Genomic DNA, 72,089 nt, shown 5'->3' on the forward strand with positions numbered 1-72,089 from the left:
CAGCCGAAGGGACTTAGGGATTGCCCCTCTACCCTTATACCCCATATATGCCCAAGGATTAGACAATATCACTCTCCCTACCTATAGTGACAATCTTGCGAATCAATGTGCTTCATGTAGCTCTGACTGCTAATCTGTTCCTTCCTCAATGATCTCCTCTAGGTTTTCTCCTACAAATTCTCTAGGTTTTTCAAAAGACACGTAATAAACTAATCCCTTCATTTTTACTTACCTTTTAATTAGCTTCTAGATTAGGCACATAGTCTAACTCAAAATCTTTTAATTTATCTTTCTCCTTTCATTTTATTAAAAATATGTTTCTCTTATATTATATTCTAAGTATTTTAAATTATTTTTTATTTATTTTTAAAATAAATGGGATGTTACATGCATCATTATGTAAGTGAATACGAATTTCATCCAAGGGATGATTGAAGGAGCAGAAATCACTACTATTATGTTTGACACCTATTTTCGACAAGATATCTATGCAAAGTTTTCCTTCTTGAAGGATGTGGGTTAGGGAACATGTCTAATCCCTATTAAGCATAGATTGGACATGAAGTATTCCCTTTTTCTATTTGTGATGTTGTAGATGTGAATTAATAAGTTGTATTATGGGTGGGCAGAGACTTGTGATCCGAATTGAAACTAAGTTATTTGCACCATTTTGTTTTTTCATTTTGAACGATTTCAGATGGATACTTAGGTAAAGTGAGCCATTTTGTTTAACTTTTAAATGGTTTGGGTTGAGCAAGTTTATTTTAATTTATAAACCCATCAAAAAACGAACCTAGCAGAAAGAATTCAGTGACAAAAAATTAAGAGGCGCAAAAAGAAAGAAAGAGTGTCACGATGAAATGAAAAGAGATACGAAAATGACAAGGAAAGAGTGGCGTGGCAGCGAGATACAAAGAGATGGGACAAGATAAACAAAGCATGGTAGAGAAGCATATGTTAACCTAAAAAGGACTTTCTATGTTGTCGAATCTATGGTGAATCTAAAATTGACATAAAAACTCATTTTTACCCATCATTAAAAGTGTCACTCACACTTGTGATAACACCAATCACTCTACATTCATTCATCCTCAACAACAACCATTCAAGTAATTCAACCAAGTTCCATTACAATATAAAGACTTGTGCAATGCATGTAACTAACTCATATGCATGTGGTACGAATCGCCTCACCATCATCAAAATCAAGATAGCCTAGGAGCCATGAAATGGGACCACCCAGTCCAAGGTGGTCCCTTTCGATCCATCCTCAACCAGGGAACATCTATCAAGATCCTATCAAAGTGTTAAAGTTGGCCATGGTTGCCTCATATTGTCTGTAAGAGGTTCTTCACCATAACACTCCAAGGTCTAAGTAGACGACCTTTGAGACCTACCCACATAGACTCATACTATAATGTAACAAAACATGTATGCATGCACTTCACTAACAACACTATAACATCTCACATAAAACAACTATTAAATGACACTTGTCAAACTGTAGCCCTAAACTTATCCACAACACACCAAACCTTACTTGAATCTCATTAATTTCAGTCACAACTTGGACTTATATGTTTAAAACATCACCACATCACCTCATAATTATTTATGATATCATGCATCACCATATTTCCTCATACATCAATACCATTTCATATGCACTTCATCTTTATTATACATTCTCATCATTTACACTAGTACAAAATATGTCTTTTACGTCACTGTATTCTCGTCAGAAAATGAAAAATCCAACATAAAAAAAATGCGGTGGCATTTTTTAAATTATATCCAAGTTTTTACGTCAGACACCATGAGGTCCGATGTAAAATTTGAAATCTACATTGGACTACAAAGAGACCCAACGTAGATTTCAAATTTTACGTCAAACCTCGTGGTGTCCGACGTAAAAACCTTGTTATATCCCCTTCCCCTGATTCATTTCTTCACGCGCGCGAGGGTTTTCTATATTCATAAAGCTCAAGCAACTATTCCGATGAAGAGTTTGTACGCAACATGGGTGTTTCTGGTCATGGTGAACGACAACGATGGTGGCGGGGACATCCATTCGTCATTGCAGATCATTTTATCCGGTCGATTGGATTGAAGCTTTTGGTGCGTGTCTTGCTTAGGTTAGCGCTTAAGGCTATTCGGGATTTAAGGTTAGTGCAAATACATTGTTTACATTATTTTGGTGGTGGCGATTGGATTGGATTGGAGGATACATTATTAGGGTTTTCCTCTAGCGATTTCCGGCAACGGTAGTATGAGACCTTTGGGTGTTTTTCGGTCACGGTGAGAAGCGATGACAACAGCGGCGAAACCCATTTTTGATTCTGAACCTATCTCTCTGATTAGATTGAAGCATTTGGGTATTTTTTGGACGTGTTCACGGATTGAGATTATTTTTTTATTTGTCTGTCAACTATTTTACATCGGACGTGGAGGATGTCTGACGTAATTTTACGTCAGCTAAAACACCCGATGTAAATTTACGTCTCCTGCATTAACGTCAGACTTTTTTCGACGTAAAAAGTCTAAAATAACATACGTAAAATGTCTCTTTTGTACTAGTATTATCACATATTATAACATTCATCACTATCATAATATCTCAATCATAATATCATCATCACCGAACCTCAAACATCAACACACATCATAACATTATACACATTGTATGTTTGTGATTCATGACGTGTGTATTTAAGATGGGACTTATGACGTATTATAGTGCTATCTGATTTTCTTATATGTGTCTTAATATGTGTGAGATGTATTCTTACTCTTCTTTTCTTATTATTTTTTTTTTGCCTTTTGTTGTTGTTTGGGTTGATTGTCGGGTGAATATGGTTTTGTTGAGCAAGAAGAACATGTTGTTGATGAAGTTTATTGTGGTGGCGCATGCAATATGAATCATCTAAGTTAGAAGCTTTGGATTTTTTCAACTTTCAATCAATTAGACCAAATTTGAATGACTTTTAATTTATTTCTATTACAAATATTGTCGTGATCATGAAGCATGGCCATATTAGCCGACGAAAGATGCTGAAATGAGGAAATCCACGTTAATTGGTAGCCTTGAGCAGAAACAATACTCATTATATTCCATATAGCTTGAGACTCGAGAGATATATTATTTGTCCTATACAGAATGCAATGGGAAGGTTCCAAATTGGCTCTAAATTCGGGACCATATTGTGTTTCAAGTTAAATCATTTAGAGTTCAATGATTCAATTAGAGAGTGCAAAACGCTTGAGTGGCAAACAGGGTGTTTTTACTTGTGAGGAGTAACTTTTGAATTTTTTTTTTCTTTTTAATTTGTTTAATTTAAAAATAATTTTAAAAATGATATTAGGATTCTAGGGGGTACTATTCGAATCTGCCTAAAATCTGCTAAAATTAGAAAATATAAAGGTAAATTATGTACAGAAATATTGTAATCGGTTAAAATTCGAATATAATTAATTATGCTAGAGTTGTATATCTTAATTATATTATTAATGGTTGTTTCAGAATCAATATACAGAATTACATATACTAAAGTTTACCATTTTATTACTTTTTGATATGCTGATAAAGATTGTAGATCTTGAATGTGATCACGTGAATGACTAATAATTATCTCAGTTATTTTCTCAAGGAAAAGGATTATTCTTCAACAATCCAATGAACTTTGTGCTAGTTCTTTGTTTAAAAGAAAAGCCATGTTATGTGATGTTCTGAATTGAAATGTGGTAAATGACTAAAATATAAAGAAAAAAAAGTAAAGAAATTTGTAAACGACTAAATTAAAAAAAAAAAAAATGTAAACAAAGCGATAAAGGGAAATAAATTGTTGGAAAGATGATTTGTATTGATCTGGTTGGCTTTTACATCAGAAATTATGCTGTTTATAATATTTTAACAAAGTACAAGCATTATTCATTTTTATTAATAGTAACAACCCGTGTACACAACAATTATGAATGTAAAAGACATCACGAACAGGTAGCTTGAAAACTATTCCTGGCACTTTCCCATGTCTTAGCCTTTATATTACTTCTAATTTTGATCATCTATCCCACATGCAAAGGGAAAAAAAAGGGGCTTATTTTCTACAGCTGATCACTTATCCTATATACTAGAAAAATGCATTTAAAGTATATTTGGATACAGGTTAATTAGAATGACTTAATAGTTTTTTTTATTTATTAAAAACTACTTTATGTTTTCAATTGAAAAGCTTTCAATTTTTTTAAAAATTATATTAAAACAGACTTTAAATATTATCACATATGCCTTCTCTCCTCTAATTTATGTCTTATTTGTTTACATAATTTGGATTTCTCTAAACCCTTATATAATTAGTACAAACTTAATAAATCCTAACTTGATCTTACCCATTTTAAGTGGAATATCACTTAAGAGTCATTGACAATCAATTGTTAATCATTAGTTGTCAAATATTAGTTTGGGATGTTAGTTGCCAATCATAAACTACTAGTTATCTATTAAAGAATGTGTTTGGGACTAGTTGAGATTAGGGTGTGTTTGTTGATCTCAATTGGAGTTGAACAAAAAGTTGCACTAACAAACTTTTTTTTTTTTTTTCACTAGAACGCGTATTTCTTCAACAAACATGATGTTATTCAAACATACAATAATTGTTGGATATTAATTATTAGTTATCATCTATCATACATTGACCATAGATTATCAACTAAAGTGTCTGTCCCAAATACTATCGAATCAACTAGTCTAAGTCTACTACTAGGTTAAATTGACCTAACTAATTAGAAATTACTATGATTTTAAAAGTGGTTGTTCCAAAAGTTAATAATTTACTTATACATAATAATTTATGATTGAATGAACTGTAAATATATTTAGATTAACTCTTAATTTAAAAGTTATTGTAGAGGATTTTCTAGCTAAAAAAATCAGTATACCTTTATTTTGCGTTTCTACTCTCACATTTGAAAATTGATTGATGAATTGAATTAAAAAATTAATAAATGCATGTCATAACAAAATCAATACAATAATTAATATAATAAATTAACATATTATATTTAATGTAGCAATAGTTGTTGACCTATAGCAACATTATCTGTTCAATTTATAATATTATATAAATATTTTAATTCTCAAAATTTCTCGAGTGTTTGGATTATGATAAGAAACTAAATATGTCTACTTTTGTGATTTCATAACAAATTATATATTAGTACAATTTTAGTTTGACTAATAAAAGTGGATTACTTTTCAAAAGTGGAATTAAAAATTGATCAAATCTATTAGAAAAAAGTAATATTCGATTTGTTAATGTTACATTTTAAATTAATTTTCGTCATTTATGAACCATTTTATGTTACATTTAAAAATGAAATTAAATATATTAAATTATTTTACTTAACCTACATTTAGCCTAAGTTAGGGTACGCCTTTTATTGAATATTTAATTCCTCTAATATTTCGTATTTTAATTTCTATTATTTTGTTATAATTTTTTTTAACAGAAAAAAAATGTTTATCCTATCACACAAAAATTAGTGATAAAATACACAAAAATTCAAATACAAAAAGTATATGATAAAATGTATATATAATTGTTCTCCATATCATATGTATCGCCATATCATTATTAACACATAATGTCATCACTCAACATTAATAGTCAACTCACTATGTTAGCATTCAACAATTATATATAAATAATCAAGTGGCTGATGTTAGAATGAGAAAATTTTAAAAATTTTGATAACAATGTAAAAATAAAATAGTGATCAAAATTTACAAATTCGTGAAAAAATGAGTGATAAAATGTGTAATTAAATCATAAAAAAAAATAAGAGAAACAATTTTATTCTTATTTGATTTTTGTTCCTTACTTAGTACTATTTTTAATGTCACAAATCAAATTTATTTTAATTGTTTAGATATATAGTGTATGACTTAGCAATGAAGAAATTAACAACGATGTGAGATGATTTTTATTTTTATTTTATACCTAGTTATGATTTGTGTATACTAGCTTAATATTGATCAGCAACTATCTTGATCTCTTGTATTGCTTTGTTTGTACCCTTTTCCTCTTCCTTATGAAGTAGCTTGCTTATTTTATATGCCTTTTGTCTTTCAAAATGACATTCGATTGGAGTGTATAAGTATTCTTCTTGTTTTCTTTTTCTTCATAGGTTTGCAAACATTCTTGTAATTAATCAATGGATATGACTTCTCGATTCTATTTATGATTGTTAAATAGTGACGACAACAAATTTCAAATAAAGAAAAATAATTATTTTTCTGTCTCAAAAATTCTAAGCATATCACTTCCTTTTAATTTGCAACCACCAATATCATCTATAGACTTGACAGTTGTATGGACTCAAACTAATTTCTTAAAGTTGGATCTGTCTCGTTTCGAAGGTAGGATTGATGCACCTTAAAAAGGAAAGTGTGAGAAGTAGTAATTAATGATTAGAAACTCAATATTTTATGTTGCGACCAAATATATACGTATATATTTTTCTTTTTTTGGAATTATTGAATTTTTTTGTTGAGTAATTTTTTTTGGAGATGTACATTGTTTCCTTTGTCAATTTCCATCTTTTGAAACTATTCAAGATTATCCCAGAAACAACTTTGGCCTGTGCTCCTCAAGCATTACGTCACTCAAGGCTGCATAAATAATGTAATTAAGTTTACAAAATTAGAGGTGTAAAAAAAAGTTTAGAAAATTAGCAATTTCATTATACATTATTCATTTTAGTCAAGTAACTTATTAATTATTTAATTAAATTATAATTTTGTTTGACTACAATAAAAGTGTTTATTAAATAATTTTATTTAATTAATTTATATATATGTTATTGACGTAACATTTAAGCTTATAGTATAGTGTATTATTACTTTTTCTTTTTCATTTATCCTTAATATACTTTAATGAAATTCCTTATTTATTATGTCATTTAATGGGCTAGTTAGTTAAAAATAAAAAGTAATAAAATATAATTTTTAAAAAGCAATATTTTAAGAAGTAAATAGGAATTGTTTCTTTAAAAAGTAGAAAATTATTTTATAAAAAAATAGAAGAATATACAAAAATGTAAAACAATTAAATTTTGACATACAAACATTTGATATGAGGGAATAAATTGTATCAAAATTAAAGAGTACAACTGCACAACCAAATGAAATTTTATTATAAATGGTTGTAATCGGACTTTAAAGCACAGCACCACAAGTGCAAAGGTCCTCCCAATAATCTCCAATCAATTAGCACTCAAACTTTGACCATTGCCACACATAATCCACACCTTTATGAGTTTTTTTAAACTAAGGATCGGAGATCTTCAACCATAGATTTCACAAACAACTACTTTTTATATGAGCATGAAGTGCGCAACTAAGCAACCAAGCAAAGGAATCAAGCCATAAAAACAACAAACCACACATGGTGTACAAGGGAACATAGCAAGCACATAACACACTTAGAATATGCCAAAAAAAAACATGATCAAGACACACAATTCATGATCCAATTTGAATAAACTAGTCTCTGATACTAATAAATATGACACCCTTTACTTTGGTAGCTAACATTCATAATTGATAAATCAACAAATAAATCTTTTGAATTAAACTTTAATTATAAAATGAACAAAGTTCGCAAATCACCTTCAAAGATAGATGAATCACATTTGTTTTAAAATAAAACAAGTTACAAAGAGATAGACAACGTGAAAAGTAAAATAACTAATTGCTATCCAAAAGCCATTACATAATCAAATGACAAACAAGGATCCTAAACCAAGTGAGATAAATCCAAAAAGAATATCAATAACATAAATAAAAACTCCATTTCACATCCTATTAAAGCTCCATCCATCAAACACCATATGACCCTCACCTACAAGATACACACAAAAAAGTAACCAATACAAAATAAGAGAATGAGATACACCTCATTCTGATCTCTAATATGAGATAAGGTCGAATAATCACAAATAACACATAACAAGACATATAACATATACTAGTAATACCAATCACAAATCCATCACCATATCACTATAAATATGTAACACAATGGCATATCAAGCATAATTATAAAAAAAAAATCATAATACATACATTTGATGTAATGTACACCAACTCACTAGTTCTATATGTGTGTGGCACTAGTAAAATTACATCACACGTCACCTAAAGGCTCATAAGGTAACCTGGGAGGACATATTAGTGGCTGACCTACCCAACATTCTATACTAAGAGAATTATACACAAGGGCATGTTAAGGTAGTAATGTCGTGCAATATACACTCCATGCACACAATTCCCAAACCTTGCATGCTCATAAGGTCATGAATCCCCAAGCTAGCAAGGGGGACCTTTCCTGTCACAAAACATTTTTTATACGCTTGATGCATGTCACACAATACTCAATACAAGACTCGCATCACATGTTCACATCATTCTTATTTCACACTATTCACAACTCATCACATAATGGTTAGACACACATGCCCAAACTTTCAACCTAGCTAAAACCTTGACTTAGGCTTCGTATCACATAACCATCACTTGGTCAACATACAAGAACAACATGTGGTAACTCATAAAGGTCACATGTTCACAGTTCATACACAATAATATTCATAACATCATCCAATAATACTTCAAATAGAATCATTATAAATCATCTATCACTATTGCGATTATCAATCATTAACCTAATCACTTTTGTAACATTATTAATGATTAAGAGTTGTATCCCTAAACTAACCATAATCAAATTATCTCAAACTCATAATTATAAACTTATCTCATCATGTATTAATACCTCAACCATAGTCACTAGGAGAGCAACATCAAACTAAGCATTTTACTTATTAACTTAACTCGTCTTACAACATTATTAGCATCACACATGAAATCCTTAGGTATCATTATCACCAAACCATCTCATATCACTAATAGTATGCTTTTATCATAACCTACACAAGGCCCACAAGGTCACACAACGTACATCATCATTCAATTAATATCTCTATAGAGACATTAAAGATCAACTTCGACTAAACACCCCCACTCTCTTACTTAACTACTCTTGCACCATTATAAATGTCACATATCTTACTATTAAACTAAACATCCTCAAAATGCATAAAATCATAACTATGAACGAAACTCATGTTTCAAGGGTAACACCAAGCAAGACTCATCTTATACCCGGTGCCATCACTTTAAAGAGCACCCTATTACATTATGAAGGTCCCTCACCTGACGTGGTCATGCCCATGCTTGGTGTCATGCCATAAAGAGCTCCTAGAGTTCTCACACCCAATATGGCTTCATTGGCACTCGACATTGTCAAGGCAAAAAGCCTCCTTTCACTCTGAAGATCATAGTGTTTGGCACCACATCCCCATGCCCAACGCAATGCAATTTTGTCTCCTTTTACAAAATTTGTGAAAAATGCCCAAGTCCCAAAATCTCAATGTTACCTCATTCTAATTTGTCAAAACATCAATTGAAGCCTAATCCTATTTGTTTATACCATCATTTACTTAAATTACACCCACTTTCACAAACATCATCAAATTATCTCAATCTCTAACCTAATATATAATTTAAGATTTCCTCTAGAAACCTAAAGGTTTTTCATAGAATCACAATTTTCTTCAATAATCATTAAACTCATCATATCGAGCACAATTTGCATTAACAAGAGCTAAAATGAAGTAGGTTAATAACATATAAATAACTATCTCGTCTACTCAATCAAGAAAAGGGCCCTTTAAAGTTCCCTTGTAAAGCAATAAAGAATACGTGCAATAGGATTGGGAATCAATTCTATTACCCAATAATTATCCCAATCCCTAGAGTAACACAAATCATTCTCCTTACCTCAATAAGCACTTGATAAAGGAGGAAGATCTCTAGGATGATCTTTTGCAACCTCTGTGTTTTCACAAGAGCTTCCATGTTTTGAGAAAAAAAATTGATAAATGAGAGAAGCATAGAGTGATAACAACATCTAATGAGTAACCTGCATTTGACCATTGGGTTACGAAACTAACCTAGGTTAACACACCTTTTTTCCCTTAATTAATTAAAATAAGCATAAACATAAATGCTCCAACATAGCACTTATTTAATATGATTAATATTTTCACAACCCCACATAATTTCATAAAACATATTTGATTATTTCCCAAAGCATATATTATTATTTTCAAAAGCCCATTTCATTTAATAAAACTCCTTTAATTATTTTTAAAAACTTTTATTTATTTTATTTGTTTTTTGAATACCAAGGTGTTACAAAAGCCTTCCTGTAACAAATCAAACACACTAGAGTGAGAGGGATCTAGAGATTTGTAGAGCGTGAGATTGTACAATTAGGAATAACTTAAAGAAATTAATTTGTACTACCTATAGCAATAAGATGCACCTACTTTTTAGTAGCTCATCGCAAAAGAATTCCAAAGTTAAGCATGATTAGCTTGAAGTAACTTAGAGATGAGTGAAATTTTAGGAAATTTCTTAGAAAGTGTGCGAGTGAGGACAAAACATGTTGTAAAGTCCTATGTTAGTTTATGAAAATAGTCGTTGATCCTAAAAGTGGTTGGGCATCACAAAAAGGAATACCCATGGAAGGTTTTGACTGGTGAAAGGTTCTAACTAATGAAGAGTTATGCAAAGTGTTACCGTGTAAAATGTCATGGAGTGGAGCTGTTGAGAAGTTAAATTTGAGGGGTGTTGCACTTCCAAGACAAAAACTATAGAAAACAAAAGAGAGAACCTTATAGCTATAAAACTTTCCTCTCGTTCTCTTTCTTATTCTTTTCTCCCACGTTCCCTCTCTCTATTCTTCTTCGTCCATTCTCCTTCCTAATCCCTACACAAAACCCATTTTCCTTCCTTGCAAAGAGAGAAAGTTAAAGGAGAGAAGCTCTTTAGAAATCCTCTTCCCTAGATCATTCGCATGTTCCTTGACCTACTTTTACACCATAGGTTTAAGTGATTTAGGTAACTAAATGAGGGTCTAAAGAGTAGAGATTCACCATGGTGGAGCCATAAGAAGCTAAGATTCCTGACTGGGTGGTATTCTTTTTTCTTCTTTTCTAGTTAGTTGAAGAATAATCTTAAGGTAAAGGAAGTTCAACCCTTGAAACATTTTGTTGCATGTGTTGTGAAAATGATGTATCAATGTTGAATTATTAAAAGATTGTGTGAAATTCTTTTAATGGGGGTTTGGGTTTTTAGGTGTAGCCCAAAGAGGGAACTGATCTCTTGTTGTGAATTTCCTATTGAATACAATGTATTTTTTAAAATGTTTTGGTTGTTTTGGGCCCAAAGGGAAGTGTTTTTCACTACAAAAAAACCACCTTGTTTTGTTGATTTCTTTTTTTTGGCATGTTTGCTTGGTGAAGAGGTTCAAGGGATGAGGGTTTGGGATTTTTGTTTGCAAAAAATATCATGAGCTTACCATGTGTCTTTGTTGAGCGAATCAACTTCGTCAAGCCAAGTTGTTGAATATTTTGGTGGATCATTGATTTTGCTTGGCCAAATATTTTTGCTTAGCGAATGATGGACTTTGTTATAGGCCCTTTTAATTTTCTCAACCAAATATTTTGGCGTAGTGACATTTTTCCTTTATATCGAGTGCTTTTAAATTCACTTAACGAAGTACTTTTACTCAACAAATTTTTGTCTTTGCCTCGTTAAGCCAAACATCTTGGCTCAACAAGCTTTTTCCTTTGATCTACGACATTTAATTCGCTTATCAATGACTTTTCATAAAGAAAATTCTCTTCTTTGACCTCCTTTGTTCTTTTAGAATTCGCTAAGAAAGAATCATTACTTTAACGAATGTGTGTGTGTGGCTGAGAATTTTGATTTAGCTGTTGTATTAGTAGTTGTGTGATATTAATTCTCATGTCATGTATGTATAAGAACTTGAATGAATGTTGATGATGATGTGGGATGGAAGGGAAACGATCGTATGGTTGTCGTACGAATTTTATGGAGAAGAGTTTAAAGGAGAAAATGTTTGCTTTAAATGAAAGTTCTTTATATAAATCATGTATTCAGTTGTGAGATGTCATGAATGAGATGTTTATTAAGAAGCCTTGGGTTCTATGAACCCATTGTTGTTTGATGTTTCTTTTAAAATCAAAAGGCCTCCTTTAAATTTTTTTGTTGAAAATGATATGGAACAAAATAATTCATATTTGACATAAGGGAGTGTAAGTTGACACATAAGTTATTGTTTGTCTCCTAACCTAGTGTTGGAAAAGCATACTTAACTTGGAAGATAAAAGACATACTAAATCCATTTGAGGTTTGGTTAATGCATATTGATGTTAAGGTAAACCCATACTCAACCGTCACTATACCTGATAGGTAATCCATAATCTTTATGGTTCATGTTAGCTATGCTCTATATTGACTATATTGTTAAGGTCATTTAAGGTTGCACAGAGTAAAATCTCATTATAGGAGATCTCTATAGAGTTGTATATGTGATGACTTTGAAGTTACTATTATGTGATTTTGAGCATAATACATTGTATAATTGTTGACGATGATTGTGTTGAGATGATTGGTGGATGATATCCAGTGATGTTGAGTTGTATGTTGCTTCCTTGTCCTGTAGATGATGTTGGTTAGTTAAGAAGGTTAATGCTTCTTTTCCTTATTGATGATGTTTTTTATGTTTGCATTATATTATGTATATCCTTTTATATCAAGTTTAGCCTTACTTTCATGTATTTGAATGTAGTGAATGTATTTCATATGAGAGTAGATTATCAATAAGCTTTTAGATCAACAACAAGTGGCTATGAGAGGATCTTTTGGTGATGTTTTAGAGATACTCTCTAAAAATGTATTGTGTAGATCGACTTAGGATATGTTTTGGTTTTGCTATATATAATTTTGGGAAGTTGTAATCTCATAAGAATATCTTTTTACTATTATTTTATATCAAGGAATTTTTGATGATTCTATGTTGATAGACTCCCTGATTTCCCTTGTGTTTGTGTGTGTGTGACATGCCCCAAGTTTTGTTGTGTTTGAAATCCTAGGATAGATGGATATTACATATTGTGTTAGTCTTACTAATCAATTCATTTCTATTATTACTTTTAAAACCTCAACTCTTATTCTTTTTTAAAGGTTGGATGTATTTTTTTTTAATTCTTATAGAAATTAAGGATTGAAATTAAAGTTTTTTCATACACAAACATAATTTTTTTTATATGTAGATCACAAGTGTTCTACATGTGAAACAATCTAGTTTAACTTGTGTAAAACTTGAGTGACAATACTTTTTCTCTAAATATTTAACAAAACTACATACTTAGAGTCAAAGTACATTATATAAATATAAAGTAGGGAGTTATTTTCATAAGAAAAAATAATATTTTTTTATTAATAGAGAAAAAAATATGATACCATGCTTAAATTCTACTCAATATCATTTCTAATAAAAAAAATATTATGGTAATTTGTTAAAAAAAAAAAGATACACATGCATACACATAAGTAGAGAATATTAATGTAAATCTTTTAAGAGGTTGGTAATTAGCTCTAACCTTACATGGACATGAAGTCATATCTTATTTTAATTTAAACTTTAAAAAAAAAAGAGAAGAGAATATTAGCATATCACATGCAAATTTAAGAATTAGTTATATTTAATATTTAAGAATTATAGCATCAATTTAGAATGTTTATTTTTCTAATATTGTGTGATTATGTTTTTTACTTTTTATTTTTTTTTGCCTACAATAGTTGCACTGAGGTTTGAACTTTGGATCTCATATGTATTACATTACTACCTCAACTTCCCACCACATTGTGTGATATGTTTAGATAATTTAATAAATTTTTTAATTTATTTGTAACAATTTTATTAATTAATAATTTTATTGATTTATTAAATTTATACTTAAGTTAAGTTAAAAAAATATGAGTATTTTTTATATTTATCAAAATTAAATCCAATACCAATGAAATTTACAACAACTCATGCACTCTACTTGATCACATGAACTATATCCCTTTAGTAAACAAGTATGAGTATATAGATATCAAACGAGTACGATAATGAAAAATAAAGTTGCTACCTATGTGTGCATGAAGCCAATATGATTATTTTTGTTGGCTTAAATATATGATTTTAGTTTCCATAAAATGAGTGAACTTTGACTGTGAACCTTGGAAAATATTTTTTACTTCCTCTAAATTTGAAATAATTATGTTTGCCCTCTATAAAAGGAAAAAAAATTGATTTTGATCCTTAAAATAATTTTCTTATCAAAAATATAAAATAAATATTTTTTGATCCCTAATATTTATTTTAATCTATTTAAATTAAATTTATTTTAAAAATATATAAAAATAAATAAAAGTTTATTACATTTTGGCATGATATCAGATAAACTAGTAATGTAATCTAGGATCATTACTTGTTATTCAATCAAACAAAAACAATTAATAAATATCACAAATAAGTAAAATATACTTTTTTTTTCAAATACAAATATAGAGACTGTAACGACCCAGCTGGTCACTACACACTACACAGCACACTAGAAACACCACACAGAAAGGAACAAGTGTATACATATAGGGTCTAGAATATATACATATACAAGGTCCTAATCTGGATAGAGTTAAAGTGTACAAAATACATCAAAAGCTACTACATCAGGTAGCTAACACAACAAAATATCAACAGTTTCAGCCCTATTTGCCATCTGTAGTCCTGCCACTAGCCACCAACCTATCCCTGCTTTGCTCCCATACATAGTATGATCATTGCAGTCCAAACACCATGGAAACAACAAAGGGTAAGCTAGTGAAAAGAAATCAACATACATATATAGCAATATGAATGGTAAACAGCTACAACTATCAGCACAACAATCAGCTTACACTACACCACAACATTCAGCAATATCAGCACCGCAAAGCGGCAATATCAGCATTGCATAGCAGCAATAACAGGGCCACTCTAGTAGCTATAACAGCACTGCATAGCGGCAATAACAGCACCGCCTTAGCGGCTATAACAACACCATGATAGTGGCTAATAACAGCACCGACATAGCGGCAAGAACAACACCACAATAGTGGCCATACACAGCATACGGCTCAGCAATATACAGCACAGCCAAACAGCCCACAGCACAGCACAACAAATCAGCTTACAACACAACTAAGTAGTATTCAACACAGCTTACTACTCACAACTCAGCTCAACATTCTATAATATAGCAATATTATAATTCAGCATTTAAAATCATCAATACCAGCTCAGCTCAGCACGGCAAAAATACATCTATTACAGCTTAGTTCAACATAAAGCAACATCTCTCAGCAATTTCAGCAAAGTTTAACAGCTAGCAGCATATTAAGTCAACATCATCATACGCGCCCAACGCACTCAGGGTTGCGCCCTGATGGGGTTATTTTTATGGTATTTGTCTGAGAGGATATTTTATGAGTTATTTTTATAAGGTTATTACACAAACATACTCCACAATGATGAGATATTGTCCGCTTTGGGCCTTAACCCTCACGGTTTTGCTTTTGGTCATCACCCAAAAGGCCTCTCAATCATTGAAGTATGTTTGTATTATATAAGTTGTTATTTTTTATCATATTTTATCGATGTGGGACTTGTTTGTATCCCAACAATCCTCTTCTCAAACAAGGGACCTAACCTTTCATGCAGCGGAATCTGTCTTTATATGGCACATTATATTTTATGAGTTATGAGGGGTTATAGGGTTATTGGTTGTCAACGAATCCAACCTGCGGCTCTGATTTATGGTATTTGTCTGAGAGGATATTTTATAATAAGACTTATTTTTTTATCAGAGGAACATAATATAATTTTATTCATGAGTCTCTATTTATAGAGAAAATTTGTTATACAAAATCAAATATTGATATTATCCTATTCTAAAATAAGGAAATAAATCTTAAAATAATCAGAACAGATTAAATCTAAATATTTGAAATATAAATAAAATATTCTTATAAAAAACTAACTTAATCTTCTAAAGATATTTAGGCATATTCCTCCTTTAGATAATCCCAAATTGCTTTTGCCGATTTGAGAGTCATGATTCTTGTGAAAACATTTTGTGAAACACAGGCAAAGAGACAACTTTTTGCCTTTGCCTTCTTGATTTTCTTTTCCTTGTGAATTGGTATCTAGAGCTAAGGTTACGATCTTGGAGATGGAAGCAGAAACAAACTTTTCACAAATTTCCCCACCTATTTTTGATGGAGAAAATTACGATCTTTGGGCGGTGAGAATGGAGGCATACCTAGAAGGTTTAGATCTCTGGGAAAAGGAACACTTGCTATTAAGAGTCATTCAGGTTTTAAATTAATATCTGATGGGGTTATTTTTATGGTATTTGTCTGAGAGGATATTTTATGAGTTATTTTTATAAGGTTATTACACAAACATACTCCACAATGATGAGATATTGTCCGCTTTGGGCCTTAACCCTCACGGTTTTGCTTTTGGTCATCACCCAAAAGGTCTCTCAATCATTGAAGTATGTTTGTATTATATAAGTTGTTATTTTTTATCATATTTTATCGATGTGGGACTTGTTTGTATCCCAACAATCCTCCTCTCAAACAAGGGACCTAACCTTTCATGCAGCGGAATCTGTCTTTATATGGCACATTATATTTTATGAGTTATGAGGGGTTATAGGGTTATTGATTGTCAACGAATCCAACCTGCGGCTCTGATACCACTGATGGGGTTATTTTTATGGTATTTGTCTGAGAGGATATTGTATGAGTTATTTTTATAAGGTTATTACACAAACATACTCCACAATGATGAGATATTGTCCGCTTTGGGCCTTAACCCTCACGGTTTTGCTTTTGGTCATCACCCAAAAGGCCTCTCAATCATTGAAGTATGTTTGTATTATATAAGTTGTTATTTTTTATCATATTTTATCGATGTGGGACTTGTTTGTATCCCAACACGCCCAACGCGACTCAACCAGAGAGCACCAGGGGCCAGCGCGCCCGGCGCAAGAGTGCTCGCGCCCGGCGTGACCCAACCAGAGAGCCCAAGGCTCTCATGCGCCTGGCGCAATTCAGCTTTGCGCCCAACGCATGCCCAGGCAAGGACTCCAAAGAGTCTCACGCACCTGGCGTGGCCTAACCCGCGCCCAACGTGGGGAAGGCAGAGACCTACCAAGGTCTCGCGCCCGGCGCAATTCGTATTGCGCCCAACGCCCTCTTGGCAGAGACTCCCAAGGAGCCTCCGCGCCCAGCGCGACAATGGTGGCGCCCAGCGCAGCACCAGAAAACCCAAAACATGGCACAACTAATATCGCGCCCGGCGCGGTCCATGTCACGCCCGGCGTGGGCCATCCAGAGGCTCCCATTCTCAAGCTCGCCCGACGCACTCACCTTTGCGCCTGGCGGGCTTGCCTAAATGGAGCCCCCTGGTGGTCACGCGCCCAGCGCGAAGAACAGCGCCCAGTGCAAAGCTCAGCAGCAACTTCCCCAAGTTCGAAAAACTTTACCAAATCCTGCAAAACAACCAGAAAATCCAACATGCAATCCATCCAAAGCACTACATTTTCAACCAAAAACTCAAAAACACCACCTTTTTACACATGCAACAACAAATCAAGAAAAATCCCCAATTTTCTTCAACAACCCCGAAACCCCGACAACTCAATTTCAACAATCTCAGCTCAAATCATCAATCATCAACAATCAAATGAGTTCCTAGACTCATTTCCAGCCAAAACGCAACAAAACCTAACTTCCCTTTTCTCGGTGCAAGAATCCGAGCTTCCGGGAAAGAGACGAGCTAGAACGGGGAAGAACGGAAAAGAGCTTGAACAAACGACGAAAGCTTGAGTTGCTACGGAGGAGAAGAAGAAGTTTGATTCACCTACTCAGTAGCAACACCTAAGGTTCCAATGGCAAGAGTGAGGAGAGTGAAGAAAGAAATGAGGAAGAGAGTTGGAGGAGAAAGTGATTCAACCAAGTGAGTGAGAGTAAAATGGGAAAAGAAGGCAGGGGTCTCACAGAGACAAATACTAAAATATCTTTACTCAGCTCTACCCATTATCATCTAAATTATGATCAATATGCTCTTATTTGATACTTTTTGTTTCCTTTTTGTCAAAAATATTTTAATCAATATTGTTAAAACTAATTCTTAAAGTATATCATGAATTAAGATTAATCCAATATTTATGTGATAAGCTTTCATAATTGAAGGCATATTTGGAAGGATAATGAAATGGAGATTAGTAGTGTATTGAAAGGTGACAACAATGTTTGTTTGGGCCACCACGGGAGACAAGTGGTTACCCTTGTGCTCATGCAAAGAGATAAAAGGGACAACATGGTTTCCAGTTCGAGAGACCAAACGAAAGGAGATTGAACAATCATCAAATACGTGCGCTTAGGATGTGGTCGATTGACGGGTGAAGTTGTTCAGGAGACAGCACCAAGCGTGATGTGATATATACAAGAGAGACACAACTTACCATGATTAATTCTCATTCAGTATTAACATTAATTTTTCTTACTATAATATAAACATGGTTATTTTATTTTTACTTATATTTTTAAAGAAGCCTATATAATGTGCAAAGAGAAATAAATTCCAATAATTCTTTTAAGGCTCGATTTTATTTATATATTTTTAACAATCTGTTAGATTAGTGAGTTTTGACATGAGATATACAGTGGATTTATTGTGTATTTTTCCCCCTTTTTTCACAAAAATATATTTTTGAAGATAAATTTGTTTAAAATACAGGCAAATGTTAATCTAGTGATTGAAGGATGAGAGTTAAAATAAATAAATGATGAGTTAGGTTCAATTATTTTGTAATTTTTTTTTACAATGAAAAAATAATTAAATATAAACTATTTTTCTAGCAAAAATTTAAACAAAGATTAACTATTTTGCTTGACTCGAACTCGTTGATTAATTCAAGTGTATATTCTTGAACAAGATGTAATGTTATTTTTTTAAAAAAAGAAAATAAATGTAAAAAATATTGCAGAAACTTCGAACCTTTATTCTATAACTCATCACACAAGGATAAATTATTTTTTAAAAAAAGGAAACATACCTCTTGAAATTATTATTATTATGCTATTCTATTCTAAAGATTTTTTCACCAGCAATATATTAAATGTTAACAATATTGATTAAAAAGAGGAAAAATTTTCTAATTTTAGCCTTTTCTTAATTGAAGTGATATTTTTTCATTTTTCTTTTGTGAATTAATAATGAAACTAAAATTTGATAATTGATATATATATATATATAATTTTAAATTTAAATTTTTATAATAATTATTATTATTAAAAAAAGAAGATACTTCATGTCTCTGTTGGCTATGAAATATTTTTTTGATATACACATGTTAATGGTATTATGTGAATTTATTGTCAATTTCAAAGAAAAAATCTCATACAAGATGACTTTTTTTTTTTCTCTTTACTAATTATAATCATCCGATTTATACGATTTTTATAAAAAAAATTAAAATTATCAAAATAATATATACACTAAAATAATGAATCACTTTTAAATATAAGTATAAATAATTTTTTTCCAATAAAAGAATTAATATTTATGTTAATTTTTATTGTACGATTATTGTTAAAATAGAATTCTTATTTGTAATTGAAAAATAGTTGAACATTAGTGTCCTTTTTAAGTTCTGTAGAAATTGAAAACACAGCTTGGCTGGCTCCTGTTTTTTCTTTGTTTCTCTACTCCCACAGTTTCCATGTGTACCCTGTTTGCACATGCAGTGCTGTGCCATGGTCTGCATTTCACGGCCCTACACACAACCATTATTGTCACTAACTGCTTCCTTCCTACTTAGGATCCCTTCTATTGCCCTATGGTTCCTTGTCCTTCTACCCGGACTCTAGAATAGGACCTATGCATGCCCTTCTTATAATTTTGATACAGATAAAATTTCACATTTTTATTATAATACAAATTTATAAACACATAAATATTTTTATTGGTATAAAAATTTTAAAACAATAATTTATAATAAATTAATAAAATTTAAATCTAGAGTGAATATGTAATATCATATTTATATAAAATCGTGTTAATTTCCTATGCACAATAAGATACTTTTCTTAAAATAATATCTCTCTACAAGTTATAACAAAATACAAATATAAAATATTTTTTAAATATTTTTTTTTTATAAATATAATGTATATAATATCTTAAAATTAATAACCAATAATTAATTTATATCAATTGATCTGCGTGAGATTTCTCGATGAACAAGGATGAACATATATAAATATTTTATTCTATCACTAATTAATACTTAGTAGGCAACTAAAAATAAATAATAATAATAATAATAATAAGAAATAAATTTTAAAAAAAAGCAACCTGAAGGACGAGTCCATATCTAAGAAATTTTATGCAATGCAAAATCCAGATAAAAAAGAAGAAAAAAAAGTTTGTTAGTTATTGTAACTGTGGCATACTGAGAACCTGTGTGCATGTGTGATGAAACATGAGGACAGGACAGCGTTTTTCCTGGACCGAATAAAGCCTGGTACAACTATAATTATTAATTTTAGTGACACACATCAAAACACACTGAAATTACCACAACTATTGAGTGCACACGGGTAGAAATGTTTCTTCTAGTTACTCCTCAATTTCCAATTTCGTATAAGTCTAGTTGCTGCCATTTCCTAATTCACTCCAAGAATAATATTAGATTAATTAGCTCTTCATTAACTGTTTCATGCAACCTTTTAAACAGGACAAAATTTATATGTACTTTCTTTTTCTTAGCTGTTCTTAGTAATCGCTATTATTATTAAATTAGAATTGAATACTTACTTTACTAATTTGTCTAACAAGAATCGCATGGGAGTTCAATACAAAGTGAGGTAAAATTTTAATTTTGGTTAGAAGATGATAAAATAAAATATTTAATAAATTTTATCTTGACTATTTACAATTTAGATATTTTAAAAATATGAATAAAATTGAATCAACTTATTTTATAAAATTGATTCGACTAATTGAATATGTTTTATAAAATGAATTGTTTCAAATTTTTCAACAAATTAATTATTATTTTTAAAATAGATCAATTAATTAAATTATTTTTATGAAGTGACTTGATTCAATTGTTTTAAAATAATTCAGTTTTATAATATGATCTAATTCAGTTTTAGTTTTGGTTTAGTTGAGTTGGATTCAGAATCACTATTTTTTTTATTAAGTTTTGTCTTTTAAAAAATTGTTGTACAACCATGATTATCTTACCTTAGAATTAAGTTTCTTGAGTTCTTTACAACTATATCATGCTAGCACATGAATTACATTTGTCCATAACTTTTACGGTATCAAAGATTACAATAAAACCATGATTGCAATGGCAATTTACACTGTGGTTTCATGAAGTACAATTTTCATGTTACGGATTTGATACATTTGTAAAAAGACAATAGAGTTGGGGCAGAAGTGACAATGCAATTGCAACCGCTAGATTGTTACATGATCCGAAGCTTTCAAATGGGTATGCATGTAGTTTGTTTCCGAAGCCAAGAAGCAAAGTTGTTGGGACATGGCTTGGTGTGTCCTAGTGATCGAAAGCAAGGTTGTTGGGAACAAGTGACATGGGAAGCAATCGATTAGCAAACACAAAACATTGAGGTTCATGTGCTCTAGTCTTGAACAGTGAACACAATCGATAAACATGATGTGAGATGGTCCTAAGTGTCCAATAAAAGGCCATAGGGCATGAATAGGAAAAGAATTCAGAAGTGGTGGTAGAGTGTCCCACAACTTTAATAGTACGGCAGATCCATAAGATTCTGTTGGGGCTGTTCCCTGGAAGTACTTGAAAATCAAAGAGGCAATATCCTATTTCATTACAACACTTCTCACACCAAAAAACACGACATATCTATATCTTATTTCATTATCGAGATTTAAATCAGGTACACACGGATACATAGACAGTGAGGGCATGAATGAGTCAAGAAATGAAACACTCAATCTTTTGCCTTTATATTTCTTAGTGATCTGTTGGATATCAAGTGTGTGGGAAGTCAGTTATGCTTGTCTGGAGGCATGAGAACAAGAAGCACAAACGGCATGTGTCCCATAACATGTGGCTTTCTCAAATTCTCAACTTTTTTTCATTTTTCTTCTTGATTAATATCTGGGTCTTTTCTCTGCACCTTGTTTCAATTCACAATAAATTCTAAGATGATATTGAAACTTAATGTTAAATTTATTGTTAGACTATTTGCATTGATTGAATGCCAGGCTTCAGGCCTATAGCCCTAAGCGTGAGAGGTATTGGAAAATTCTTTTGATTGTGGTCATTCCTTAGAGAAAAAATACTGCCTAAAAAAAGGTTGATTCTAAATGTTAAATGTGGTATAGTGCAACCATTGAAATACAATTCTTAAATAAAACTTATAAAATTTGACTGTCTTTATTTATTAAGTTAGTTTTAAAAAGTAAAGTTAAATCCTAACTCTAAATTTTTACAATAATTAAACCCAACTAAAAAATAATAAAAGCTTTTACAACTTTACTTTTTGGACAAATGATTGGAGTATCCCAGCTAAAAACCAAACATGCCTTATTTCTTGCTTGTATACCATAGACCACAGAAAGATTTTCTGCTGGATTTACCCGAAATTGCACTGTATGTACAATGGAGTAATTTACAAACTTTGATACAGGAAATGTCAACCACTCTCTAAAATAAATATACTACGTTGTGCAAGTTAGGAAATAAATTATAGTTACCTGCGGTAAAAAATAATTATATTTCAAAAAATAAGTTGAATAGATAAGGCATGTATTATTAATTTTAAATTAGTCAAAGTGGTTGAATTGTAGTCCAAGCCTAAAAGTGTAGGACATGGGTGTAGAGGGTATTGGTAGCAGATGAAGACCCACGTCTCTTAATGTTGAAGGACGGATACCTGCAGGTGCAGGGTGTAAATACATCCCTACAAGGAAAATCAATGGCAGTGAATCTGACCAAGTCATCTTAGTTTGGACAGAAGAAATCATTTTCAACGAGCTCTGGTCTGGTGTGGACCAAATGCATTAACAATACAAGTATGCATTTAGAAATAGTACTATAGTTGTTTCAAGAACTTATTAAATATGGTATTTCCAATCTAAATTCTTATAAGGCTGCAACAAGTTTTACTGCAATGGGGCAACAGTCTTGGAAATGGAGAGAAAAAAAATAAAAATAAAAGAACAAATAAAAAAAAGTTGATTTTTCACTACTGACACATATAAAAAGTTTTACTCTATGGTACCATGAAATTTTTTGTGCAGTACTAATATATACTGCAATAATTCCACATGTCATGTAGCATTGCATGCGTGCGTGTTGATTTATATTTTGATATAGATGCATGGCAATAGTGAATTTGAGATTCTGATATCAGATATGAGTGCACGGGTGATATATTCCTTATAATATCTAGCTTTGATGATTATGCAAAAGGGTGTGTGGTGGGTTAGTGAGTACTGACTTCCGTGAAGAAGTGAATATTTATCCAAACAAAGGATATATATAAAAAGGGTTATGATGCCACAAATAGGTAATAAAGATAAAGATAGGGGTTTTTAGACTGTCATGAGGCCTAACAGTCAGTAACACACACTGATTCATAAAAGAAAAAGAGAGACAGAAGAAGCCCCACAAACAAAAGGCCCAAAGAAGGATGACCTCATTGCAAATTCATTATCTGTGAGTGTAGATTGGTTTCCCCACACTTTCCCATGATTTCCCTGATGTTAACAACTCATAACAAATGGTTGTTTTAAGAGCACAGTAAAAGGGTTTGATGCTCCATATACTTTTCATAATTTGGACTATTATCTGTCTCTCTCTGTCCCTCCCTTTGGATCTGACTCAATAGTACTCTGTAACTACCAAGAGCCACAGTCATGAGATCAAACCCAAGGTCTTGGGGTGTGATTCCGATTTTGGACCATCGTTTTTCTACTGCATTTATGGGGCGATTATAAGATAATAACTCACAAGTTAAGTAACTGCATAGTATGACCACACAGAGAAAAAAATTAAATAAAATAGGACAGCCAGTTGATTTCGTCTGAGATTTTCTTTTATTCATTGTGGATAAGACACTGTTTTACTCCCTCCCCCTCTTGTTTTAGCCTTTTTTCATAACATTACATATTTGTATTTCTCGACAATATAAATAAAAAAGAATCAAAAATTTACTAAGTGTATGTTTAGTATCACATGGATGTTGATCTACTAAAACAACTATTCGTCATTTTTCCCTCAAAATTGATGTGATTTTTGCTTGGATCTATACAACAGAAGGTGCAATCAAACACCCATTAAGAAGAATTTATTTGTTTCACTTTGGTATGTAATATAATTACTATAGAACACTGAATTAAGTAAAAAGAAAAAAGTGATATGAATATTTGTATTTACTTGTGTGGAGTTTCTCCATTGTGAGAGGAGAAGTGATTGTACTAGTCCACGTGCGTAGACCCCTAATGTACTGTTAGAGAGAAGCAAAGCAGGCCCAACGGTTGAGGGTCTTTTGGCGACCGTACGAGAGGAGCACATATGTTAATTAATATTATTGCAAATGAAATGCATGAAGATATATATAGGATTTAAATTTGTAGCCATAAGGGCAATGGTGCTTGATGCGTTCTGTTTCCTTTGTTTTCTGTTATCTTTCACATTCGTAACTATCTCTTGGTACACATGATGAGGACCCATTGAGGCACTGATCTACCCTACTACTACTCAATGTAACAAAACAAAAGGCTTGATGCGCTGGCTGGCTGTTCACAAGAGAAAAATGAAGTACTTTGGTACCACCTAAGAAAGGTTCCTAAATAAAGTTATGGTAGTAGGAACAGAAGAGAAACAACCCTTGTACGTCTAAACTAAAGCTAGTGATTCCAGCTGCATCAAGTGTATGGAACAGTTGTTGCTTCACATTTTTCACAAACAGTATTCAGCGTACGTGATGTGACAGTTCGTTTGTTATAATTGGGGAAACGGTGGGTTCTCCCACTTGCCAATGTCAAGTTTCATCAAATGGCTTGGTTTGCAAAACATGGAACACGACAACAACCACTTAGCATTCTAGACCCTACTTCAATGTTTCTCCATGTTCCCAGTCAAACATGCCACCATCCCTGTCATGTGAATTCTCCATTCCCATCAAAAATATTATGCATTTACAATGCTACCCATGTCAAAAAATTATATGCTCAAAGTTTTATCCACTATTATATGCTCAAAGTTTTATGACACCATACTTGGGCCATCTAACTTGTCATGCAAAGATCCAACCCAATAATACATGTGAGATGGTTTGTACATTGTAGACCCAACCCATTTTGCATATTTATGCTTCATTTTAAGTACATAGGCTATTCTGAAGAGAAAAAAAACAAGGACATATGCCATTGGGCCATTGTTGCCTTTTTCTTTAAAAGTTCAATGTTATTATAAAGTAACAGGAATGTCCTACATATGGTAAAGGATTGATGTCATTTAAGACCTTTTTTTTTGGTTCATACTTATTTCTGTTAATAACTTATTTTATGATAAAATTTGTCATGAGATATAATCTTGATAATATACGTACCAAATTACTTTAGATATATTTAACATTTATTGATATGTTCTGTTAAAAAAAAATTACCGGTCTCTAATCTTATAGATAATATTTAAAAAGTATATATTACATTGAAATAAAGTTAAGTATGAAATAATTTTTAAATTACACGAAATCTTAAATCAACGATCGCATTAATATGATTTAATTCAAGTAAATGGCACAAACACTACCGGTGGGAGGAATAAATATCCACAATCAATTCTTATTAAAAATGGAGAAAATTAAAATACAAAAATCATTTGAGTTTTTCTTAAAAAAAGAAAAGAAAAGAAAAGAAAAGTTACATGATTTTTTTAAGTGATCATGCAATTTAAAATTAAAAACATTAATTTTAGCTATTTATATATGCTTGTAAGGTCGCTATAAAAAAAAATTGTCATATAGTAACACACATCCTATAGTGACATAATACATGTTACTAAAAATTATTTTTACCTACATAATAAATACAATATATGCGGGTGTATTGTTAAAAAATGTGAGTATAAACTATAATGACACATAAAATATGTCCTTAAATGTCATTCAAAATCAATATTAAAATTGTGCGTATCTATATATCAAATAGATATATAGATATATAAATACATATATTGTATTTCTAGTGACACTTTTTTGTATATTACTATATGTAACATTTCTTATAATAGATTCAAATTTAATTTTCTTTCTCTTTTATAAAAATTATTCTCTCACTATACATCAAGAATTTCTTATAATTTGTTGCTAAAAGAATGTTCCAAGTCACGAGAAAGAATCACCAAATATACAAGCCAAATACAAATGCAATCATCTACTTGTCTAGAGGAAATAAATATCAAATGGATACAAGACGAGGAACAAAATAAGAAACAAATACACAAAAATGGACCAAGAATAAATACATAAATAGAGATGCAACATCAGTGCAACCCATAAGCCATTTATGGTCATCATCAGGCTGATTGACCATTGTAGGGTAATTTTTAAAATTAATTACGTAAATGGTGCTATTTTGAAACTATTTACACCTTTGGGACACTTTTCTATAGTGTCGCTATGACCCATAGCGACACCAATGCCACGTGTTATTTTTTTTTAAATTAAGAACGGCTTAAATTTAGCCACGTAGAAGTCGCTACCGGCTATAGCGACTTAGGTAGTGTCGCTATAGGCTCCTAAGCCATTTAAAATGGCTCAATTTTATAATAAAAAATAATTTTTAATAGACAAAAAATATAATTTAAAATATATTTCTTTTAAAACTTGATGTTTAAAAATATCTTAATAATTTTTCTACAACAAAACAACATTTTTTAAAATAAAATTTATAGATTTATTGGAGGCGCTTGGGCCCATAGCGACACAATGTCGCTATGGGCCATAGCAACCTTTTTTTTTTTTTTTTTTTTTAAGTTTTTCCAGATTTATTTTATATATTATTTTTTAAAATTTATTTTATAGTTATTTTTTTCTACATTTTTTTCATTTTGTTCGTTTAGAATATTTGATATTTGATATTTTTCCTTTTTTTTATCCTTTTTTAGATGTATTTTAATTAATTAAAAAAAATAAAAAATAAAAAAAGTGCACAAAAAAATATTTAAAAAAAAAAAGATGGCGCAATGGGCCATAGTGACACAAAGTCGTTACGAGCCCTAGTGACCTTAATTTTTATTTAATTTTTTTAACTTTTCTACATTTATTTTATAATTTATTTTTTAATATTTTATTTTATAGTTACTTTTTTCTGCATTTTTTTTTATTTTGTTGGTTTAGTTAATTTTAAAATATATTTATTTTAAGAGTAGATCTTTTAAAATATTTTTATAAATTAAAAAAATATATTTTTTTAAAAATAACTCAAAATAGTTCAACTAACCAAAAACAAATTAATAGTATATTTTAAGATAAATTTAAATAAAAAAATTTAGATTAAAAAAATAGCATTTTTATAAAGAAAAAAATTTTAAAAACTGAGAAAAATGAAGTAAAATATAAAAGGATAAATAACTGAAGGACAAAAAAAAGGCAGAAAAAAAATGAATTAAAAAATAATTTTGTTTAAAAAAATGGGAAAATAAATCTGTAGAAAAAGTAATTAAAAAATACAAGATTTTTTTACAAATAACCCAAAATAAGTGAGGAGAAAAAAATCTGGAGAAAAAATAAAAAAAAATGACCCAATGACTAAAAAAATAAAATTTTTGAAAAAAAAAACTGAGGTCGCTATGGGCCATAGCGACTTTTTGTCGCTCCATAGAGACTCTAGGTAGACCAAAAAAAATGGGGAAAAAAATTGAAGTCGCTATGGGCCATAACGACTTTGTGTCGCTATGGCTCATAGCGACTCTAGATAGTAAAAAAAACAATTGAGGTTGTTATGGCCCATATCATTTTTTCTTAATTTTTATTTTATACTTCTGTTTTTTTTTTACATTTTTGTCTTCACTTATTTTTTTCTTTTATATTTTATATATTTTTTAAATCAATTTTATCTTTTATATCTTTTTTTTTTACATTTTTTTTACATTTTTTTCCTTCACTTAATTTTATCTTTTATATTTTTCCTTTTTTTTTATTTCTTTTCCACATGTATTTTTCTCCACATTTATTTTATCATTTTTTAAATTATAGTTATACACTATAAAAAAAATTAAATAAACTACATTTTTTAAACATATTATATACTAAAATTTTAAATAATTTTTTTTAATAAAATAAAATTAATTGGTGTCGTTATAGGCTATAGTGACTTTATATGAAGTCGTTTTGTGTCGCTATAAGCTATAGCGACTTTATATGAAGCGCTACCAGCTGTAGCAACTTTAATAATATAGCGTTCATGGCTTAAAAAAAAAATTACACGTGGCATTGGTGTCGTTATGGGCCATAGCGACACTGTAGTAAAGTGTCCCAAAGGCGTAAATAGTTTCAAAATAGTCTCATTTACGTAATTAGTTTTAAAAACTACCCTACAATAGTCAATCAACCCCATCATCAAAATCATTTTTTTTATAGGTAGAGCTAAAAAAAAGTATTAACAACTTTAGTATCACGTGTGTAACAACTAGGGTAGTCGCGGATTAGAATCTAATCCAAACCAAGAAATCGAATTGATTAAGTATCAGATTGACTCAAATTTAAAATTTAATTAATTTAATTTAGATTTTAAATTTTGATTTTTAGGAATCAAGTTAAACCGATCCATCGATTGAATTAATAATTAATTAATTATTATTGTTATTGTTGTGAATTATCAAACAAGGAGTAGCAAAAGATAAGGAAGGGATAAGTAATAAATTGAAACAATTTTATTTTCTTGCTTAATTGACTCATTCATTCCGTATCAAAGAACAAAATTAAAACTCAAATTTTTTGTTTGTCTTATTGAGAATATCTCTCATTCATGAAAGTTGAGTACTGATTACATATTAAGATTATTATGATGTTGGTTGTAACACTTGAGATATTTTGTTGAGTTTGTAATGTTAAGAATGACATATGTTATATTTATACATTGTGGTGTTGAGGAGATTTAGGTTTTAATTTAATGATATTTATTACTTTTTGAGTTTGTAATCTTTAATGTTTCAAGTAATATTTTATAATGTTGACAAATAACTATAAAATATTGAATGTTTAACTAGTTGCATGAAAATATATTTTAAAATTTGTCTAATGTGATTTAAAAGTTGTCTAACGGATAAATCCAATTCAAACCAAATATAATTGGATTAGATTGGTTTGGTTGAAAACTAAAAAATTAACAAAAATAAAATTAAACCAATTCAATCCAATTAAAAGTTAATCAAATCAAAATATGTTGCAAATCCAATCCGATCCAATTCATGGTCACCCCTAGTAACAACAATCAACAAATATAAATGCTCTAGAGGTTTATGTTTAATATATAAGAGTTGATTAAAATTTATAATAAATTATATATGTGTGTACATATAATACTATATTTGAATATATAAATTACATTTAAAGTTAGTATACATAAATATTTTTAAATATATTATAATATTTTAGATTTATGATAAATAATTTGTATTGTAATAAAAAATATTTTCATTTTTTGATAATTTATTTTAAATATTAATATTTAATTCATAAATAATTATGATAAAAAAATGAATTAGATAAGAAGTTAAAAAAAATTCTTGCAAATCCCCTCGTTGAAGAATTGCCCCTAAAAACACTCTCGGACAAGATAGAAGCTTGTGTTTAATATATAAGAGTTGATTTGTGTTGTGTTGGCTTTGTTGTTATGTTATTAAGAGACTCTAGAATTAAGTAAATCCTTACGAGTTTTAAGTGTTTAGAGGGTTCTCTGGGCAAAGGTTTAGTTTGACCTTGAGGGAATGTATATAAAGTTTCTTTTAAGACTTGAGTCTCATAAGTTTATTTCTTAAATAACCTTAGAGAGAGGGTAGTGAGAAGAGCTCTAAATATCTAAAATTTCTTTCTTCTTTCTTAGCCTCCCAAGAGTCGTAGAAGTTCTTAATCGAGTAGCTAGCTAGTGTTTCAAGGCTATTGGAGTTGAGAATGAGTCTTGTATTGGTGGTCGTGTGGAGTTTTTGAATTTCATTCATCTTCTTCTTCCTTTTCTCACTTGAATTTTTAGACTTGGAGGTAAGGGAAGTTAGATTTCAAAATTTTGTTGAATTGTGAAGTTACATGATGTTTGATCTTACTCAATTTGGTAGTTGTGTTGGTTGATTTTGTGTAGATTGGATGTTAAGATGTTTTGAGGTGGTGTTGTCGTGTTGTTCAAGTTGAAGAACATGAATTGTGTTGAAGTTGTAAATTCATATCGTGTTGAAGCAAGTTGAGTTGTTTGCGTTGATAGTATAGTTATTTTTAAATGTATATTGTTTATGTTGGTTTCTTTTGAAATACTAGTTTATCCTTGGATGTTTCCAAGTGGTTTGCCTGCGATGATCATACTGGGTATGAGAACAAAGTAGGAATAGGTTATCTGATAGAGTCCTTTGGAGACCAAGTTGGTTGGCAGTGCTGATTTTTGGGTTAAATCATAATAACTAGTCTAGTAGTTGTTTGTTATAGCTTGACCGATAATTTAGATTTATATATTACAATTTTTGGATTACTATACATACATATATATATTTGTGTAGTATTTCATTTGTTGGTATAGATTTTGTACACACACACACACACACACACACACATATATATATATATATATATATGTTATATCATCACTTGTATATCCAGGAAATATTGTATATTAAACTTAGGTCAAAATATGTTTTACATTGAAAAATATAGAGATCTCGCAAGTCGTTACATTTAAGATAAACACCTCTTATATTTTTTTTGTGAAATATAACATTTATAACTTTTCATAAATAAGTACGAAAATTCATGAAAAGATACAATTATTCATTAATTTTGAAATTTTCACTATGTTAATAAAGAAATAACATTTTTATTAATTGAAAAAGTAATTGTCATAAAATATTAAAAATATGTGATTAAAGACATGTGAAAAATATATGAAGTTATAAGGTGGGGGGAGTTTGGGAGGGGACATAGAACTTGAATGATAAGAAGAAAGTGTGTTTCAATCCTCCAAAATAATATAACACATTAATTATTGATTAAAAAATTTGTGTATAAGATATAAAGACAAATTATTGAGTAAAGTCTAAAGGTTATATATATAAATAATCCATGGTTTGGTGAGTAAATTAAAGTTGTAAAGTGGTTTGTATGAGAGAAGTGAATGAAAAAATGATATGAAATTGTTTTGTAGGTGTGAAAAATGAAATCAAATCTCTAACGCTCTTGAGCTCCCGATTCTCCCGCATGCCTCAATGACCGATTTCCCCGGTCACCCAAACATGTTTACGTAAGCTATATCTAACTTCTCTTTCTCTCTCTCTCTCTTTGAATTCAATCTTCCATTGCCATTGCCATTGCCATTGACAACCAACCTGTCCCTCCCGCATTCTCTAAACCTTTTTACTTACAATATTATCATTTTCAACTTCCTCGATCGTTTGCGTGAGTGAAAATTTTCTTTCTTTTCTTCTTCCTATATAGGGTACATTTATACATACATAAATATATCAATCACGCATCTGCATTTTCTTATTCTTTTCTTTTTCTTCATTATTATTATTCTGATCATTTCAGTTCTCCGTGAGAGGATCCAAATCCATTTCAATGCGAGTGCATGTCTGTATGAATGTAATTTTGCAACATGGGGTGTAACCAAATTGCTTTTGGGAGGATCTATGTTTGGAATCCTTTTTTGTTAATTAAGGTTGTTGTGGTTGTTAATTAACTATGTTGGTATACATGATGTGTGCAGGATGGGCAGGGTAAAGTTAAAGATAAAACGGTTGGAGAACACCAATGGTCGCCAAGCAACATATGCTAAACGGAAAAATGGAATTATGAAAAAAGCTGCTGAATTATCTATATTGTGTGATATAGATATTATACTTCTTATGTTTGCACCAAATGGAAAGCCTTCATTATGCAGGGGGAGACGCAGGTAAGGCATTTTTTTTTTTGTAGCCTAGCATTTATGTTTTGTAATAATAATTATATTCATAGGTAATTCTAGAGCAGCCAATCATATTTTTTTTATTCATTGGAATTACAATGATGGTATCAGAGTTCGAAGTTCAAAACTAAGATTCTAAATTCTACTTTAACTTTGTGCTACTTGGCCGACCTAGCAGTTAGAGAAACCAAGGATATGATTATGAATGATGTTAGTTTGACTGAATAAATGAAATCTTTACATCTAAAACCCATGCCTAGTAATGGAGATCATTTATAAGTTACGACCGTTTCTACTTTTTGGCACTGTTAAACCGTGTGGCTGGAAATTTGGGCATAAGAATGTAGCAATAATGGCCTTCTTGTGTTGACATTTAGGAAAGGTTTTATTAATCCTTTTGCTACTTTATTTAGTAAAATTAGGAGGACTTTTCAGAAGACTTATAATTGATCAATATATAAGAGTTGTTTTATGTTGTATACGAATTATTTGATCTGATATGGCATGTTCAATTCTGTTCAACATTATTTCCATTAGTTCATTCAATTCTTCCCTAACAATATTGGATTCGGAATTCTAGGCTTGGAATCCTAGGATAGAAACCAAAAATTGGGGATTGGCTTCATGGAAATCTGAGATCCAATGGCCCGGACCGAAACGTTTAGAATACTTTTAAGAGTTTGTTTAGTAAGTTTCTATATAAGCATTTCTAAGAGATAAAAATAGGAAAGAAAATTAATACAAGTTTTTCTTTAAATTAAAAAATAACATATATAAATTACAAAAAAGATAATATGAGAGAACTTTTACAAATTAACTTGTACACAAGTTAATTTCAGTTTATATAAAATTTATTTCATTTTTTCTTCCTATTTTTCTCTCTTATAAGTACTTGTGGAGAAGTTTATACAAATTGACCCAAAATTTAATTACTTTTGGACTCTGGCTTTAGCCTTCAATTGTTTCTTAACTCAGACAAGCAAAAGTTATATCCTGCTTTAAACCAATAACTGTATATATTAAGTATAAACGTGTATATCATAATTATCTGCCTCCTAGAAATATCATATACTGTATGAATGAATTTAATTTAAATGCAGTCAGAATACAAAGGTTTTTACACGGTCACATATAATTTTACTTTTATAATAACTTTTTGGAAGTCAATAGCAAGGATAATTTTTTGGTTGAGAGTATAAAAATGTTACCTGAATTTTAATTAGAATGGAATGACATGTTATTCATCATGTATATTATGATTGTTGACCTTTATAGTTATTACTTTTAAAAAAACATATCTAAGATGATTTCCAATAGGTTGACAATATAAAAAATAAATTATATTGATAGTGTATAAATTAAACTCTACTTGTTTGAGTAAACTTTTGCTTTTCTGCTGTCCTCATTTGTTGAGCTATTATTGGAAAAATTATGTTATTTTGTAACCTTACCATCCTTCTGTTTATTCACTCCCCTACTATGGTGGATTTAGTAACTTAGATGAGGTTATTGCGAAGTTTGCTCAACTAACTCCTCAGGAAAGGGCAAAAAGGTGCAGTTGAAATCCTTTCACACATATATATAATTTACTTCTTTCTAGTAATACAATAATTTAACTAAGTGTTTTCCTTTGAATTGCAACAGGAAGTTGGAAACTCTTGAAGTAAGTCTTATCTTACAACTAGTGTCCATAATCCATATATACATTGTTCTTTACCATGATTCTTATTAATGAGTTGCTTCCATTTGAGAATTTAGGCATTGAAGAAGACCTTCAAGAAGTTAGATCATGATGTAAATATACAAGAATTTCTGGGCACCAGGTATGCCATATTGACACTAATTTAGTGATTGTTCTAAAAGATTTAATCATTTATATAAGTTGAGACACTGACATTCTTTTTTCTTTTTCTTGTTTTTTCTTTTGTTACAGTAGTCAAACTATTGAGGTATGCACCCAATTCAATCATTTGTTACTTTGTTAATTTGTAGGATCAATGTTTTAAATCACTAACTGACTTTGTGCAGGATTTGAGTAATCAAGCCAGGCTATTACAAACTCAAATTTCTGAAACTCACAAGAGATTAAGGTGGATATTTTATTCTTTAGCTAGATTTTCATAAACTTTTGACAGTCATGTGGCTGCAAGTTATTCTTACAAGTTCTATTTATTGTTGGATTATGCAGTCATTGGAATGAGTTTGATAAAATAAGCAGTGTGGAACAACTAGGACAGATGGAAAATTCACTCAGGGAGTCACTTAATCAAATTCGAACCCGCAAGGTATGCATTGTATTATCCTATACTTGTGCTTCTTTACAAAGGATAGTTTTATGAGTTAACTTTATCATCATAGTTCTATGGTAATCGATAATTTTCCTTATGATCTATATTTGATGAATACGAAGAAATTTACTTGTTATATTTGATTGTTATCTTGTTAAAGTGGATAAATTGGCTGAAAGGATCAGGGAATCAAGAAAAACATACAATGCAAACCCTTATAGTTGTCAATGAAACATCCATAGCAGTTTTATTAAACCAAGAAAAAATGGCAAGCCAAATAAAAGAGTAGAAAAAGCAGTGGCATAAATGCTTTTCAATTCACAACCCTCCAAAGTTTATAGAACCTAATAACACGTTATTTACTAGACTAAAGCATTGTAGAAAGATATTTATCCTCAACTTTGCATAATTTAATCCATTGATGTTATTTCATGTCTAAATTCTCAGCCTGATGTGGCAGGAAAATATTAAAAAGCAGCAACTTGTGTCAATGCAATGCAATAACCAGGTAAAGAATTGTTTAGGTGGAACCAAAATTGGTTTCAACATTGTAGACAAAGGAGATATGACTAAAGCATTTTTTTTTCTTCCAGTTCAATGACATGAATATACCCTTTAGAATGAGTTCAGAGCAGCATCTCCAACCTCTGTCGTGGATTGCCAATGGTGACAGCCAAAATATAGTTTTACCCGAGGACTCAAACATGTTTCTCCACAAGTAAGTTATTTTTTCTAAAGTACAAATATATTCAATGTTTCAATACTTGTTCTTGAACTTCTTTCATAGTTTTCTTAACCTATTTATGTAGTCATTAGTCATCAACCATCATTGATGAATATTTTATTACGAGGATGTAAAGTGATTAATTTATGGTATCAAACTCAATTATTTAACTAGAATAGTGTTTTAAATGAAATGATCAATATGTACTCTTCTGAAAATGAATTTGCACAAACGACACACAACAGGTGATGATGAAGTTTTATAGCTATTTAATTGATCTTTTGGGTTAATATTTGTAACACCACTTATTTTCCTAATCAGCAGAGATGTAGAGGGATCTGCAAGTTCATCTTTTGGGAGTTATGCTAGTTATCTTGGCTCAAGTATCAAAACTGAGATGTCTAACTCGACACAAGAAAATGGGGTCCTCAGTGACTTGAGCAGTACTGCCCCTATGAGACTACAATTGAATGGCCAATTTCCATACCTTCCATACAATTTTAATTTACTGAACAATTTGAAGTTTCAACCAACTGCAGAGATCAACCCACATGAAAATCCTGTAGATTATCATGTGAATGGAAGCTTTGATGCACCTCGATCTGGTTATGACTCTAATCACCATGGTTGGGCTTCCTCATCAGGGCCTTGTGCTGTTACTATGTTTGACGAGCAGTTATATGCCCAGGCAAGCCCCACTAAAGTGAATTTTGGCTTCACATAGCAGTATCTTTTTTTATTTAGTTATTTTTATGGCATTCTTGTTGCATGAATTCCTTGTGATGATTGCATCTTTTTTAGCTAACTAGAAACATTAGCAACTTACAAGAGAGAAAAGTGTAATGCTCAGGCTTTCTGCTTTTATATATTTTAGCCTACAAGCTTCCATATGTTGTGTGTATCGGAGTCACCACAAAATTTTGAATATGAGATGACCAAAGTTAGGCCATTATCAAGAGTTATTCTTAGACTTCTTCACTAGTGATGCAACCTGACATCTATTCTTTTTGTTTGTCCTAGATTGAATAATATTTAAACTTTATGTTGTTTTATCCAAGCTCCAAAGAATTTCTTAACATAGAATCTAGCTGTAGTTTGCTCATATCTTCTGCCTAGTCTGACGCATCAAATTCAGCTTGACTAACTAGTCAAAGCTGGTAAATTTTACATTCAATTATTGAAGCGATGTAATATTTTATATGTATATGTGTGTTTACCTCTTCCTTGTGGCTTTTAGTTAGTCTTGAAAAATACAACAATAGCCATTTTAGCTCATTTAAATCAACAAATAAGTAGAATAAAAATTCATAGATGTTATTAAAAACACATCTCTACTGTATTTATGACAATATTTTTTTTCCTTGTCTCTTTCTTTCTAATAAACAAGGTTGAGTATTACATCCTTAAAGAACATTTGTATAAGAGACTAAGAGTTAAATCAAGTCTGAAAAACATGTTCTCATTTCATGAATTTGAAGAGTTTTAGTTAAGATAATATTCAAATTGCATATGAAATTAATAAGCATTTTTTTGGTAGAATATTTGCAATCAATGGACAATGGATTTCTACTAGACCTTCAAGTTTTTGAATAGGTCTTTTACCAATGGTTCCTCCCCCTTATTTTTCATATAATGGTTTTTGAGGTTCATATCTCATCGCATCTCTTGTGGTTTTTAATACTACTACGTTCTTCCTGAACTATTATTTATGCTGAAACATGGTGCAACTAATTTATCCCATTTGATAAATATGTTTTGAACTTAAATATCACTACTAGAATGACCCTTTTAGATTTAAAAATAAAAAGTTTTGCAAAAAAACTCATTGGACTATAACGTATGGAGAATCAGTCATTTACCTTGAAAACTTAATGTTTTGAAATACAAGTGCATATTCTGCATGTGCAAATAATTTATGTACTAATCCTTAGCCATTATGAAAAACTTTTATTTGAAGAGCTTCACTTATAAGCTTGTGTTTTCTGAGTGCAGCAGCAAAATTGATTCACAAAAGTTTTGGCCATCCATCTATTATTGAGGTTGCTAGAGAACTTGAGTCACACGTGAGAAACTTGACATCCTCGGAGAAATTTACCTCAACGGATGAGTTTTATGCAAATATAGGAAGTAACCAGCCAATTTTTTATATGGCCTCATTGAGCAGCTAAGCCTACCTTGATGCCATTCATTCAGTGATTGAGATGAATTAAGGACAAGGCAGAGGAATGCTATATTAGATCTTAATAATTACCAATAATAGGTTATGTTTGGTTGTTTTTGCTTCCACCTTGTCACAGGTGTGAAGGTTGTTGCTAATGCAACGAAAGCATGCAACATTTCTTTTTCTTACGTGGGTAATATTTGTATATATGATAACATACAGAAAAATAGTATTTGAGAGTCACATCACAAGGATTGCTTTCTTGTCCGAAAACTCTATTCTGTATCTGCTTGTAAATAAGTCTTCAGTTTGTTTAATTACCTATAATGTCAGTGGCAATGGACCTGGCTAAATTTTCTACAAAGCATAAAATATAATTTTATTGTGATTGTCGTTTGTCACACTTTTGAGAAATCAAATTGCTCAGGTGGAAAGAGTTTGAAATTGAATACAAGGTTTATTGGGTGGGCTTTGGTTTCACAACTGCATTTTTATAAAACCCAACTTCCCTATAGGCATTAGCATACTCTAAAACTTATTGCACATGGTCAGTGATCTAGTATAACAGATTTTACATTTCTCTTCCAGCCTTCCACAAAATTTTTGGATTAAATCAGAAGAGAACTACTAAACTATTGATCTGAACTCAATAAATGTACAATGTTTGTCTTCACACATGGATCCATTTCAAAGCTAAATCTTTAAGTATATTTTTGGTTTTTTGGTTGAAGTGAAAATAGTCCATGCATTGTAGTATACTAATACAATCAGGACAAGTATTTTTAACAACGTTGACATTATATTTCAATGTAAGTTATTAAAGTAAAATTACTTTTTTAATCCTTACTAGTGATAGACTGATCTATCATTTTTCATCAACTAGACAAACTGACCTATACACAGTAAGACTACCCATTAAGAATGTAACAAATAATGACATGATCTTGTCAGTCAGACCTAATTCACTAATCAATTAGTCTGTTCTTTTTAGACTTAAAACTATAGGGTTATATACTCTCACAGATTGAGGGTCGACCTACCACATTCTTATAGATCTAGGATCAATCGATCTTAATAAGTTATCCTATACTCAATTAAGCTTGCCATAGTATAATAGCCGTCTAATCTATCTCGTGAATTACAATGATTTGACTAAAAAAATCAGATAAAAAATATAAATCACTACTTAATAAGTATGTTTGATATATATGAAATCCAATAATCACCAAAGTATCCTTAAATCAGGGTCATGAGACCTAATTGTTAGGATAAAAAGAATAAGACGCTTTCCAAGAAGGATGACATTCATTGAAGGAAAAAAAACACACTAGAAAGATAGAGAGAAGAGAACTAATGAGTGTTCAAGGATAAGATCATCTTTGTAACCAAAACACTTTTAATAAAAATATTATAAATAATTTAATTAATTAATTAAAAAACTCTTTTAGTGCTAGATCTGCGTTGAAAATTCTTCATTGAAGTTGTGTTTTGTTCCCCTAATCAGGTACGCAGCTTGAACCTTGCACAGCAAAATTTTATAATTTGCTTCATTCAAATTTATTTGGGCTTGTCTAGCTTGGTTGAGACCAACGACACCTCAGCCCACCAGCCCTATAAAAATTGATACTTAAAAGTTAAAGCCTTCTTGCTATTTGTTTATAGGCAATTCAATTAGTAGTTTCGGTGAACACGCACTGTGGAGCTGTGAAAGTGGCTTTCACTCCTTAAGATCAATTTGGCCCACCTTAAAAACAAGTAAAAAAAATATTTTAAAAAAAATAATTGATCTAAAATTTCACGTTACTTTTGATCCGACTAATTTAGACTGAATTTACATTAGGTGGAATTATCCAGCTAATCCACTTAATATTTATTATCAACTCAACCTATCAATGACATACTTATCAATTTACTTTTATACGTATTATTTTAATAAAGTGCCATTTCTTTTAGAAAAAGATAAAATTGATATTAAACAATATAAAATTATTATGGAATTATTTACTTAAATTTTCAATGAAGTTTAATATTAAAAAACAATTACTACAATAACAAAAAAAAATTAATTTTGAAAATTAAAATTATGAGTCAAATAAGGCCAACTCACATAAAAATTGAGTTGAGATGTGTGAGAAACTTTCCCATCCCTAACCTATTGTTACCAATAACTGAGAAGTGATAACTAGCATACCCACTTTTCACCTTTCCTTTTTTATCAGAGTATTAGTTATTTGTATTAAAGTTAAAAATTAATAATCTCAATTTCAAAATCAATTTTCAGAATTTTCCATATGCGTTTCGTCGGCTTCGATAGAAGTATTTGACTTAAGATTAATTTAGACTTTTAACACAATTGACAATTCTAAATCGATTCAACTTGGTTTTCTATAAAACTCTTGATGATTTGCAGATTCCGACTCCAAATGAAAATAAATTACACTGGTCCTGTGAAATAGAATAATGCTAAAAAAAATTGATTTAGGGGTAGAAAGCGAAGGATGACAGTCAAAGCTTTGAGAACTGAAATTCTTAAATAAAAAATGCTTTGGGCCAGAGATGTGTTGAATGTCCACTGTTGCTTCTAATGTGTCAATTCTGAGATGCTGTCACATTATGCATTAGGTTTGTCCATTGGAAAGACCCAAAATGTGAGCCCAAAATTACTTTTTAATTTCATCCGTGGCCTCAGTTAAGCCTAAAAGATTTTATATTTTCTTGTTGTTTACCCAATCTTGCCAAGCTTCTACTTCTCTTTTCAGCCAAATAATTAATTTTATTTTCATATTTTCCCAAACAAGAAAATGGAGTGATAAAACTGTAAATTGTAGCAACAAGAAATGAAAATAAGCTGAGGTACTACTATCAATTACTGAAAGATTCCATTGGGAAAATTTACATTTTCCTTCTCCAACACAACCTAAGACATACACAGCCAAGGCTGATTACAAAGGATCAGTAGCAAACAACACACATAAAACTCCCAACAAACAAAGAAAAAACAGACACCATCCCAATACTAATTGGCGGGTGGTCACAAAGTCCACCACTTCCAATCTAGTAATTCACCCATAAAAATATGAAAAATCCACCTTCTACATCTTCCATTAATTTAGATGCAGAAAGTTCAAAAAACTTCAGAAAAAAGTGAAAAAAAGAAAACCCCATTAATTAATCAAGAGGGGCCTAACACTTGGTCCCCACCTGTTGACACAACAAAATGAAGGTGCAATTTAAAACATGCCCTTCTTCCCTGACCTCTAAAATTCCAAAAACTGACCCCTTACCTAGTAGCATACTATCTAATACCCTAGTATACTAACGAGTCGTACTTGAATTGAAGCCTCATAACATACTAATATTTATACTATATAGAATTTGTATGGGTGTGACATGAACTTGGACAAGATCTAGTGAAATTGAGCACCAGTGTAGGTTTGGCCAAAGGACCAACCAGCTGGGGCAACATTGTTGGACACCACAGTTCGGCCATCACTTGTGGTAACCTTAAAGGACAGGCTTTGACCATTCAGATAGTTGTTGTTCTGCCAGTTTTGACCCCAATTCCTTGACATTGGGGTCCAACCAGTTCTGGACCCTTTGATTGCCACAGAATGAACATCACCAGCACCACCAACGTTTGTGATGAGAACAAGGTTGAAGTAGGAATGTCCATTGATGGTGAACCTGATCCCTCCCCTTCTCCTGCAGGGCACCCTACACAAACCCACCAACAACAAAAAACACCATGAGCCACAAATACCATGCATTAATTAGTAGGAAAAGTAATAGGGTACACAAAATATTTTTAAATCTAACGAGTAATCAAAGTTGTTAAATTTTGGTCCTTTATAAGAAAGAGTATGATATAAAATGTGAACAATATCAAAACCAAATTTCAAGATACTTTTGAGCAAAAGCAAGTAACCTACCTCCTGTAGGACACAGGGACAATTCCAGCTCTGTATTGAGCAATGCGTAGGAAGACAGGCTGAGCGAGATCAAAGTGTTGAAGAGGAGGGTTGCACCAGCCACCAGCATTGTTTGGTAAGGCATTGTTTGGTGGACAAAAATTGGTGGCAGTGACCAAAATGGAGCCTGGGAGGCACCACTTGTGGTCATTGGCACACCTAATCTCAAAGCAAGAGCCACAGCTCAAGCCATTGTTGAAAAGTGCTGTACTCAGAGCAGCAGTGTTTGTTCCATACCCTTGGCTGTAGAGGTTCCCATACCCACATGCCCCACCTGCACAGACCCACACATTAGTCCAATGGGTTGCTCCAAAATGCTTCAAAATAGCATCTTGTAGATAAAAATTGAACCTTTAACGAAAATAAATATAGATCACACATACCCATTGTCCCTGATGCATCACTCCCCCCATAGAAAGTGGCATGAGCATTAGTCCACCCTCCACCATATGCATGAGCAGAGGAGAACATTGAGAGAAAACCCATCAAGAGCAACCCAATGAAAGCCATTTTCCTGCACACACAAAACAATACAAAAATCATAAGACATTTCCTTCTAGCACACATACATTTTGTTAACAACATTAGTCAAGGTGAAGAAGAGTTTTTCTTCATCCTTGAAGTGATGGAACAAGCTTATTGAAAAGGGAAATTACTCTGATATTGAGGAGAGTCAAAGGAAGGAGGAGCAGGTGGTGTGTGAAGCGAATGGGAGGGAGTGACACTTAATTTATAGACACTGAGGGGTTGGGGAAAATAGTCACAAGCTCAACTAACTGTTTTGAATTGTTTGGACCAAAAAAAACCGCTGAGGGTATAAGTGGTTTTTGCAATAAATGAGTTAAAAACAGTGCTACTTGCCATGAGGCCCACCTTTGATGTTGGTTGGGAGGAAAATCCCCAAAATCCATGTGGGGCACAGCGGTTTTGGCTCTGATGGTTAACGAGCTTCCACGGTCACATGCATCAACAACCATTTGCCACAAATACCCTTCTCCTTTTCACACCTCACTTCTCAATGCTTTACTTTCAAAATGGTAAAAAATGATGGTTCCTTCAAATGAAATAATGCAATGCTAATAGTAATGCAATAAATAAAAATAATAGATTAAAAACACTTCCTCACGTACCTCACATTTTAGTTTATACTTTAAATTTTTAATTATTTTAATTTTTATCATTAATATTTTTGTGTGACGTGATAAAGAAGATAATTCAATTTTATGTGTTTGATAGTTTAGTTTATACGTAAGTAAATTTTCTTTTTATTATCGATAAAAATCGAATATAATATCAAATGAATTCAAAGAGAAATGTTTTAGTCAAACAATTCAACCGAGTTTCTTTACTTATTTTAAAGACTTAAATATATTTGTAGTCTCTTAAATTTATGGTAATTTTATTTTTGGTCTCTTAAATTTAAAATTGTTATTTTTAGTCCTTATAATTTCAAAAAAAATTATTTTAGTTCTTATATTTAAATTTTGTTAAGAAATTTATCAAATATTATTACATAAAATCTAACTATTGATATCTCTATTAGTGAAAATACCAATTAAATCTGGTTGATATTGCATAACTGTCTTAATTAATCACTTTTAAATATATTATTAGTAATTTAAGGGACTAAAAAAAGACTTTTAAAAATTACAAGAACTAAAAATAATAACTTTAAATTTAAGAGACCAAAAATAAATTTTTCTTAAATTTAAGAGATTAAAAATATATTTAAATTTATTTTAAAATACTAATTAAAAAAACAGTTCAAAACATTGACAAGTGTCGGTTCGGGGGATAACTCACATCAACTAACCTAATTACAGAGTCTAAGTGAGATAAGTTTGTGTTTTATATATTAGAATATTGAATGAATCTTTAATTTTATACAAAACTTTGGAATAATAGTATTTTAAATTGAGATTTGAGAGAGAGAGAGAGAGTAAGTTAGTTTCTTTACCTTTTACAAAATTATCATTCTTGGTGCTTTTCATTTCTAATAAAAAAAAAAAATCTCCTTCACTATTCACTTCGTCTCTGATTTTCTCTCTCTAGCTTTTAAGAACAGACACGTACAGAAGCACAATTCAGATGGCAAGTGTTTGGTCAGAACTCTGAGGTTTGGTCAATTTAATGCAACAATTATTTTTCCTGAGCCAATGCCAATTTCTTTTCATTTATATGTTTTTCTAAAATTATTTTTAATATTATTGAGACATGTTTTATTTTAAAAAGTACTTTTTGGAAAAATGCAAACCTTCCATTATTTTTCATGTAATTCTTTAGTAAAATTTTCTCACTTTTGATATTCATTGATTAGTTAAATGAATAGATTTTGTTCAGTGACATTTTGACTTGATGCAATCTTCATAAGTAAAAAAAAAAAACAAGTATTAATAATATGTTTCTATTATTGAATGAAGGTTTAATAGATTTAACCATGAGATCTTAATTTAATTTTTGTTAGTTTTAATTTTTCTCTTCATTAATATTTTTATTACTTTAAATTTTACTTTAGATCATGCATATGAAGAGGCAAAATAAGATTTCTAAAGTGTTCATATCAAATAAAGTTCTCTCAAAAAATATAAAAACATTAATAATATTTATTAAAAAAGACTCATGAATAAAAAATTATAAAAATAATGAATAAAATATTAAAAATAAAGTATTATAAAATAATCAAATAAAACATCTGATTTGGTACTAGTAGTTATTATTCCTACTATAAAAGATAAAAACAACACGAATAATATTGGAACTTAAAATTTGATGGCTATTATACTGTACTACTATAAGCTAATTTTAACCATACACAATAAATATGATAGCCCTTAGGCCCTAGCTAGCATGGCTATGAATATGAACATGTCTTGTTACTGTTGACGACTCTTATACCAAAGTAAAGTACAGAACAGAGAAATTAATGCAACCAGTGGCACATGGTTTATGACATTTTGGGTCAGTTGGAGAAACCTCAATACCTCATCACCCTGTTGAAATTTCTTGCTTTTTATTTATTACTAATATTCTTTCATTAATTTCTACTCTTATTATTCTCTTTATCTTTCTCTTCATTTTACTATTAAAAAATGTCATTTTCTTATAAAAAATTGTTTATAAATTTTTTTTTATAAATTTTAAAATTTATAAAAATATATTATCCACGAAAGTATTATTTATAGATAAAATTTTGTAGAAAAATTTGAAAAAATAACATTTATTACAAAATTTTATAAAAAGTTCGCAAGAAAAATTGCATGTAATAAAAAAAAAATTGTAGTAGTGTTTGTTTATTATGATACCAACAACTGTGTTTTTCTATCTTTAGCCAGCTACGAAGCAAATCATGAATCTTCCTAGATAAGATATGCATGGAAAACGATAAGCTTCATCAGGAATTTTAGGTGAAGTGATATATAAACCGCGATTCTCGGTCATTAGGGTTACATAATTTAATTCTTATTATTATGTGTTCAAATTAGCACGAGGTAATATTCCAAATAATAATGACTAAATAAACTTTGAAAATACTATTTTTTTTTGTTACATTCTAATTATAATATTGCTGTTGTCCTCGATTGGTAATTACTAATTTAGTTATAAAATTTTAGATGAACATATTAATTAATGAGTTTAACATTTTTGTTTGTCTATTTATACTCTTATTAATAATATAATTATATATTATATATTTTTCCCAATACATATGTAAGAGGAACTCGAATTACCCGATCATTTTGGACAGAGTTAGCATTAAGTGTTATTCAACAAATATATATGCATCAAATTTTGTATGTAATATTAAAATTATTATTTACAATAATATATATATATATATATATATAAAAGACAAACAAAATATTTTTTTTCGTGAAGACTTCATATTACAAATATCGATCATCATTTTTTCCATTAATTTATTATAATAATGAGTATTTGTGTGTTAATCATAATTTTTTAAAGAAAATGTTCTATTAATTATTTATTAAAAAATCTATTAAATTAGAATAATCTATGTTATTCATTATAGCATAATGATCAACCTATTAAAAAAATATATTATAAGATTTAATGATCATGCATGTAAAAAATAATATACTATCAAGTAATAAAAAGCTATCATCAGTATGATAATTAAGATAATTTTATAAAAGTTAATAAATTTACTAATATATGATAACTTGTAATTGAATAACATTGTAAAATTATTTTATTATATTATTAAATAGTTTTTCTCTATATTTAAGAATTAAAAATATATAAAGAGAATAATACAATCATAAAATAAAATAAAATAAAGGAAAATGGCACTTACCATTAATTATTTAATAGTAAATTATAAATAATTACTTAATATTAATATACTAGATGTAAAAAATTGTAAAAAGCGGGGAGGGGGATCAGTTGTAACGACCTGCCTTGCCGTCACACAGCAAACAACACTACGCGGAATAGAGCATGCATATACAAAATAGAATATATATATATATATATACATATGTCTAGCCTGGGAACTAAAATCAAAGTATAAAATACAGCCAAATTGCTACACTAAGTAGCTTAAAACAACAAAATATCAAAATTATCCACTTCATCTGCCAGCTGTAGACTTGCCTCAACACACCAACCTATCCCTACTCTGCTATCATACATAGTATGATCATTGCAGTCCAAACTACATGGAAACAACAAGGGTAAACTAATGAAAGGAATCAGCATATGTATATATAAATACATAAAATATAAACAGCTACAACTTATCAGCACATCATATTCTAGTTTAGCAAGATCATCATTCAACACATCACATATACAAATCACATCATTAAGCAAAAGCAGCATTAAACAAACAATGCGTCGTCACGCATATCAGCTCAGAGATCTCCTACAACAGCTCAGCCTTACGGCCTACAACAGCTCAGCCTTACGGCCTACAACAGCTCATATAAGCATTCAACACAGCACAGCATAGCAGCAATAACAACATACAGCATACGGCACAACTCAACATTTGCAACAATACAACTTAAACATCTCACAGCACAACACAATCTTCACTAACAGCTTAAATCAGCATATACCAGCATATAAAGAAAGATTACATCTGCGCCCGAAGCACTCATGGTTGTGCCCGGTGTGGCCCAACCAGAGAGCTCCAAGGCTTAAACGCTCCTGGGCAATACCAATTACGCATAGCGCAATCGAAGGCAGAGACTCTAAGGAGTCTCACGCGCCCGGCGTGCCAAACCCGCGCTCGGCGTAGGGAAGGCAAAGACCTCACCAAGGTCTCACGCCCGACACAATACCAGTTACGCCCGGCGCCACCCTTGACAGAGACTCCCAAGGAGTCTCCACGCCTGACGAGACAAAGTCACGCCCAGCACCACACCAGAACCCCAAAATGCTAAGTCACTGACTGATATTGCGTCCAGCGCAGTCCAACCACGCCCGGCATGAGCCATCTAGGGGCTTCCATTCTCAAGCTCGCCCGACGCACACAACCTTGCGCCCGGCAGGCTTGCCCAACAGAGCCCTCTGATGGTAATGCGCCCGGCACCCTATCATTCAGCAGCCCCCAAACTTCAAAAATTTTCACCAAAACCTACAAAAACAAGCAATCCAAGCACATGCAATCCGCCCAAAACTCCACATTTTCAACAAACAACAAGAAAACCAACTCATTTTCAACATACAATCAAAAATACATGAAAATCCCCAAATTTCACCATTTTTCCCCGAAACCACAAAAACAAAAATTCTTGATGGAGGAGGCCCATGGGCTAAGGGCCCAACTACTAGAGCAATGGCAAGAAGGATGCATGAAGAGTGGGCCCAAGCCCAAGAAAGGCCCATCACTTTATTTTGTTGGGCTTTAGCTCAAGCCCATTAGATTAGGGTTAGTATAGGGTTGGGCCTTGGTGCCTTGTATTTTCTTTTGGGCCTTGTATTTTCGGCCTTTGTAGTGTAGGAATTACATGTAGAGGTCATTTGGAATTTAGGGTTAATTAAGGTTGCATGTGTATTTTCATTAGCATGTAATTAGCCTTGCATTTGATATGCATTTCGGCCATGTGCACACATGCACATGGTGTGATCTAAATGCAATTCAAATGAGAAGCTAATCACATGCCAAATGATGAGCACATGGGAGGTTCCGGGTTTGGCTCCCAAAATTTGAATTTTGAATTCAAATTTTGGGCGCCTAAGGTTAAGTTACCATACCATGGTTTCACTTAACCTTAGGCTAACCCAAGGAACACTTAACCTAATTTTTCCTATATATTCTCTTTGGTCGAGAGTTTGTGACACTTTTGGAATTAATTGAAAGAGATTTCTTCACTTGAAAACTCTCCCTCCGAAAGTCCCTTTGGTTTCCTACTCTACCCTCCTTGAGTGCTTCTCTTTGTAGAGCTAGGACATCCTTTTCTTCCGTGGAACTTAGCTAGAAGCAAGCTTCGGCCACCTTGAGTCTCTTTGGAGCTCCAATCCTTGAAGCCTCTTCCAAGGATCCGTGGAGACTTAAAGTTCTTCCTATATGCATCCAAGTGGAAGCACATCAATTCTTCAAACATAGCCATCAATCTTCAAGAATTCAACCAACAAGTGAGTTTCTAACTCACTCCCAAACAACCAACATGAATCCTAGCTTCCCTTACCTCGGTGGGAAAGAAATCTGAGTTCCAGGATAGCAGGAAGAGAAGGAGAAGAAGAAGCTTGAAAGGGAACCTCGGGAAGAATGGAATCTTCACCCTCAACTAGCTCCGCACACCACTAATCAGCACCTTCAACCCAAGGAATGAGAGTGAACAGCAAAGTGAGTGGAAATAAGTAGGGAGTGAGAATGAGAGTTATGAAAGTGAGGGAGAGGAAGGAGAAGCAGAAAGAAATGGGGTCTCACAACCTCGCCAACAATAGGAATTTTTGTCCCCGAAAAATAGACTTACTTGGGAATGGGAAATGGTACCTCTCCCTGCATTGCTGCTCAACTTCCCAAGTAGCCTCACCAGTAGTTGCATCCCACAACACCTTCACCAAAGCAATGGACTTGCCTCTCAACTCCTTCAGCTTGAAATCAACCACAACTACCGGCGACTTCTCAAAAGTCAGGTTCTCCTTCACCCGCACTTCATCTAACTCAACCATATGACTAGGGTCATGAACATACTTCCTCAGCTGGGATACATGAAACACATCGTGTAGGTTTGAGAGAGACGGTGGCAAAGCCAACCGATAAGCGACCGGACCCACACGATGAATGATCTGATAAGGACCAACAAACCTAGGTATCAACTTCTTTGCCTTCAGCATTCTACCCACACCAGAGGTTGGGGTCACCTTCAGAAACACATGCTCCCCTTCAGCAAACTCCAAAGGCTTTTGCCTTTTATCAGCATATGATTTCTGCCTACTTTGAGCAGTCTTCATCCTCTCCTGAATCAGCTTCACCTTCTCAGTAGTCTGTAGGATCAACTCTGACCCCACAACCACTGACTCACCATCTTGATACAAACATAGAGGAGTCCTACACCTCTTGCCATACAAGGCTTCAAACGACGTCATCCCAATACTATCATGAAAGATATTATTGTAAGTAAACTCCACCAGCGGTAGGACTTCCTCCTAGCTTCCCAAGTGGTCTAACTCACAAGCCCTCAGCAGATCCTCCAAGGACTGAATTGTCCTCTCTGACTGACCATCCATCTGGGGATGATAACGAGAACTCAACCTCAACTTCGTGCCTAAGGCTTGATGTAGACTATGTCAAAATCTGGAAGTGAACCTCGGATCTCTGTTTGAAATAATATTGGAAGGCACCCCGTGCAACCGTACTATTTCCCTCACATACAAATGTGTCAGCTTCTCCAAGGACCACTTGATATTGACAGGCAAGAAATGTGCACACTTGGTCAACCGATCAACAATCACCCAAATAGCATCACTATTCCTAGCCGACCTAGGCAATCCCACAATGAAATCCATAGTGATACTATCTCACTTCCATTCCGGAATCTCCATCTGCTGCAACAAACCACCCGGCTTTTGATGCTCCACTTTCGCCTTCTAACAAGTCAAACAGGCCGCCACATATTCAGCAATGTCCCTCTTCATACCAGACCACTAGAAAGTTTTCCTGAGGTAGGCAAATTTTGCCCTTAAACCTCAAGATCCCATCTCCGCCTAGCTCAAAACCCACTACCTTCTCGATACCCAGCAAACCAAGAATCCGCACCAACTCTGCATCCTACAACTGCTTCAACCCAACCTGCCTCAAGAACTCACTAGTTATGGTAGTCATCCCACAACTAATGTGATCCTGAGTTAGCTCCACACAAGATTCAAATCTCTGAATTCCTCCACCAGCTCCAGCTCCTTTACCATCAAACTCGACATGTGGATGGATTTCCTACTCAAGGCATCCGCCACTATATTGGCCTTCCCAGGGTGATACATCAGCTAAAAGTCGTAATCCTTCAGAAATTCCATTCATCGTCTCTGCCTCATATTCAACTCCTTATGATCAAACAAGTACTTTAGACTCTTGTGATCACTGAAGACGCTGAACCGAGCACCATACAGATAATGCCTCCATATCTTTAAGGCAAAAATAACTGCCGCCAACTCCAAGTCATGAGTAGGATAGTTCCTCTCATGATTCTTCAATTGCCTTGAAGCATATGCCACTACTTTCCTGTTCTACATCAACACACACCCCAATCCCTGGTGAGAAGCATCACACAATACACATCAAAAGGCTCACCGGAATCAGGCAACACCAACACAAGAGAAGTAGTCAACCTCTTCTTCAGCTCATTAAAACTCCGCTCACAGGCATTTGTCCAAATGAAAGGTCGATCTTTTCTTGTCAACTGGGTTAGAGGCGCTACAATCTTGGAGAATCCCTCAATGAATCTCCTATAGTAACCCGCTAGGCCCACAAAATTCTGAATATCAGTGACAGTTCTTGGATGCTCCCACTGCAACACCGACTCCACCTTAGCCGAATCAACAACAATCCCCTCAACTGAAATAACATGGCCGAAGAACTTCACCTCTTCCAACCAGAACTCACACTTTGACAGCTTGGCGTACAACTGCTTTGCCTTCAAGATCTCCAACACCAACCTCAAGTGCTCTCCATGCTCCTCCAGGGTCCTTGAATAAATCAGGATGTCGTTAGTAAAAACCACCACAAATTTATCTAAGAAGGGCCGGAAGATCCTGTTCATGTAATCCATGAACACTGTCGGGGCGTTGGTCACACCAAACGACATCACAATATACTCATAGTGACCATACCTAGTCCTGAAAGCGATCTTAGGTATGTCACCCTCCTTCATCCTGATCTGGTGATATCTTGACCTCAAGTCAATCTTTGAGAACACCGATGCTCCCCTCAATTGATCCATTAAGCCATCTATCCGGGGAAGTGGATATTTGTTCTTAATGGTCAACTTGTTCAACTGTCGGTAATCAACACACAGTCGACTACCTCCATCCTTCTTCTTCACCAATAACACGGGAGCACCCAACCGAGACACACTCGACCTCACCAACTGCTTTTCCAGCAAATTTTCCAATTGACTTTTCAGCTCAACCAACTTTGCTGGGGCCATCCTATAGGGAGCAACTAACACTAGCCCTGCACCAGGAACCAAATCAATGTTGAACTCCATCTCCCTAGTAGGAGGCAACCCAGGCACCTCATCTGGAAACACCTCAGCAAAATCTCTCACCACCTCAATCTCAGCAATGACCCTCTCGGTCTCCATAGTCAAAGCAGCAAGCAGAATACAACACTCTACTCTATCTCTCATCAAAGTTTCAGCTTGGCTAGCTGAAATCAACACCTCATCCTCCACCTGAGGAAAGATCAACCTCCTATTGGCACAATCTATAAGGATGCGATTGGCAGACAACCAATCCATCCCTAAGATTATGTCAATATCCACCAAAGGCAAACAAATCAGGTTTACCTTATACTTCTTCTCATTCACAACTATAGGACAACCAGCACACAGCTCAAAAGCAACTACTGAAGTAGAAGCAGGCGTCAACACTAGCAGTCTCAACCCTAAAGCACACACCGACACACCCAACATTGCAGCATAAGCATATGAAATAAATGAATGAGAAGTCCCAGAATCAAAAAGAATCATCATATCCTTACCAACAGCTTTACCCTTCCCCTTCACAAGGTCTAATAAAGTGGAAGCTTTAGCCCTGTCAAGGCGAACACCGTCCCAGCAGCAGCAGGTCTATCACCCCTCGGAGCACCCCTATCTGATCTATTTCTAGAGGGACAGTTGGTCGACTCATGACCCATCTGATGACACCTGAAACACCGGCTCTCCGTGTGAGGACAATCCTGAACAAAATAAGGTCCAACACACCTTTAACACCTGAGAGTGGCACCTCCACCCTGCTTCCCACCTCTAGCAGCATCAGCAGGTTGCCTTATGACAGGACCCCCTTGCTGTGGTTGGGGCCTATCATATGGCTTCCTCTGATCTCCACCTTTCTTGGACCCAGCTGGTCCCTTAGCAGTCTTCATCACACGGTTGCCACCTTCCAACCGCTCCACAACCTTCGCCTTCTCCACCAAGGCCGAAAATTTAGTGATGGCCATAGGCACCACCACCCTCTTCAATTCTTGTCTCAAACCCTTAGCAAACTTCCTGCATTTCCAGGCCTCAAAAATAGCTTGCAAATAGAAACGAGCTAGGTGCTCGAATCTCATCGCATAATTGGATACCGACATCCCTCCTTGATGCAACTGCATGAACTCAGCTTCCTTGACGTGCCTCACGCTCTCTAGGAAGTACTTATCAAGAAATACCCTTTTCAAGCACTCCTAGTCAACAACAACCCCTCTAGCAACCAACATATGGTGGGTGCCTCTCCACCAATGTTCAGCCTCCCCTACCAACATGTAAATAGCATATGCCAGCCTCCTCTCATGAGAACATCCCAACACAGTGAAGATCTTCTCTAGCTCACAGATCCAGTGGTCAGCTACTTTTGGGTCTGCATCACCCTTGAACTGCGGGGGATGGCACTTACGAAACTCAACAAGATCCAGGCTCTCCTGTGACCCCACTGGTCTTGCTGCACTAGCTGCAGCTCTATCAGCATCCATCCTAGCAAAGTAGGCATTCTGCTGTGGCATAGCCATAGCCATCATTTTCATGGCACCATTGTCTACAAAAGTAACAGCATCTTCAGTATACAATAACTAAACTAGTCAACAAAGAAATCAGCACAACAATCAACACAACACAGAGCTCAACACAACAAAAGCCTAAAGGAACCACCCCACGGAGTGTCCACTAGACTCGAACTGCTCTGATACCATAAAAGTGTAACGACCCGCCTGACCGTCACACAACAAACAACACCATGCAGAATAGAGTATGCATATATAAAATAGAATATATACACATATGTCTAGCCTGGGGCCTAAAATCAAAGTACAAAATACAGCCAAATTTCTACACTAAGTAGCTTAAAACAACAAAACATCAAAATTATCCACTTCATCTGCCAGCTGCAGACCTGCCTCAACACACCAACCTATCCCTACTCTATCATTGCAGTCCAAACCACATGGAAACAACAAGGGTAAGCTAGTGAAAGGAATCAACATATGTATATATAAATACAGAAAATATAAACAGCTACAACTTATCAGCACATCATCTAGTTCAGCAAGATCATCATACAACACATCACATATACAACTCACATCATTCAACAAAAGCAGCATTAAACAAACAATGCATTGTCACGCATATCAGCTTGGAGATCTCCTACAACAGCTCAGTCTTACGACCTACAACAGCTCAGCCTTACGGCCTACAACAGCTTAGCCTTACGGCCTACAATAGCTTAGCCTTACGGCCTAAAACATCTCATATCAACATTCAACACAGCACAACATAACAACAATAACAACATACAGCATACGGCACAACTCAACATTTGCAACAATACAGCTTAAACATCTCACAGCACAGAAAAATCCTCACTAACAGCTTAAATCAGCATATACCAGCATATAAAGAAAGATTACATCTGTGCCCGGCGCACTCATGGTTGCGCCCGACGTGGCCCAACCAGAGAGCTCCAAGGCTCAAACGCGCCCGACGCAATACCAATTGCGCCTGACGCAATACCAATTGCGCCCAGCGCAACCGAAGGCAAAGACTCCAAGGAATCTCACGCGCCCGGCGTGCCAAACCTGTAATCGGCACAGGGAAGGCATAGACCTCCCCAAGGTCTCACGCTCGGCACAATACCAATTGCGCCCGGCGCCACCCCTGACAGAGACTCCCAAGGAGTCTCCACGCCCGGTGAGACAGAGTCACGCCCGGCGCCACACCAGAACCCCAAAATGCTAAGTCACTGACTGATATTGTGCCCAGCGCGGTCCAACCACTCCCGGCGTGAGCCATCCAGGGGCTTCCATTCTCAAACTTGCCCGACGCACACAACCTTGCGCACGGCGGGCTTGCCCAATAGAGCCCTCTGATGGTCAAGCGCCCGATGCCAAGAATTGCGATCGGTGCCCTATCATTCAGCAGCCCCCAAACTTCAATAATCTTCACCAAAACCTGCAAAAACAAGCAATCCAAGCATATGCAATCCGCCCAAAACTCCACATTTTCAACAAACAACAAGAAAACTAACTCATTTTCTGCATACAATCAAAAAATACATCAATATCCCCAAATTTCACCATTTTTCCCCGAAACCCCAAAAACGAAAATTCTTCAAACACAGCCATCAATATTCAAGAATTCAACCAACAAGTGAGTTTCTAACTCACTCCCAAACAACCAGCATGAATCCTAGCTTCCCTTACCTCGGAGGGAAAGAAATCCGAGTTCCAGGATAGCGGGAAGAGAAGGAGAAGAAGAAGCTTGAAAGGGAACCTCGGGAAGAATGGAATCGTCACCCTCAGCTAGCTCCACACACCACTAATCAGCAACTTCAACCCAAGGAATGAGAGTGAACAACAAAGTGAGTGGAAAGAAGTAGAGAGTGAGAATGAGAGTTCTGAAAGTGAGGGAGAGGAAGGAGAAGAGAAAAGAAATGGGGTCTCACATCAGTCCCTGCAATCACTTGACTCAATCATCCTTTTCATTTATTTTATTTTATATTATTCATTTTTCCATTGTTATTTATTTTTTCTTATATTTTATTTTCTATAAGCTCTGAACTTTATATTTAAATTATTGGAAAATTGTATATATATATATAAAAAAGAAAGATAATTTCTTAGATTTTAAAATATTTTTAAAATTTTATTATAATATTGAATTTGATAAACCCGAGCTAAATCAACTATTTCTTAAACAAATTAATTTGATACCAATTTGATGAAAAAATTGTCATAACCAAACCAAATTGAACTGAATAATTCTATTGATTTGGATTCCCTTCTCTAAAATCAAACTAAACAAATATGTGAACATGGAACACCCCTAGTCAGGATTAAAGGTAGTGTGCCATGTCTCTCTTCTACAACTAATATTTTTGCCAAACTCTATTTTATAGTTAGGTTCCTACATATGAAATATTGTTCATTCTAACTTTGTTTCATTACATTCGAAAGTGTAACATCGAAAGTTGTAAAATATTATAATTCTTTTAATTAATTCGTGTTGTTAAGATGAACTATTGTTTAGTGTTCAGTTGGGTTGTTGTTAAGTTGGGCATATCTTCTTTTTATAACCATTATTTTTTCCGAAGTTTATTTTATAGTTAGGTTCACTGCATACGAAATATTGTTCATTCTAACTTTGTTCCATTACACTAGAAAGTGTAACATTATAAGTTTTAGAGTATTATAATTCTTTTAATTAATATGTGTTGTTAAGTTAAATTGTTGTTCAGTGTTAAGAGACTCTAGGGGAGATCCCTTATGAGTTTCAGTAGTGTTAGATGAATTCTCTAGGCAGAGGGTCAGTTTGACCTTAAGAGAAAAATCATATAAGGTTTATGTTTTGAATAGAGCCTCAAATTATTTTCCTAAAAAATCTAGAGGGGGGAAATTCTAGAGAAATGGACTCTAGTTTGTGGACTTCTTTTTCCATGAATCTATTCTTCTTCTATATTTCTTCTCTTCACTAACTGATTTTAAGTTGTTTGTTGTGATTCAAGTTGTGGAAATTCTGAATCCAATATATGAAGTGAAAAAAGCCTTGTTTCCTTCTCTTATACCTTGGTTTCAAGATACCTGAGGTAAGGGAAGCTAGATTAATGGTTTCCATGTTGTGTGTCAACTTTGTTGAATGATTGGGGTGTTGAATGTTGTCTAGATTGCGAAACACTATGGTTGAGTTGATTGAAATGGAGAAAATTTATTTAAAGCTTGGGTTTTTGGGTTCATTGGGGAAAGTGGGATGAATTACTATGTATTGTTGTTGCATGTTGATTTTAAGTGCATGTATGTGTTGATTGTGATGTGTACGGTTGTTGTTTGGGGTTACATGTGTTAGATCTGTGCTAAGTTTCAGTTTTGGCTCTAAATCAGGTTTTGCATATGCCGAATTTTGATATCTTGTCAAATACACTTTCGTGGCATCAGGTGTTGTTCCAACTTGAGGCTCTTTATCTCGATCATATTAGGTGCAAGATCAGTGTCGATGGGTGTGAAGAAAGATACTTTCCTTGGGTTGGTATGGTGTCGGACGTGGTTCAAATGGAGTCAGGTGTGAGAGCATTAGTAGGTCTCTAACTTGGTGATGATGTGCCCAAGGTTGAGTGGTGGCCAAGCCAGAGCTCTCTATCTAGATGACACCAGGCATCAGTATGGTGACGTCGGGCGCGAGTTAGGCAGAGACTTTCTACCTAAAATAGGGTCAAGCATGGTACCTTCCCATGCTAAGCGCAAGGTCTCAAGGGTCTCTATCTTATCCACACGGGGCACCGATTATGTTACATCAAGCATAAGTGAGGCAAAGAGTTTCCTGCCTTAATGGAGTCAGGCGTAGAATATATTGCATCGGGCATTATTAGCAAAATGAGAACATGTTGATGTATTTGATGAATTGTTGAATATGAAATGAATATATGTATATGTTGAACGCTTTAAATTTGTTAAGTGTTGTTATTCTATATTTGATGAATTAGAAGGTTGACTTGTCTAGCTATTGAGGGTTATCCTATAGATGACCAATTTTTCTTTTTGGTGGTTCTTCTATTATGCAATTTGGGTTTTATATAGGTGCATAACTGGCGAGTAGGGTTTTCCTATGTACAATAATATCTTATGTAGATGGTATATATGTAAAGGAGATGATTTTAGTTTTCTATTACTTACATATGTTTATGTGCATGAGTTCTTTTACATGTTGCATGATAACCCTATGTTAGTTGATATTTATTATTTTTCCACTACATAGTAGTTGACCTATAGTAAGTGTAGGACTTGTTGGGTCATCATAGTCTCAATGAATAAGATGAACTAATGTAAAAATGCCTTGTGTTTCTTTTGATTTGTTTTATCTACTTTTTTTAAACTTATGTTACTACTTCGTTATTTCGAGAAAGGATTGAGTTTTTTATTTACATTATTCACCCCCCCACCCCCCCACTTTTAGTATCTTTCTTTTCTTTACACAACTAAACCAAATATTTATGAAGCATCATATAACAATGTGTTATTCGAACTTATGTGTAAGTAACATGTATATTCCAAATCATAAAAGTTATTGTGGACTTAACATGTGTTATTTGAACATATAATTGGATTCACATATGTATTTTTAATGATTTTAATTATGTGATTAATTTTATAATTTCAAATTTAATTTTTTAGATATATTACAATTTATTAAATAATCTTTTTATATATGATTTTGATCACTTACTAATTGACTACCATAATTACAACAATAATTTCATAAGATTTAATAAATTAATTATCATATCATATAAAACTGAAATTTATAACAATTTTAATTGATTAATTCAATTAAAATATATACTTGTTATAATCACTTTAATTACTATAATTATATATTATTATGAATTAAAAATAAAATATACTTTTTGTGACATTAAAAAAAGGAAAATAATGAAAGCCATGATGTTATAACATCACCTGCCTGCCTATATGATAAAAATTTTATTTGTATAATATAATACGTTATAAGTAATAGATCTTTTAGACAAGGATAAACAAAAAATAAAATGGTAAGAATGAAATGGCATTTTGTTTCTACCTTATTGGCTTATATTAACTATTTTACTCTCAATTTCAAGTTTCTATTGATTGTTTCATGGTTTGTAGAGTTGTAACATACTAAAATGTATATAAGTCTAAGTTATCGATCAAACAACATACTACATTAGTTACATCATAGTAGCTATAAAAAAATGTCAAAGCTATGGCCTCATAAGAACTTCTCCTCGTGTTTATCTCTACTATACTTTTATATTAAGTATGATTATCGGAGTCCAACAATATAGAAACATGCAAAGGTAAGCTAGTATACAAAATAATCAACAATAATTAGTATAAAAGTAAGCCTTACTATATTATCAACATAATCAACTCACCTTGATCAACACATTACAATATATTATTCAATTTGAACAACACAATAATATAACTAAACCACAACTCAACATAGCATGTGAATGTAAGACCCGCAAGCTCTTCTTCTTCCTCCCTCTCAACACTCTTATTTTCTCCTTATTCCCTTTTCTCTCATTTCAAACTTTCTAAGTTTCCTTGTGGTATTGAAGGTGTTGTGTAGAAGTGTGGGTTGCTAGTCGAAAGCGCGGACCTTCTATTTCTTCTTCTTCCTCTCCCCGAAGCTCGGATTCTTCTTCTTCAAGGTAAGGGAAGCTAGATTGTAACTTATAGATAGTATGTGAGTTTAGGAACTCATTTGAAGGAAGAGTTGTTGAGAAATCATGGATTTATTGAGGAAATTCTCATTTTCGGTGTTTCAAGAAAATTGGGAATTTGGTGATTTTTGATGCGTTTGATGGTTGCATGTTGAAATTGAAGTTGTTTTTGGATTGTATGAGGTTAATGCATTTCAGTTTATGGATTGCATGTGTTTAAGTTGGCTGATTTTTAGGTTTTTAATGAAAATTTTGAAGTTTTGGGGTTGGCTATTTGAAGTTGCGTCGGGCGTAGTTCTTTGCACCGACCGTGAATTCATCAAGGACTACCATGGTCCAATCACGCCGGGCGCGAGGTTAGTCGCGCCAGGCACGATTGAGAATAGGGTGTCTTTGAATGAATCACGCTGGGCGTGGGGAGAACCACGTTGGGCGCGATATCAGATGTTTGTCTTATAATTTTGGTTACTGATAAGGCGTCAAGCGTGCTCTGAGCATGCCGGGCGTAGAGACTCGTTGGGGGTCTCTACCTGGGGTGGCATCGGGCGCAGCATGAGCGCGCCGGGCGTGAGACCCTGGTGAGGTCTCTGCCTGATTTGTGCTGAGCGCGAGTTTGGCACGCCGGGCTTAGGAGACTCTTGGAAGTCTCTGCCTACCAACACGTCAGGCGTGATGATGATACGCCGAGCGTGGGAGAGCTTTAGAGCTCTCGGGTTGGGTTCAGGTCGGGCGCGAGTTTACTTGCGCCAGGCGTGAATGTGTTTGATTCTATGACTGAGAAAATGTTGAATATTGTGATATGATGAGCAGATGTAGTTGTGTGTTGAATCATAGTTGTGTATTTGTGAAGAAATACTATATGTATGATTTTGGATAAGTTGCTTTGTTGCTAAAACATGTTGAACACTATTGAGAAGTTGCTATGTGGTTGAATTGTGTTGTTAATGTTGAGTTGACTACGTTATTTAAGTTGAAATTTGATTGAGATGATGAGTTGAAGAGTTGTGTGTTGTTTAAGTTGTTGAGCTGAGCTGTGTTGTTGAGTTGTAAGTTGATTCAGTTGTGATGATAAGTTGTTGATCACTAGGACTAGAGGATATTTTTTCGAAGTTGCTCATCCCATTGTGCGGATTGAGATAGTTGTGGTGCTCTGAGAGCCCAATTTGTTGAAAACCCTCCTTGGGAAGTTGTCCCTTGGAGTGGACATTGTGTTGTTCTCCTCTAGGACTTAGTTGGTCCTGTGTATGGGCAAGGTCGAGGCACATGTGTGAAGCAACCACGGTATAGGGGCCAGGTCGAGCTATACCGATTACAAGCGGCCAATTCAAGTAAAGTACAAAGTTGGGAACTTAGTTCTTAACCAAGTATTGGAGGGTTGTAGTATTTGGAGGATAGTCGGTAGGCTAATCTCATAGGTGCCTTAGTTGAGCTAGCTAATGTCGTGGTAAGCCTAAACCCAGCTGTTCTATCCTGACATAGTACTATACTTCCTTATTTAAGTGGCAAAGTCTGAGAAACCGTTAAGTTGTGGATTGATATCCAAATTTGTTGTTTACCTAGCAAGCCCAAAAAGGTTCTTTGTTGTCGGTTCGGTAGAGCCTAGCCACTTAGGTCGCTCACCCATGTTGTAAGAGATCTCCGAGTTGAAATGCGTGATGACGCATAAGTTGTTGATGTGTTGATCTTGTGATGATTTGGTTGCATATCTGTTGTGGTGTTGTGAAGCTGTGATTAAGATGGGTGTTGTTATGTGTTGAACATTGAACTGTTGAAAATGTTGTTTCTGTTGTTAAAGTTGTAAGTTGTTTATATCTATATGTTGATTATTTTCACTAGCTTACCCTTGCATGTTTTGATGTGGTTTAGACTGCGATGATCATACTGTGTATGGGAGCAGAGCAGGGATAGGCTGGAGAGTAGTAGCAGTGTCACAGGTGGTGGCTGGAGCTGTTTTTTTGTGTAGGCTACCTTGGTGTATCATTTTGTTAGTATTAGATATACTTTGACTTGTTGAGCCTCAGGTGGGATATATGTATATACTCTTTTATGTATGCATATTCTACTTTTGTGTGGTGTTGTTCTGTAGTGTGATGGCCAAGCGGGTCGTTACAGTGAACAACATAAATATCAACACATCACATGCACAACTTATCATTTAACTTGCACAACACCACAACACTGCATATGTATCATACAACTCAACAACTAAACCAAAAAGGCACAACAACCAACTACATATGCACAAAATCAATTACATTCATCGTTATGCATTCGATTACGAAGATCTCCTACAACACAGGTGCATAGTCCAAGTGGCTTGACCCTACCAAACTGACAACTCAACCTTTTCAATCCAACTAGATCAACAACCAATTTGGATAAAATCCACAACAATATGGTTTCTCATATTTTGCCATTTAAACTAGGAAATCAAGTATTCTCGTCGGGGTAGAACAACTTGGGTGTGAGTCTACCACAACATTAGCTAGCATAATTAAGTCACCAATTTAATTAGCCCACTAATTACCCTCCAAATACTACACATTTCTAGTACTTAGTTAAGGATTTTGGCCCCCAACCTTGTACCTTACTCTAGTTTGGTCACTTTATATACGTATGCATCGACCTTGCCCACATACTGCATCAACTAAGGTCTTAGAGGAAACTCAATTATCCACTCCAAGGGTTAACTTCCCCCAAGAAGGTTTTTCAACAAATTAAACTCTTGAAGCGCCACAACACAATATCCTCAAAACGGATATGTAAATTTAAAAACAACCTTTCCTCTAGTCCTTAGTCAATCAACACATTGCAACTCCATGCTTTAAGCATTCTCAACATAGCTACTAGTCCATGCCCAACCCCATTTCAAGAAGAAAGCATTTACCTGACTTATACCTGACATTATTCCATTGGCATCCGACGTTAATTCAGGCAAAGTCGATTCTTTCTTCTCACACCCAACGTCATTCAACTTAACGTCTAACGTGACCAAATCAAAGAGAAATCTTTCTCCTCATGCCCGATGCCATTCAACTTAATGCTTGGTGCGAGTAAGACAAATGGTCCCTAATTTGAGTCACGTTTAATGCCATGAAGGCACCCTCGACGTGATGGTGAATTTTGTATTTGTAAATTCACGAATTGTTCAATCCACCTAAAACTTAGATGATTCCCAACATGCAACACAAGATAACATACATAAACACTTCAAACGGCCCAAATCCAAACTCATACTTAACATGCAACCATCCCAAAACTATATTTACTAAATTCGTTGGAAGAAGAAGAGCTTATGAGACTCATTTCTCTAGTTCATCTCTTTAGGATTCTTAGGAATGAACTTATGAAACTCAATTCCTAAAAGAAATATTATATACTCTCCCCTTATCGTTAAATTGGATCTCCACACAAAGAAATCCTCGAAACACCTAATACTCACAAGAGTCCCTAAATTCTCAAAGTTTTTCAATAATAAACACCAAAATACCACAACCCAATCAATAAAATTAACAATACTTAAGAAAAAGTATAGTGTTATACTATAAATATATTATTGGAAATAAGTAAATCAAACACATTTTCATCATTTCTATTTTTTAAAATTAGAAAATATAAAATTAAATCAAATATATTTTCTAAATTTCAAAAATTACAAAGGAAAACTATTTTTAAAAAATGTAAATAAAAATAAAAACATTTTTAAAACCAAACAGCCCCAGTATTCTCCACACCATTATTAAGTTTTAGCGTATGGAAGAACTAATTATCAGTTATTATCTACCAGTTATCAAATATAATCTTACCTTCTTTTATTTATAGAAAACAATTTTTTTTATACATATTTTGAACCCTCTTACTCGATCACATATACACAAACACAACAAAAAGTTTAATTGTCTTTCTGCAATCACGCTTATGACGGAATGCTCTCTTACTGCACTTGTGACATTACTTGATGCAGTCTTATCCTTCCTTTTCAATTCTTCAACAAACTTGCTACGCCCCAACAATTTTTTTAGGTGATTTAAATATATTACGAGTTATATATTATATTATATATTCGAATATCTCTCAAATTAAGAATATTTATTTTGAAGACTCAATTAAATTTTATTGAATAAAAAATTAATAAAATTTTACACAAGCAAAAAAAAAAGAGTAATTTTGTACCAAATTCTCTTAAGTTTTGATCTAGCGTCAAATGCACTTATTCTTTAATATAAAAAAAATAAAAATAAGAATACTTAGACTAACTTTATCTCTCATGGTTGTTGAATCTCCAAATAAGAAAATCCTTTTACAGGCGTAAGTCATTTTAGTTTGAGTTTTTTTTTTTTATAAAAAAACTCTCATTTAATATTGGATTTGATTAAAAATAATTTAGTTTAATCCTTAAAATCAATAAAAAAATAAGTTGAAAAGAAATTAAATCATGTTCTTATAAAATTGTTGTATTTAAATTAAAAAATTAAGGTTAATTATTTCAATATATTTTTCTTAATGTTCTTTCATCAATCTTAAGAAAAAAGAAGAAAGAAGTCAATAATGTTGTCCATTTCCGCCTACTCTTATGACACGCTTCAAATGATTCACTATAAGAAAAAAAAATCATGAAAAAATTACATCAAATCAAGAACAGAAGAATATTATATTATGATCTAGACTTTTTATAAGAAATGTTTTTCTATTTGTACATTTTTTATTATCAATATTTATATTTACTTTCATGGATATATGATATTTTCTTTTCATTAGATTAAATTTTAAACAATTATTAAATTTAAAAACTAGTCATTTTGTTCATCATGTGACAAGTTTTAGGCACACCAAATAATTTTTTTTCTGACTCCGTCTTAAATATGTTTAAATTGCGTCTGGTCGCATGATTTAGAGTAGATTAAAAGACAATAAAAATGATTTATAAAAAATTAAAATAGTTAAATTGTTTGAGATGAGTTATTTGTGAGAATTTGAAAATAAATAGAAGTAAGTTCATAGAGAAAAAAAAATCTTCTAAAGAGACGAGATTTACTAAAAAAAATTTAAAAAGACAAATTTTTATATATTAATTATTTTTTTCTTCTAATTCTACTAAAGAATAGTTAAATATAATTTTAAATTATTAATTTTTCTCTATTTCTTATCTAAGTATACTCGATTAAATAATTATAAAATTTATTCTATTTTCTGTAAATTAATTCTTACATTTTTTTTTCATTTCTTTGTATTTTTTTTTCCTGTCCCAAGCAAAGCAAGGTTGAAACTCGAAAGTGGATTGGAAAAGATTTGTTTTCGTTGATTCTGATGAAAACAACAATAGCTGTAGGTCCTGCCCTAATGCACCAAATCTTCATAGAATTACAGTAAGTTATACATAGTTAATAAACATTTATTTTATGCTCTGCCACGGTCACTAGTTAGTTATTTTGTGCAGCTTATATGTGACAAAAACACTAAATAGGTCATAATAAAATTAAAAGCAAATTGAATAGACGCCACAAGAAAAGAATATTAAATTGTTACATTAAATAGAGATCAGAGGGAAGAAAATGAATAGGTTGAGACAGTTTTTCAAAGGCATGGTGGTAAAAATTGAATGCACATTGTGCGCGAACCAAGGTATGTATGTGCCATCTGTCAGTTGAAAGCGATGTGTGAATCCTTTAGCGGCGCTAAGGTAGCAGCTGCATGTGCAGTTACTTTGCCTTTTTCTTCGCTTCTTTCAAATCTAACATCATTTTCTTTTTCAAATTTTTATTATTGTCCAGAGGAAACTTACACAACGAACGGACAAGAAATCAGATATATTCTGTCAAATTAATGCCAGATTGCAGAAATTGGCTTTTTGGTCAAGATAAATTAAAATACTAAATATAAGTTATTTTAAAAATTATTTACCTAAATAAACATTTAATAAGAAAACACTATTATTTAGGCTTGGACTCGGGGTGGATTCGGATCATAGTTTTAAAAACCGGACCGGTCATCGAACCGGTTAAGGTATTGGGTCAGTGGGTCAAAGGTTGAACCGGTGGATCACTGGTTGAACCGCATGACTCGATTTTTATTTATTTTTATTAAAAAATATTCATATTAAATATATTTATACTTATAAATTTTAATAAATTTATATCTTATTTTAAATTTAAATTTTTCTATCTTATTTAAAATTATTTTTATTTTTATTTTGTAAAAAAATACATAAAAAAATTACATATTAAATGGTATATTAATACAAATTAAAAATATAAATAATATGTACATATATAATATGCTTGTAATTAATATCACAAAATAATATATGTAATATTTACATAGATATTGAATTATTAAATATATAATTTAAAATTAATAATATACTATAAAAGTTATTTAAGTTGTATATATTGCAAACAAATATATTAAAACAAGTAGTCATTGTTATATTTAATAAGACTCCTTACTTTTTCATTAAGAGATTCAATTTTCATTATTATTTTTGTGATTTTTGGTCCCTTAAAAAAAAAAAAAAAAGTGGTTGAACCGGTTTGACCCACTGGTTCACCGGTTGAACCGGAAAATTGACCGGTTCAATCCGGTTTGAAACGGGTCGACTGCATAACCGATCCAACTTCAGATTCGGACCGGCTGGACCACCGGTTCCCGGTTCAACCGGTCCGACCGGCCGGGTCGGTTCGGGTTTTAAAACACTGATTCAGATGGATTTGGGATTGAAAATATTTAGCACAATCCAAATCGATAAAAGAAGGACTCAGGCCATTTTTGGCTATCACAGTGATTCGGGTTTGTCGGGTCTTGGATCAGGCAGGTGGGTTTAATCGGGTTAGACCGTCAACTACTTGGAGCATGTTTGATTTTCTGTTTCAATATTTTAAAATGAGCTTTTACACATTTCGATGCTCCAAATGACAAAGTAATTATACTCATGGATTAGAAAAAACGTAGGTTACGTTCAACTTAACGTTTTTCCAAACATACCATTGGTCCTTTTCTGCATGCTGAGAAGAGTGTTGTGATCTTCAAATCGTTGTCTACCGTCACCCTCACCTTCCCCTCCTCATCGATCCTTAATTAGCTCCACCCACATGTGCACAGTGCACCCCCTCACCTGGTTCGCGTCAACCTGACCTGACTTTTCCATTGGTACTACCGCCTTCGCATAGTGCAATAGCCACTTCACCCTCCCCACCAGCTCTCGCAGCGGGTGGAACTCCTCCACCAAGTGCCGCAACTTTGACAGAATCACACTCTTCGAGGTGGCCATTGCGGAGTAGGAAAGGGGTTGAACGCATTTGAAAGGCTTAAGCCCATTTGAAAGGTGTTGGTCAGATTTGGGTACCAACAGGTAAAGATATTTAAACCCGAACTCGACCATCAAAACCCATTAAAACCCGATTTTCCAAACCCGAAAATCCAGAGACCCAAACCCATCCTGTTCGCAACACATCTTTAATTTGGGTTACTTCGATTTTGGGCAGCCTAGGAATATTTGCTCACCCCTACTCTTATCTCACGTGCAAGATGTGTAACAGAAAACGCTAAAAGTCCTATGCATTATTTGTTAATGCTTAATCCGTTTTGGGATGTAATGTGACATCCATTCCACCACAACATATAATACAATTAAATAAGGAAGAAATTCATTAACAACTTAGGTAAAATAAGTTCACATGTAATCCATCTCATAACATCCGACCAAATTTAAATAATTATAAAAAAAAATAATGTTTTCAACAGTGTTTAAATAAGAAAGGAAATGGTAACAAACATGAAAAGATAGAATCATATTCTAATCTCATTACCCCGATGTCACATTATTAGAGCAAACTTGTCGCTTCAACTCTTAGCACCTTGAGTGCCACCCTCATCACTTTCATCATTACCTAAAATAAACCACAATGTATATGGGTGAGAAAAATAGTTATTCATATATATTACACAAGAAAGAATCTCACCCCAACATATAATCAACCCATACAACTCTAGTAACAACCAATCACAATAGTGTCATTATCGCATATATCCATCAATTAATATCACCACTATTACATCGTCATACAGTTCATGCATCATGCTTATGCTCACATCAGTGCAAATGCTATGCACCTCCTAAGAAGCATCAATTCAGAATGTCGCACAATGGACAAACTTTATCAATCTCTTCAGGCACTGCCACGCATGGCCTCACCGTTTACATCACTTATGACCGGCGTCACACTGTTAATCACCACTTATGACTAGTGTATAATAATAAAATTGCCACTCATGACATTCCCTATTAATCACCACTTAGGGCTAGGGTACATGTTTATGCAATATTCACAAATGCTCATGTCATGCTACCTCATCCATTCATCATTTCTATCCATGCCAATGCACAATTAGATATAGAGCCACATCTTACAACCATTCCACATCGAATCACATTTTGCACATCAACTCATCCAAATACACATCATCCATACTTATTCATACAATAATCATTACTGGACATATACAATTCACCAGGATTTGACCAGGCCACACCCAACTCTAAGCCAAAGTAGAGGGTACATAATATTTTCATGCCCGACTTCATACACTCACACCCAACACTAAGAGCAAACAAAGAGCACCATTTCTCTCTCACGCTCAGCGTCACTAAGTCACTCCCAGCCTTAAGGCAAGGTAGAGACTCACCAAATTTGTCACGCCCAGTGTGATACATCCCACACCCGTCGTAACCTCATCTAGGTTTCACATTCATTAGTATGAATGCAAGCGCGATGCCCAACACCCAACGGATTTTCCAGAAACACAGCATGAACGGAACATCAACAAAATTCATAAGAATCATACAATCTTCTGTTTACCAATCCAATCAGTCATAAATACTTATTTCTTACCCAAAAACACATTACAACTTTAATTCATGAATTTACATACTAATTAACAATAATCAAATTACTCAAGAACCCTAACTCACAGAGACATCTCAATGAATTCAATTATCATCCAGATCATCAATTTTACCAAACAATACAACAAACACATTCATAAATCAATATAAAACCCAATTGAATCTTCAATTGCAACGTTAGAACAAAAAATGGAAAATCTTAGGAATTTAGGGATTGCTCTTGCTACCCATCCCTTCTTGTAATGAACTTATTCCCCTCCCTTGTACCTTATTGTGATGGTCTAAAACAATTTGACTAATTTTTAGACGATCTGAGCACTTCTCCTCATAGCTTCTTCCTTCTCTTCCTTCTCTCTCAGTTCTTCCAAGATGTAAAATGAGGTAGATTAAGGTAAACTCTACATAACTCCTCTCTTAAAAGCTCACTGAATCGGGTCAACTCGACTTGTTTCCATTTTCCCATTAAATTAAATAAATAAATTTAATTCAATAAAACTATCTTATTATTTTATTTACTAAAATAATTCTCCATATTTAATTCCAAATAATAATTTTGAATATAATTTAATAATATTTAATTACAAAATTACTCATTATTTAATAATATTTATTTTTAGAAAATTAGGGTGTTACATGTAGCAGAATACATAGAAAATGCTTAAGATCCAAGCATTTTGTGTATATTTTGTCAAACAACAAAAAATGCCTAGATCTCCAAACGTTTTCTTTGTCTGTTGTCTCATTCCATTAGCAATCACTTTCATGGAAAGCGTGGTAGGGGACAATTTTCTTTTTCGCGGAGGATTGCCACAAGGACGAGTTTGTCTTCGATATTGTGTATGATTGTTTTCATTATTAACAATTTATTGATCTTGCAAGACAAGTTCATGACAATTATCAATAACAGAAGAAGTATTTTTCTTTTGCTGAAGATAAGATTTATGTTGGTTAAAATATGGAACATTATTAGGTTACATACTTTGCAAATATGTTGCAGCTAGTTGTGGCAACATTTGCACCAAATAGATTATTAACAAATTCTTTTGTTGTTGATGCGAAAGTGCTGATAATTATCATGGTAGTGATCAAGATGTTGTTATGATGGAGGAATTACATTAATAAGTGAATTACATTGTGATTCTCAACCATCGTTTATGCATATCATCAATAATGATGGGGTTGGGATTTGGAGTTGTATTTTGTTGTGGATACTCTCATTGTGTTGGCACTTCTATTGATGCTTGTGACATTTGGCCAACATCAATATTTTTTACAACTCATGGGTCTTGTAATTGTTGGGGCACAAACAAATAAATAATTGTATTTTGTCTATACCATGCCATATATTCATCTATATGGGATAAATGGCCATTGACAGTTTGCCTTACTATAATGTTTTGTCGACATTTCATCCATTGTTGGATCTAGTAGTGGGTATGTTCTTCTACCCAATTATTGTAGGTCTTTTCCTGCATGGATGTCTTATGTTGTTGATCCAAATTTATAGACAATTATGGTATATCCTAGCATAAACCAAATTGGAGTTTTATCCTATCCACTTGTTGCCATTCAACCACTGTGAAACAAATTAATGGGGTACAAGCATTTCACATTGTTGAATTTTTAAATGCATTTTTTGACAGTATGTGCTCTAACCTCTATAAGGCATCCAAAGAAACTACAAAACTAGGAATAAATATTAATGTCTTAATATGTGACAATTAACAATTTAAAGGAAATATATATAACTTTGTATTTTGCATGTGATCAATTCTTAACCTATACCCGACTAAGTCACCTTTTGGTGTCCCTAAACGCCTCAAGCCCCCACCACTCCATTTGGTACAACATCTATGACGTGGGTAAATAAGTAGTAGTAACTACAACTAGGACAAAAATATGTTTAAATTTTATATACCTAATTGCAAGAGGATATAGTCCTTGTGGATGATTGACCTATAGTGCCATGAAAGGCATGCAATACCACGCCCAAGACTGCAACAACAATGCACTCTCACCAATAACTTGTGCACCTGCAACAACAATGTACTAGGAACAACTTTCTTTAGAGGGGGATCCTCCTCTTGATATTATTCCACTTTTACCTTTCAAGTATTTACGCTTGACAGACTAAAAAAGATGGGCAATGCCCATTCGTCTGAGGGTATTCATAGAGACTTTCCCTCTTTCAAAGCTAACCTCTAATTCAGAGGTGTCAATCCTGACCCTTTGAATGATTTTAGTGAACACCATTCCATAGGGAATGGGTGCCCTCTTACCTCATTGTGCAAAGCAAGATCTCCAATGTTGATAAACCAGAGTTGGAAGATTGATCTTCTCTCCAAGCATGAGGAAGTAGAATCAAAACTTGTCCAGGTCAATAACATGGTCTCTAGAGCCGGTTCGGGGAAGAAATGTGTTGAAAAGTAGGTTGTGGAAATTTTGCATAGGGGAGTCACATTGGCAACCCTGAGAAACTTCTTTAACTCATTCCTTTCAAATGGATGAGGACCATTTTTTGTAGATGAGGGAACCTACAATGGCTTGGGTAATCACAGTTTCCCAGTCACTAGAGTAAATTTCTCCTTCGTCCTTGCAGTATGAGACTATGGCTATAATTAGAGGAGAAATATGAATGGTGATGTTCTCCACTGTGTCGATGATTGAGAGAGGCTCCTGGATAGTTGACGCCTAGAAGTTGGTATAAGGAACATGGAACCAGTCACACTTGAGTTCAACAAACTTCGTTCATCCAGCATTGTCTAGATATAGCCTTACATGATATCCTTCGTCCTACATCTTCTACATAATAATCTTCCTTCTAGGCAGAAAGATGTTCTCAAGGTACTCCTCCATATGCACTTTTTGATCGATGGGGATGGTTCTTGGGGCCATTTTGCACTCGGGGTTTTGAGAGAAAAGGTGTTTTGCAAGGAAGAAGATGAATAGTGATGAGTGCAGAGACAGAGTGAGTGGTTAAGTGTTTTGAGGGACTTGAGTTACAAAGAAAAATACACACATCTGCATGTCGTGGTTGGTGGGCAATAATTGATAGAGGTGACTACATGCTTGACAAGATGCGCTTTTGTTATGTCCATTTTTTTACGTGTTAATTTTTTCGTTAATGATTTATTGCAATTAATAGTCTTTAATGTGTATAATACCTTTTTGAAAACTTCAATTGAGACCTTAGAAAAAACATATATTTATTAAACATAAAAGTGTCAGATTAATGAAGATAGGACGATACATATCAAACTTAACAATAATCAGATAAATCATTTAAAATGATCAGATGAAGCATAATGAGATGATGTATTATCGTCTTAGTCTAATAGGTATCTTAAAAGTAGATTAAAAGATTTTTCAATAAAATTCTTTTGTAAAAATATCAACTTCATATGAATATATCCATAGGAGTTGTGAACTACATCCTTCATTTATACTCTTTCTTTAAATTTTGTCCCTAGCATAGTCTGCACTACACAATCCCACTAAAATGAAATTGTTATTTGTTTTATAGAATAAACTTAGGTTAGAATCTACAATCTATCTAAATATTTGTTTTACATCTTTCAAATTGAGACTCTTTGGGGCTAGATTGAAATCTAGCACATAGACAAACATTGAACATAATATCAGACCTACTGATAGTTAGATAAAGTATGGATCCAATCATACCTTTGTAGATTGTTTGATTTATTGGTTTACCTGATTCGTCTTTTGATAACCCCACAAACGAATGCATGGGAGTATGCATATGCTTGTAATTATCCATTATGAAATTTTTAAGAAGGTGGATGCCTTTATTTGTCTACTTGATATGTCTTACCTATACCCTTTATCTTTCTTTTGCAGCTTCCAAAAGACATATATCCTTCATGTGGTTGGAGGTCTAAGAACATAAACCTTTCTCCCGTCATGAGTCATGAGAACCACTCTCCAAATACCAGCTTGAATCATTCCTTCTTCCCACCAAGGAGATATGTAATGGGAATGATTTGTGATTTTGGTACCTAGATCTTTTTGGGTCGTCTTATGTTAGTCCCACTTGCCTTAGTTGGCCCATTCTGTCTACCTAGAGGTTTTACTCTTTTTCAACTAGCATAGAAGTTAGACTTAGGCCTATTTGAAAATGTCTTTGAATCAGACTCAAGACCAAGACCACTTTTATCAGATGATAGTTTTTTGTGTCTTAAAAGTATGTTTAATTTAGAAGACCCATCTATAAATTTTGTTAAGTCATTCTTGAGTTTTAGGTTTTTAATTTTTAAAGTTTCTACCTCAAGTGGGCAATAATCAGTGATTTTTTTAAGATCCTTGACAAACAATAGAAGGCAGGATTGAATAGTGTGTATCAAAAATTTACACATTTGTTTAGTGAAAATAAAATAACTTATCAAATGAAGAACTAGAGAAGAATCACATGAAGCACCAAAGATTTTTATACTAGTTTGTCTCAACCACCGAGACTACATCTAATTCTCAATCTAACCGGATTGAGTTCCACTAACTTCCGCAAAGTTATAAGTATTATTTTATCAAGCCACTTATGGTTCAATCCTAAGTAGTCTTTGACTTGCCTCTTTAGGCAAAGTATTCTTTGAACAACAAGCCTCTCCAGGCTTAGAACCATGTATTCTTTCAACTAAGCCTTTTTAGGCTCAAACACTAAGTATTCTTTCAAACAAGCCTCTCCAGGCTCAACACTAAGTATTCTTTCACATAAGCCTCTTCAGACTCAACCCTTACAACAAAGGTAATGGATGATTACAGAATTGTTTCATTTCTTCTAGACGTGATGTAATTAACAATGAAAGCAGAAATAATCTACAAAGAAATATATACAAGATTTACAATAAGTGTTTCTTTGTAGTTTTTTTGCTTTGTATATTTTGTATGTTTCTTTATACAAAATTCTT

General features: G+C 33.1%; 2 protein-coding genes and 1 long non-coding RNA gene across 9 annotated transcripts; 2 read left to right on the forward strand and 1 right to left on the reverse strand.

Annotated features, from left to right (window-relative positions):
• The first annotated feature begins 31,624 nt into the window (after positions 1-31,624).
• Positions 31,625-37,688, forward strand: LOC109803569 (agamous-like MADS-box protein AGL30). 7 transcript variants are annotated; one of them, XM_029271372.2, is made up of 13 exons: positions 31,629-31,756; positions 31,889-31,942; positions 32,067-32,252; positions 33,757-33,816; positions 33,909-33,927; positions 34,023-34,087; positions 34,198-34,213; positions 34,293-34,354; positions 34,453-34,549; positions 35,013-35,060; positions 35,146-35,270; positions 35,598-35,964; positions 37,269-37,688. In XM_029271372.2, coding segments are annotated over exons 2-13 (1,059 nt in total). In that variant the 5' UTR covers positions 31,629-31,756; positions 31,889-31,940; the 3' UTR covers positions 37,281-37,688. The 7 variants fall into 7 exon arrangements, with proteins under 7 accessions (XP_082927158.1, XP_029127208.2, XP_029127206.2 ...); XM_029271375.2 differs by lacking the exon at positions 37,269-37,688 and having other exon boundaries at positions 31,627-31,756; positions 35,031-35,060; positions 35,598-36,002; XM_029271373.2 differs by lacking the exon at positions 37,269-37,688 and having other exon boundaries at positions 31,628-31,756; positions 35,598-36,002.
• A 2,587-nt stretch (positions 37,689-40,275) lies between these two features.
• EXPA10 (expansin A10) lies at positions 40,276-42,216 on the reverse strand. Its single transcript, XM_020358045.3, has 4 exons — positions 42,062-42,216; positions 41,789-41,919; positions 41,367-41,679; positions 40,276-41,151 (listed from the first exon to the last, which is right to left on the reverse strand). Exons 2-4 carry the CDS (start codon positions 41,913-41,915, stop codon positions 40,845-40,847), a joined length of 747 nt encoding a protein of 248 aa, XP_020213634.2. The 5' UTR covers positions 41,916-41,919; positions 42,062-42,216; the 3' UTR covers positions 40,276-40,844.
• A 23,753-nt stretch (positions 42,217-65,969) lies between these two features.
• On the forward strand, positions 65,970-71,477 carry LOC145955820 (uncharacterized). Its single transcript, XR_014432539.1, has 2 exons — positions 65,970-68,004; positions 71,026-71,477. It is a non-coding gene; the product is annotated as an uncharacterized LOC145955820 (long non-coding RNA).
• Positions 71,478-72,089: the final 612 nt, after the last annotated feature.

This window comes from Cajanus cajan, chromosome 3 (genome assembly GCF_000230855.2).
Source record: "Cajanus cajan strain Asha chromosome 3, NIPB_CcT2T_4, whole genome shotgun sequence".
NCBI classification, from domain to species: domain Eukaryota; kingdom Viridiplantae; phylum Streptophyta; class Magnoliopsida; order Fabales; family Fabaceae; genus Cajanus; species Cajanus cajan.

What these genes read in the sequence shown, in the direction of transcription:
- EXPA10 (XM_020358045.3), bottom strand. Translation starts at nt 41,915, where the DNA reads ATGGCTTTCATTGGGTTGCTCTTGATGGGTTTTCTCTCAATGTTCTCC. An exon ending in TGATGCATCAGGGACAATGG is followed by an intron (nt 41,680 to 41,788) that starts GTATGTGTGATC and finishes GGGTCTGTGCAG; the next exon opens with GTGGGGCATGTGGGTATGGG. An exon ending in GTCCCTGTGTCCTACAGGAG is followed by an intron (nt 41,152 to 41,366) that starts GTAGGTTACTTG and finishes GGGTTTGTGTAG; the next exon opens with GGTGCCCTGCAGGAGAAGGG.
- LOC109803569 (XM_029271373.2), top strand. An exon ending in TTATGCAGGGGGAGACGCAG is followed by an intron (nt 32,253 to 33,756) that starts GTAAGGCATTTT and finishes TGGTGGATTTAG; the next exon opens with TAACTTAGATGAGGTTATTG. An exon ending in GAAACTCACAAGAGATTAAG is followed by an intron (nt 34,355 to 34,452) that starts GTGGATATTTTA and finishes TGGATTATGCAG; the next exon opens with TCATTGGAATGAGTTTGATA.